Source organism: Salvia splendens, chromosome 18, assembly GCF_004379255.2.
Source record: "Salvia splendens isolate huo1 chromosome 18, SspV2, whole genome shotgun sequence".
Classification (NCBI taxonomy): domain Eukaryota; kingdom Viridiplantae; phylum Streptophyta; class Magnoliopsida; order Lamiales; family Lamiaceae; genus Salvia; species Salvia splendens.
In genome coordinates, this window is record NC_056049.1 from 16468937 (window position 1) to 16541025 (window position 72089).

The 72089-nt window shown below is 40.7% G+C and overlaps 3 protein-coding genes across 4 annotated transcripts; 1 reads left to right on the forward strand and 2 right to left on the reverse strand.

Annotated features, from left to right (window-relative positions):
• Positions 1-46700: 46700 nt before the first annotated feature.
• LOC121776435 lies at positions 46701-47793 on the reverse strand. The gene is made up of 3 exons (XM_042173610.1): positions 47653-47793; positions 47438-47556; positions 46701-47335 (listed from the first exon to the last, which is right to left on the reverse strand). Exons 1-3 carry the CDS (start codon positions 47771-47773, stop codon positions 46814-46816), a joined length of 762 nt encoding a protein of 253 aa, XP_042029544.1. The 5' UTR covers positions 47774-47793; the 3' UTR covers positions 46701-46813.
• A 561-nt stretch (positions 47794-48354) lies between these two features.
• LOC121776813 lies at positions 48355-50043 on the reverse strand. The gene is made up of 2 exons (XM_042173976.1): positions 49780-50043; positions 48355-49577 (listed from the first exon to the last, which is right to left on the reverse strand). The coding sequence occupies exons 1-2, from the start codon at positions 49793-49795 to the stop codon at positions 48355-48357; spliced, it is 1239 nt and encodes a 412-aa protein (XP_042029910.1). The 5' UTR covers positions 49796-50043.
• An 18312-nt stretch (positions 50044-68355) lies between these two features.
• On the forward strand, positions 68356-71689 carry LOC121776132 (sugar transporter ERD6-like 6). Of its 2 annotated transcripts, XM_042173274.1 has the most exons (18): positions 68356-68617; positions 68687-68749; positions 68827-68916; positions 68986-69045; positions 69112-69177; positions 69244-69309; positions 69393-69468; positions 69793-69857; positions 69939-70031; positions 70104-70184; positions 70280-70364; positions 70454-70500; positions 70582-70644; positions 70735-70794; positions 70870-70929; positions 71021-71080; positions 71267-71381; positions 71454-71689. In XM_042173274.1, the coding sequence occupies exons 1-18, from the start codon at positions 68420-68422 to the stop codon at positions 71564-71566; spliced, it is 1461 nt and encodes a 486-aa protein (XP_042029208.1). In that variant the 5' UTR covers positions 68356-68419; the 3' UTR covers positions 71567-71689. The 2 variants fall into 2 exon arrangements, with proteins under 2 accessions (XP_042029208.1, XP_042029207.1); XM_042173273.1 differs by having other exon boundaries at positions 68827-69045.
• The last annotated feature ends 400 nt before the right edge of the window (positions 71690-72089 follow it).

Sequence of the window (72089 nt, forward strand, 5' to 3'; positions counted from 1 at the left end):
GGGCGTGGCACTGAGCGCAACGGACTGTACTATGTGGATGAGATAGCCCAACAGAGTGCCGCATTGCTGACTCACGGATCGACGGACATGCGGGCTTGGCTTTGGCATCGTCGGTTAGGACACCCATCCATAGGATATTATCGTATGCTTTTTCCTAAGTTGGTTACTTCCATGAATTCCTTTCATTGTGAAACTTGTCTGTTAGCCAAAAGCCACAGACACACTTTTAAGTTGAACAATACGAGAATGAACCACCCTTTTGCTTTGATACATTATGATGTCTGGGGTCCTGCTCCTATTATTGGGGGACAAGGCTTTAAGTATTTTGTGCTATTTATTGATGATTATTCCCGCATGACTTGGATTTATTTTTTGAAGAATAAGTCTGTCGTTTTTGAAAAATTCACTGCATTTTATACCCTAATTCAAACCCAATATCACCAAAAGATTAAAATCCTTAGGTCAGATAACGGGGGGAAATTCGTCAACACAAAAATGCAAGATTTTTTCCGGGAAAAGGGATTGGTCCACCAAACATCCTGTGCCTACACCCCTGAACAAAATGGAGCTGCAGAAAGAAAAGACCGATATATCCTTGAAATTACCTGAGCCCTTCTAATCGACTCCAAAATACCTAAATCTTTCTGGCCCGAAGCTGTAGCTACCGCAGTTTATCTTCTGAATCGCCTGCCTACTGGGATCCTAAACTTCAAATCTCCCTTGGACACATTCTCTAAACTTTTTGAGCTCCCATCATCCTTATCTTTGGAACCTAGGGTATTCAGGTGTACTGTTTTCGTCCATATTCCTAAACACGAAAGGACTAAATTTTCCTCATGTGCTATCAAATGCGTCTTTCTGGGTTATGGAAAAAATCAAAAGGGGTATAGGTGTTATGATCCAACCACTCGACACATACACACCACCATGAACTGTGATTTTGTTGAAGGAGAATACTTCTACAGCCAACCTAGTAGTCAGGGAGAGACACAAACTTCAGATGATCATCCGAACAGTGACCTACTAAATTGGCTGCCTACACCCATACCTAATCCAAGGGAAACCAACTTTGGGGGGGAGCCAGAGTCAAGCCCTATCACGGATGTTGGCCCAACAGAGGAGGTTAACGACACCACCGGGCCGTCAAATCCTATAGTACAGGACGGAGAGCAACGTGACATTGACCAAAGATCAACCCCGACTTCGATTCCTGAGGTAAATAGTTCCAATAATGATGAAAGTATATCTTCCGAGAATACTAATGTTGATAGGAACAATGGAGTCGAATGTGAAACCAGTGGGAGTAATGGAGATATGGAACAACAATACGAGCTACCCCGAAGAAGCACAAGAGGAGTTCCACCTCGGAGGTACTCACCAGAATGGAAAGGAAGAAGGGTCAGATATGCGGTAGCCAATACAACACAGGGACAGCTATCAGAGATGGACCGAGCATTCGAAGCCGCCCTGTATGACGAAGAAGAAATTCCTCAATCATTCGAAGAGGCATCAAGACATAGACACTGGCGAGAAGCTATGAAAAAGGAGATAGATGCTCTCATCAAAAATGAAACATGGGAGAAGTGTACATTGCCTAATGGGAAGAAGCTGGTTGGATGCAGGTGGGTCTTCACCATTAAGAGAAGAGCCGATGGTTCAATCGAGAGATATAAGGCGAGACTTGTGGTGAAAGGATACACACAAGTGTATGGAATAGATTATGAAGAAACATTCTCTCCAGTTGCAAAGCTCAACATCGTCCGAACCTTATTGTCTGTAGCAGCATGCAAAGACTCCCCCTACACCAGTTCAACATCACCAATGCCTTCCTTCATGGTGAACTAGAAGAAAATAAGGAAGTCTATATGGAAGTGCCACCAGGTTGCTCCGCAGATTTCGGTAAAGGCCAAGTATGTCACCTAAAGAAAACCTTGTACGGGCTAAAGCAATCTCCAAGAGTCTGGTTTGGGAGGTTTTGCCAGGCAATGGCTAAACAAGGGTTCAAACAAACCCAGTCTGACCACACACTCTTCACGAAGAAAAGAGGAGATAAAATTACTTGTCTGATCATCTACGTGGACGACATGATTATTACCGGAGATGACAATGAAGAAATCCAAAGCCTGCGAGAAAACCTATTCAAGGAATTCGAAATGAAAGACCTAGGAGCATTGAAGTACTTCCTTGGAATAGAAGTGTTGAGATCAAAACACGGTATATTTCTAAGGCAAAAGAAGTATGTACTAGATTTGCTGACAGAAACAGGCTTATTGGAGTGCAAGCCGGCGAAAACTCCCATGATCCCAAACCATGGCTTAAAAATAGAAGAATGAGTTGTACTTGCAGATCGTGAGAGGTATCAGCGACTAGTGGGAAAGCTTATCTACTTAGCCCACACTCGGCTAGACATTACTTATGCAGTTGGTGTAGTAAGTCAGTTCATGCATCGACCACAAGCTGATCACATGGAAGCAGCCTTGAGAATTGTCCGATATCTGAAGGGAACAGTGGGGTATGGAGTATTTCTAGCTAAGAGATGGACTCTGGAAATTGACGGATTCACCGATGCTGATTGGGCAAGCAATCCCGTCGATAGGAAGTCCACAGGAGGCTATTTCACGTTTGTTGGAGGCAATCTTGTTACATGGAGAAGCAAGAAGCAGAAAGTGGTGGCTTTATCTAGTACCGAAGCAGAGTTCAGAGGAATCAAGAGTGGACTCATGGAGATCATGTGGCTAAGGACGTTGTTGACAGAAATTGGATGCCCACCCACACGGAAAAGTCAACTATTCTGCGACAATAAGGCCGCAATCAGTATCTCAGAAAATCCGGTGCAACACGATAGAACTAAACATGTGGAAGTCAACCGACACTTCATCAAAGAAAATCTCGAGGCAGGCACCATTGAGTTCCCATTTGTGCGTTCGGAAGAACAGCTAGCAGACATCTTGACCAAAGCAGTTCATCCAAAAGCCTTCAAAGAGATTTTGGGCAAGTTGAGTATCGGGGATACCGTTTCTCAACTTGAGGGGGAGTGTCAAAACATATCAAGCGGGATATTCCCACCAAGAGAGAAGATTACGGAATAATTGAATTCCATAGATTGATTCAATTGTATATTGCCCTAGAATAGTTTGATTACATTTATGGTATTTCCATAGATAGGGATAAATCTACCCTATATATTGAAGGGGTTGTACAACTCTTAATTAATCAAGAAATAAACGACATCTTCTACTCACAATCTTTCTTTCGCCAATATGAGCATCGCCTCTCTCGATTACCATCGTTAAGACAGATGGTATCCAATTAGAGAACTGAATGTGATGCAATTATATACACAAATCTACACAAGCTTTGAAGCCACCTGCATAGCTTTCCACAAAATCAGCCATCTACAAAAATTTCCACTTATCTAATTTGGAGTTGCTTAACGAGTTTCCCTTTGATGATGTTGTTGAGGATTTGTTGTTCCTAATGATGGCGTTACTTTCTTTGTTCTCTCGGTGCAATATGCAACACAGATCTACTATCATGAAGACGACATATGCTCTTTGTTGCGGAAGAAATCCCGGACCAAAATGTGACAAATTGATGATTGTTTCTTAGTTGTGCTTTTGATCTTTTTTCAGAGACCAAGGAAGTATTAAAAATAAAACCATAATTGACACAGCTTTATGGTATAGCAGGTTGAACCAAAAATTAGAGCATCTCCAATGGCGGCTAGCGGACCGGCTAGCCAATTCCCGGCGCTGGCCGGTCCGCTCGCCGAACCATTGGAGTCGGCTAGCGCCAAATCGGCGAAAAAATCAGTAAGCGGACGCTGATTCTCTGGCGCTGGCCGATCCGCTCGCCGGTCGGCTGGCCGCCATTGCAGGCTCCCGATTGGCAAGCTCGATTTTTTTTTTATTTTTTAAAATTTTTCGAAACACTATATATACGCGATTTGCACGTCATTTTCATTCGCACCACTTGTTTTAACAAGTTTTCTCTCCATCTTAATTTCTGTACGAGAGCAACAACGTGAAATGAGTAATGCGGGTGGTAGTGGTAATGGTGGGGATGCTGAGGATTACGAACGATAAATGAACGAAGAGTTGGAGACCTATACGTCCCGCGAGATAAACCGGTTGATACAAAGGGCCTTGCAGCCGGTGGTACCTCGACCTCCACCCGTTGTCTACCGACGAGCAGTGATTGATCGGGATCACGTAGCTGCACATCAGCGGCTATATGAAGACTACTTTGCGGAGGAGCCGCGGTTTGGGGCGCCTCTTTTCAGGCGGCATTTTAGGATGCGTAGGGCAGTGTTTATGCCTATCGTTGATGCTTTGGAGCGTTGATATTTGTATTTCCGGTTCAGGTATGATGCGGATGGCAGACCCGGCCACACACCTATACAAAAGTGCACTGCGCCAATCAGGAAGTTGGCATACGGAGGCTCGACAGACATGTGGGACGAGTACCTCCACATCGGTGAGACGACTGCCCTGGATTGTCTGAAGTATTTATGTCAGGGCGTCATTGAAATATTCCGTGATCAGTATCTTCGAAGCCCTACCCCTGAAGAGTACCAGGATCTGATGCAGATGCACGGGGAGAAGCATGGGTTCCCCGGGATGTTGGGCAGCATAGATTGTATGCATTGGGAGTGGAAGAACTGCCCCGCTGCCTGGAAAGGGTTCAGGGCGTCGGTCCGGCCATGAGTTTTATCGCCAATGGGAACCAGCATGATATGGGCTACTACTTGGCGAATGGGATATACCCTAAGTGGCCCGTTTTTGTGAAGACGATCAGATGAGAGGAAATCCTACTTTGCGGAACGGAAGGAGTCGGCGCGCAGGGACGTTGAGCGCGCATTTGGTGTTCTTCAGTCTCGATGGGCGGTAATTAGGGGTCCAACGCGTTTGTGGCATGTCGACTGCATTGCTGATATAATGTACACATATATTATCATGCACAACATGATTGTCGAAGATGAAGGTGTACAACTGACTAGTTGGGCCAATGACGATGCTAATGAAGACGGCCCAAGCCACGGCGTGGCCGCCCCCAACGTACGAAGGGGGGTACCTCACGATGAAGTCCGCCGCCTCAAGGCACATGCCGACATGCGCCAAGTGGATGCTCATATTTGACTCCAAAAGGATTAATTGAAGAGTTGTGGGCGCGGAGGACTGCACGTCGTTAGATTTTTTTTAATTAATGTAATTTTTTTAATTAATGTACTTTTTTTTAATTTAAATATTATTATTGAATTTTCTCGTATCTGTGTCGTAATTTAATTCTGTATTTTGTGTGATTGTTAATTATTTGTTTTTTATAATTTTGTTTATTGTGGCTAGCCTATTGCTTGTCCAGTTGCTTGTCCTGATGATGTGGCAGGAGGAGTTTTAGTCCTGATGATGTGGCACGAGGAGTTTGTGGCTAGCCTATGGCTGCACTTTACCATTGGAGATGCTATCACCTACCTAGGTAGTCATCGTCACAACAATCATAATTTTTACATTATTAATCATTTATTTATTATCATTTTCAAACTATAAAGTATAATATTTATTGCATGCATTTTTATGTAATAAATCGACCGACCCCGATATGGATGTGACCAATTGCTAACTAATTAGCAATCCAAAATTAAGACCAATTTTTAACCATTAGACTAGGAGATCTAATGGTTGATATAACACCAAGTGGATTATATTTTAAATTTAAATAATTATTAAATAAAATTAAAGGATATTAATGTCAATTCTCTCTTATTAAAATTATCCTAAAACTTTAAATTTACGTAACTCTCTCGATTTGAATTATTTTTTCGCAAAAAATATATCAATTTAAATGTAATTTTATAAGGATTCTAACAAGAACTCAAATTGCATATGTTCCGACGACGTTCGGATGATGAAATTTGATGATTTTTATTTCAGTTTTCGTATATGTTGATAAGCATATTTTTTTTATCAACAAATATATCAAAATATCTCAATATAATGCATGTAAAATCTCGATAAAACTGTGTTGATATTTCCGTGTACTTGTGTGGAAATACTCATGTCATTGTGCTGATATTTGTAATACACTATGTTGACATAAAAAAACCTGAAAATTATGATATGATTACAGAATGACGATCTTATCCTTTTGTTAATATTTTGTCTACTATTTATTGAAATTCGTAAGATTTAATCTCATCCGCTCATTTTAAAATCTAAGAGTGAAGATTTAGTCTTGATTTTGGATTTTGATGCTATAAGCAATACAAGAAGACAAAATATGACATTTTGTAATTTATTTTCCACACATATCAAATTTATCATATTTTATGAGGTTTTGATATGGGGATATAAAACTTATTCTAAGTGAAGAAAATGAAAGGTTTTAGTAAAGTTTTATAATTTTTTAGATTATAAATATGACATTTTGTAATTTATTTTCCCCACATATCTAGGTTTTTTTTCAGTATAATCTACATTGAAATTTCTCAAGTAATTTGACTCACTTTGATGTAATCTTCGGAACATAATCAATAGTTTCATAATATGAATTCATTTTTTTTCATGTTCGTGTATTTATAATGTTTGTTTTGCTCTTTTTATTTGATCTCTCAATTGTTTTGTGATTGAGGATGTTATTTTATTTCAATATATTGATATATATTTTCCTACCCCAAATTATTTCATCATCTTTATTGCCGATCACTTTATGCACTATTTATTTTTTAATAATTACTTTAACGTATTTATTGTTGTAGATGATTTTGATATTTTTTATATCGACAATTGATGTTTGAACATTATCATTTAAGATCAATTATTTTATGTTAATTATGTTTCAATTTTAAACTGAATATATTTTTAATTTTCATATAACTAATATTTTGTTACTTATTTTGTTCATTGTTATTATATACTCCCTCCGTCCTTAAAGAGTATGAACTATTTCATTATTCCTTCGTCCTTGAAAAGTATGAACTTTCTAATTTTGAAAAATTCTAGCAAACATATTATCTCTACACATCATTTTATTTACAACTTATATTATTACTGCTAACAACTTATATCATTACTATTAACAACTTATACCATTACAATAACGTAGACCTCACCCTCCTTAACATTATTTACACTACTCTTTTTCTCTTTCTCTCTTACTTTTCCTCTTATTTATTAAAACACGTGCCGAACCCATTGTTCACTCTTTAAGGACGGAGTGAATTCATTTTTTTTGCTTACGATTTTTATATAGTGATATTTTTTCTAAATTCTTTTAATTAATTTACAATCTAGAATCAATAAATTGAAAATATCTTATTCCGTACATGGCACAGGTGTTATACTAATGGAAGAAGTGAAAGTAAAAAGGTTTTTGAATATAAATTGAATACCCAATGAAATGTTTTCAAAGTATTATTATTGTAATAATAGAGGAAGGGGAAAATATTTTTGTACATATCATTTGAAAAAATATTTATATATAAGAGGGAGTTGGAGGATTATTTCAGTTTGTAGGACAAATCAAACATGCATACACAATATATTCGAAGAGAAACAAAGAGAAAGATGGGATTTTATTTCATCAAAATATCTGAATGAATTGCACAGCTAAGAGCATCTCCAATGCACGGATGTCCCACTCGGACATCCACTAGGACTTCTGTCACGACCGCCCATACCAGGGGTATCACAAACGCGGCGATCGTAACCGACATGCATGGACAACAGTTTAAAAGAACAACTTAAGACTTAAAGAAAGAAAACAACTTAGTTTAAAGAAGGTTAAGGTCTTTTTTTTTGAGACGTAAAGAAACATACTTTTATAAAGGGCACCGGAAAAATTTGACTTAAGAAATACAACTATATATAAAAAAACTAAGGTAAAACGAACATATAACTTAAATCTCGGAAAACACCATTTTCAGAAAGACAACGTAAACACTCGTTTAAACCTAACACCACCATACATGTTCAAACACAACACGAAAAGATTAGGGTCTTAAGACATAATTTAAAACATAGGAGCGGATAAATAAGGTTCAGGGAGAGTCAAGGATCACGCCTATGTATGTCCTATCGTTTCACGAATACAATCACCCTTGTCAACGACAACACAAGTCAGCCTTCCACAGAATCATATTACCATGCATGTCCTATCGTTTCTCTCTCATCGTTTTTCTCAATTTACCCAACCCAATGTTCGTCACAAAGATGGAAAAACACACCATAATATATTTCAACGTATCTCACGTGATCACATCATTAAACACGTTCCTTGGACATACATGCATCATATAATACTTTTAAACTTGAAAATAAGTGTCATTTTATCAAGGCATAAAACTGGCAGAACTGCGCGATCGTTTTGTAAAAATCACTATAAATTCACCCAACCTCATATGAAGCTAAATTTTGGTCACAATATAGAGAACACATTCAAGTTCATCCATGAAAATTTTCACACTGAAATCACGTCATTTAGTCAGTCATATCACATATTAAACTCTCTGGTCGGAACATACAATTTCTGACAGCACTGCGCAGTTCATTTGAAACATTTACCATAAATTCATCCAATGCCCAAAAAGGCTGAAAATTTAACACGACTCAGAAGACACTTCAAATTTTCATCTAGTTCAAGAATCACATCAATCGGAGGTCATTTGTTCAGTCAAACAGAAAACGAAACATTCTTGGCGAGAACACGAGTTTCTGGCAGATTTGCGCAGTCAATTTCAAAAAATTATTAAAAATTCATTTTTCGATAAAAAGGGCTAAATTTCACACGAGAGACGGAAAGCACCTTAAAGTTTACTCAGTAAAAGTTTCAAATCAAAATTCGTTCGTTTGATGAGTCAATTACAGATCAGAAGCTACTGGTCGTGCACCACCGATTTCAGGTTCATAGTTTCGAAAATAGGGTTTTCATCTTCCATCAAACAAACCCCAACTTTTCATGCTGGAAAACGCGTAATCATGCTTAAAAGGTTCTCATAATCATGTTTTCCCATAAACTCACATCATTCACCAAAGATTCAAATCAAACTTCACATGAACTCATTCAAAATCGCATATTCATCAAAGTTCTCATGCAAACACAAATTCCCACCGATTAATTTTGCGATCTATGATTCCTACACTCACTATATGCATGTAGGATTCAAGAACAAGGATTAAATGGAAAGATTGAGGGAAAGTGAATCAAATATACCTTTCTTGATAAAAACGAATCGGTAGAAACAAGAATTGATGCGATTCGTCGGAAACTCTTGAAAATCAACTCCAACGGATGCAAGAACAAAGATGAATGGAGGATTTTTGGAGAGGATGAAGAGATGGAGGGAGAAAACGTGTGGGAGGGGGAGAGGGAGGAGGAAAAAGGCGTTGAAATAATGGGGCCAGGGTTTGGTTTCTCCCTTTTATATTCTAGGATTAATCTCCCACTTAAATAAACAAATAAAAAGAAATTGTGGAGTGAAATAGGGAAAAAGGGGCGTGTACTAAAGGGAGTATTTAAAAAAATTAATATTTAAATCCTTAATTAAATAGGAATAGGATTTAAATTTGGTAATTTCTTGTAGGAAAAGACTCCTACAAAATAGGTAACAAATAAATTAATCCCACAAGGTAATTGGTAAGGGATGAAAATTTAAGGGTCTTAAAGATGGAAAGAATCAAAGTACCAATTAAGTCTACAAAGTAATTTATTCTCCCAAGTATAAGAGAAATTCGAAAATTCCAAGGAATGGGGCAAGGGTCGAAAATCATGGAGAATAAATTAGGAATATTTTGGTTTTGGATTTAATTTGGATAAATATCCCAAAACAATTAATTAAATCCAAGAAAGAAGATATTATTTCCAATAAATAGAAAGGCCGAAAAGAATTCGAATAAAGTGGCTGGCACAAATATGCATGATCCTATTTAATTAAATCCCCCCATTGGAAAACATATCATATTATTCCACATAACTCTCAACCATTAATTTCACATCGTTAACACAATCACATAGAAATCAATTTCCAAAAATGCATTTCCAAATCAACATTCACATTAATTAAAAAAAAATAAGTCACAAATTTTCAGGGTGTTACATCCTTCCCCCCTTAACAGAAATTTCGTCCCGAAATTTAGTCGTCTCACATAAATAATTCGGGGTACTTTCACACATAACACATACCTAGGACATCATGTCAATCATGCTCATGTTCCATATAATCATACCATCACATTATCATATTCACACATGTATACTTTTGCCAAAACATCCTTTTCAAATCATTATCAATTTCATTTTCTTCCAATAACTTAAAACATACCTCACATTCTTTTGGTTGAGCATGATCCTTTGGATGTTGAGCCTTCGTGACACTTTTAGTCTAGGGGTACTAATCTAGACTTAATTTGAAAGAAGACTCTCGGACCAGAGCGAAAGAACGAAGCTATGATACCACTTTGTCACGACCGCCCATACCAGGGGTATTACAAACGCGGCGATCGTGACCGACATGCATGGACAACAGTTTAAAAGAACAACTTAAGACTTAAAGAAAGAAAACAACTTAGTTTAAAGAAGGTTAAGGTCTTTTTTTTTTAGATGTAAAGAAACATACTTTTATAAAGGGCACCGGAAAAATTTGACTTAAGAAATACAACTATATATAAAAAAACTAAGGTAAAACGAACATTTAACTTAAATCTCGGAAAACACCATTTTCAGAAAGACAACGTAAACACTCGTTTAAACCTAACACCACCATACATGTTCAAACACAACACGAAAAGATTAGGGTCTTAAGACATAATTTAAAACATAGCAGCGGATAAATAAGGTTCAGGGAGAGTCAAGGATCACGCCTATGTATGACGACACAACGTATCCTAGGGTCTTTAGCCAGCTCAACATCCACCGCAACATTCCGCTCAACCTGCACATAAGAAAAATAATATGCAGGGCTGAGTACTTGTTGTACTCAATGGGCTCATGCCGAAAACATTTTATAACAGTTATGTCATCCATACCGGTGAACTCGAGTTTTTACGTTTATTTAAGAAATATCACGAGTATCACAAAAACACTTTTCACAGACCGGCCGATCAAAACAATCTCCCCATTTTCTCATCAATCAATCAATCACATCCTCTTACCATAGTGCGACGAAAGTGTGGCCACACTATTCGCCCACGAGACCGGCCGACTAGCAAGGACGGCTCACGATCCCCTCTGTGTACATAGCCTGATTGGGTTTGCGGCCCTACTCAGACCGAATTCGTTTATCATAGCCCTATAGCCTAATGGAGCGAACTCACGAACTAGGCATCAAGCGCAATCTCAACATAGCCCTATAGCCTAACGGAGCAAGCTCAAACGAACTAGGCATCAGGCAAAAATCTCAACATCAAAACAATCACGGCATGACATAACACTTTAAACCACCCTTATAACACCACATCATATTTTCGAAAAAATAAAAAGGTTTGAAAAGAAAGCCCACCTCGTTCGCTTTAACAATTCATAATCCAACTTATGGCAACTCTCGTTCCTCGAGTTCACGAATACAATCACCCTTGTCAACGACAACACAAGTCAGCCTTCCACAGAATCATATTACCATGCATGTCCTATCGTTTCTCTCTCATCGTTTTTCTCAATTTACCCAACCCAATGTTCGTCACAAAGATGGAAAAACACACCATAATATATTTCAACGTATCTCACGTGATCACATCATTAAACACGCTCCTTGGACATACATGCATCATATAATACTTTTAAACTTGAAAATAAGTGTAATTTTATCTAGGCATAAAACTGGCAAAACTGCGCGATCGTTTTGTAAAAATCACTATAAATTCACCTAACCTCATATGAAGCTATATTTTGGTCACAATATAGAGGACACATTCAAGTTCATCCATGAAAAGTTTCACACCGAAATCACGTCATTTAGTCAGTCATATCACATATTAAACTCTCTGGTCGTAACATACAATTTCTGACAGCACTGCGCAGTTCATTTGAAAAATTTACCATAAATTCATACAATGCCCAAAAAGGCTCAATATTTAACACGACTTAGAAGACACTTCAGATTTTCATCTAGTTCAAGAATCACATCAATCGGAGGTCATTTGGTCAGTCAAACAGAAAACGAAACATTCTTGGCGAGAACACGAGTTCTGGCAGATTTGCGCAGTCAACTTCAAAAAATTATTAAAAAATCATTTTTTGATAAAAAGGGCTAAAATTCACACGAGACACGGAAAACACCTTGAAGTTTACTCAGTAAAAATTTCAAATAACTTAAAACATACCTCACATTCTTTTGGTTGAGCGTGATGCTTTGGATGTTGAGCCTTCGTGACACTTTTAGTCTAGGGGTACTAATCTAGACTTAATCTGAAAGAAGACTCTCGGACCAGAGCGAAAGAACTAAGCTCTGATACCACTTTGTCACGACCGCCCATACCAGGGGTATCACAAACGCGGCGATCGTGACCGACATGCATGGACAACAGTTTAAAAGAACAACTTAAGACTTAAAGAAAGAAAACAACTTAGTTTAAAGAAGGTTAAGGTCTTTTTTTTTGAGACGTAAAGAAACATACTTTTATAAAGGGCACCGGAAAAATTTGACTTAACAAATACAACTATATATAAAAAAACTAAGGTAAAACGAACATATAACTTAAATCTCGGAAAACACCATTTTCAGAAAGACAACGTAAACACTCGTTTAAACCTAACACCACCATACATGTTCAAACACAACACGAAAAGATTAGGGTCTTAAGACATAATTTAAAACATAGCAGCGGATAAATAAGGTTCAGGGAGAGTCAAGGATCACGCCTATGTATGACGACACAACGTATCCTAGGGTCTTTAGCCAGCTCAACATCCACCGCAACATTCCGCTCAACCTGCACATAAGAAAAATAATATGCAGGGCTGAGTACTTGTTGTACTCAATGGGCTCATGCCGAAAACATTTTATAACAGTTATGTCATCCATACCGGTGAACTCGAGTTTTTACGTTTATTTAAGAAATATCACGAGTATCACAAAAACACTTTTCACAGACCGGCCGATCAAAACAATCTCCCCATTTTCTCATCAATCAATCAATCACATCCTCTTACCATAGTGCGACGAAAGTGTGGCCACACTATTCGCCCACGAGACCGGCCGACTAGCAAGGACGGCTCACGATCCCCTCTGTGTACATAGCCTGATTGGGTTTGCGGCCCTACTCAGACCGAATTCGTTTATCATAGCCCTATAGCCTAATGGAGCGAACTCACGAACTAGGCATCAAGCGCAATCTCAACATAGCCCTATAGCCTAACGGAGCAAGCTCAAACGAACTAGGCATCAGGCAAAAATCTCAACATCAAAACAATCACGGCATGACATAACACTTTAAACCACCCTTATAACACCACATCATATTTTCGGAAAAATAAAAAGGTTTGAAAAGAAAGCCCACCTCGTTCGCTTTAACAATTCATAATCCAACTTATGGCAACTCTCGTTCCTCGAGTTTACGAATACAATCACCCTTGTCAACGACAACACAAGTCAGCCTTCCACAGAATCATATTACCATGCATGTCCTATCGTTTCTCTCTCATCGTTTTTCTCAATTTACCCAACCCAATGTTCGTCACAAAGATGGAAAAACACACCATAATATATTTCAACGTATCTCACGTGATCACATCATTAAACACGTTCCTTGGACATACATGCATCATATAATACTTTTAAACTTGAAAATAAGTGTAATTTTATCAAGGCATAAAACTGGCAAAACTGCGCGATCGTTTTGTAAAAATCACTATAAATTCACCCAACCTCATATGAAGCTATATTTTGGTCACAATATAGAGGACACATTCAAGTTCATCCATGAAAATTTTCACACCGAAATCACGTCATTTAGTCAGTCATATCACATATTAAACTCTCTGGTCGTAACATACAATTTCTGACAGCACTGCGCAGTTCATTTGAAAAATTTACCATAAATTCATACAATGCCCAAAAAGGCTCAATATTTAACACGACTCAGAAGACACTTCAGATTTTCATCTAGTTCAAGAATCACATCAATCGGAGGTCATTTGGTCAGTCAAACAGAAAACGAAACATTCTTGGCGAGAACACGAGTTCTGGCAGATTTGCGCAGTCAACTTCAAAAAATTATTAAAAATTCATTTTTCGATAAAAAGGGCTAAAATTCACACGAGACACGGAAAACACCTTGAAGTTTACTCAGTAAAAATTTCAAATAACTTAAAACATACCTCACATTCTTTTGGTTGAGCGTGATGCTTTGGATGTTGAGCCTTCGTGACACTTTTAGTCTAGGGGTACTAATCTAGACTTAATCTGAAAGAAGACTCTCGGACCAGAGCGAAAGAACGAAGCTCTGATACCACTTTGTCACGACCGCCCATACTAGGGGTATCACAAACGCGGCGATCGTGACCGACATGCATGGACAACAGTTTAAAAGAACAACTTAAGACTTAAAGAAAGAAAACAACTTAGTTTAAAGAAGGTTAAGGTCTTTTTTTTTGAGATGTAAAGAAACATACTTTTATAAAGGGCACCGGAAAAATTTGACTTAAGAAATACAACTATATATAAAAAAACTAAGGTAAAACGAACATATAACTTAAATCTCGGAAAACACCATTTTCAGAAAGACAACGTAAACACTAGTTTAAACCTAACACCACCATACATGTTCAAACACAACACGAAAAGATTAGGGTCTTAAGACATAATTTAAAACATAGGAGCGGATAAATAAGGTTCAGGGAGAGTCAAGGATCACGCCTATGTATGACGACACAACGTATCCTAGGGTCTTTAGCCAGCTCAACATCCACCGCAACATCCCGCTCAACCTACACATAAGAAAAATAATATGCAGGGCTGAGTACTTGTTGTACTCAATGGGCTCATGCCGAAAACATTTTATAACAGTTATGTCATCCATACCGGTGAACTCGAGTTTTTACGTTTATTTAAGAAATATCACGAGTATCACAAAAACACTTTTCACAGACCGGCCGATCAAAACAATCTCCCCATTTTCTCATCAATCAATCAATCACATCCTCTTACCATAGTGCGACGAAAGTGTGGCCACACTATTCGCCCACGAGACCGGCCGACTAGCAAGGACGGCTCACGATCCCCTCTGTGTACACAGCCTGATTGGGTTTGCGGCCCTACTCAGACCCGAATTCGTTTATCATAGCCCTATAGCCTAATGGAGCGAACTCACAAACTAGGCATCAAGCACAATCTCAACATAGCCCTATAGCCTAACGGAGCAAGCTCAAACGAACTAGGCATCAGACAAAAATCTCAACATCAAAACAATCACGGCATGACATAACACTTTAAACCACCCTTATAACACCACATCATATTTTCGGAAAAATAAAAAGGTTTGAAAAGAAAGCCCACCTTGTTCGCTTTAACAATTCACAATCCAACTTATGGCAACTCTCGTTCCTCGAGTTCACGAATACAATCACCCTTGTCAACGACAACACAAGTCAGCCTTCCACAGAATCATATTACCATGCATGTCCTATCGTTTCTCTCTCATCGTTTTTCTCAATTTACCCAACCCAATGTTCGTCACAAAGATGGAAAAACACACCATAATATATTTCAACGTATCTCACGTGATCACATCATTAAACACGTTCCTTGGACATACATGCATCATATAATACTTTTAAACTTGAAAATAAGTGTCATTTTATCAAGGCATAAAACTGGCAGAACTGCGCAATCGTTTTGTAAAAATCACTATAAATTCATCCAACCTCATATGAAGCTAAATTTTGGTCACAATACAGAGAACACATTCACGTTCATCCATGAAAATTTTCACACCGAAATCACGTCATTTAGTCAGTCATATCACATATTAAACTCTCTGGTCGGAACATACAATTTCTGACAGCACTGCGCAGTTCATTTTAAAAATTTACCATAAATTCATCCAATGCCCAAAAAGGCTGAAAATTTAACACGACTCAGAAGACACTTCAAATGTTCATATAGTTCAAAAATCACATCAATCGGAGGTCATTTGTTCAGTCAAACAGAAAACAAAACATTCTTGACGAGAACACGAGTTTCTGGCAGATTTGCGCAGTCAATTTCAAAATATTATTAAACATTCATTTTTCGATAAAAAGGGCTAAATTTCACACGAGACACGGAAAACACCTTGAAGTTTACTCAGTGAAAATTTCATATCAAAATTCGTTCGTTTGATGAGTCAATTACAGATCAGAAGCTACTGGTCGTGCACTACAGATTTCAGGTTCATAGTTTCGAAAATAGGGTTTTCATCTTCCATCAAACAAACCCCAACTTTTCATGCTGGAAAACGCATAATCATGCTTAAAAGGTTCTCATAATCATGTTTGCCCATAAACTCACATCATTCACCAAAGATTCAAATCAAACTTCACATGAACTCATTCAAAATCGCATATTCATCAAAGTTCTCATGCAAACACAAATTCCCACCGATTAATTTTACGATCTATGATTCCTACACTCACTATATGCATGTAGGATTCAAGAACAAGGATTAAATGGAAAGATTGAGGGAAAGTGAATCAAATATACCTTTCTTGATAAAAACGAATCGGTAGAAACAAGAATTGATGCGATTCGTCGGAAACTCTTGAAAATCAACTCCAACGGATGCAAGAACAAAGATGAATGGAGGATTTTTGGAGAGGATGAAGAGATGGAGGGAGAAAACGTGTGGGAGGGGGAGAGGGAGGAGGAAAAAGGCGTTGAAATAATGGGGCCAGGGTTTGGTTTCTCCCTTTTATATTCTAGGATTAATCTCCCACTTAAATAAACAAATAAAAAGAAATTGTGGAGTGAAATAGGGAAAAAGGGGCGTGTACTAAAGGGAGTATTTAAAAAAATTAATATTTAAATCCTTAATTAAATAGGAATAGGATTTAAATTTGGTAATTTCTTGTAGGAAAAGACTCCTACAAAATAGGTAACAAATAAATTAATCCCACAAGGTAATTGAAAGGTATTAGGGATGAAAATTTAAGGGTCTTAAAGATGGAAAGAATCAAAGTACCAATTAAGTCTACAAAGTAATTTATTCTCCCAAGTATAAGAGAAATTCGAAAATTCCAAGGAATGGGGCAAGGGTCGAAAATCATGGAGAATAAATTAGGAATATTTTGGTTTTGGATTTAATTTGGATAAATATCCCAAAACAATTAATTAAATCCAAGAAAGAAGATATTACTTCCAATAAATAGAAAGGCCGAAAAGAATTCGAATAAAGTGGCTGGCACAAATATGCATGATCCTATTTAATTAAATCCCCCCATTGGAAAACATATCATATTATTCCACATAACTCTCAACCATTAATTTCACATCGTTAACACAATCACATAGAAATCAATTTCCAAAAATGCATTTCCAAATCAACATTCACATTAATTAAAAAAAAATAAGTCACAAATTTTCAGGGTGTTACAACTTCCCAAAAATACCCCCTGCCACGTCACTAGGACTTCCCATCCCACTGCCACGTCACTAGGACTTCCCCTTCACAATCCGCCCTTTCCATCGCCCTTCCCACTAGGACTTCCCGTAATAAAAAAAATCACAAATTCACAAATAAAGCAATTTACATTTACGGAAATAAATTTCAACACGAATACGAACGGGAAAAATTATCAACTTCATTAAAAAAAACATACATGATTTGAAAAAAAAATTACATAGTAATAAAACATAAAAAAGTAATAACATCAACGTCAACCCCTCCGCGTCCAAACCTCTTCGATAATATCGTGCTGAAGTCGAACATGGGCATCTGTTTGCCGCATGTCGGCAAATGCACGCATCCGCTCGACCTCTCCATGAGGTACCCCCATATTCACATTCGCGGTGGCCACGCCGTGACTTGGACCTGCACCCGTATCATCTTCATTGGTCCACTGAGTCAGTTCCGCAACTTTATTTTCGACAATCATGTTGTGCATTATGATACATGCGTACATGACATCGCCGATGTTGGGAATATACCACTGCCGTGCAGGACCCTTTACTACCGCCCATTGACTCTGGAGCACACCAAATGTCCGCTCCACTTCCTTGCGCCCTGCTTCCTGACGGCTCGCAAAGTATGACTTCTTTTGTCCGAGCGGATGCTTGATTGTCTTCACAAAGACGGGCCAGTTTGGGTATATCCCATCCGCCAAATAGTATCCCATATTGTGCTGGTTGCCGTTGGCGACGAAACTGATAGCGGGACCAACGCCATTGCACTGTGCGTTGAACAGGGGCGACAACTGGAGAACGTTGATGTCGTTGTTCGACCCGGTGACTCCAAAATAAGCATGCCATATCCACAGCCGGTAGTCAGCTACAGCTTCAAGGATCATCGTGGGATGCTTGGGTTTGAAGCCGGTAGTGTACATCCCCTTCCAGGCGGCGGGGCAGTTCTTCCACTCCCAATGCATAAAATCTATGCTGCCCAACATCCCAGGGAACCCGTGCACCGACCCATGCATATCTATCAGCCTCTGGCAGTCTTCGGGGCTCAGACTCCGAAGATACCGCTCCCCGAATATCGCTCTCACGCCCGCGCAAATATTCTGCAGACACTCGACGGCTGTCGACTCGCCAATGTGGAGGTACTCGTCGAACATGTCAGCCGCGCCTCCGTAAGCCAGTTTTCTGATTGCGACAGTGCACTTCTGTAAGGACGTGAGTCCGGGTTTTCCAACTGCGTCCTCCCTGATCCTAAAATACAGATATCTTCTCTCTAAAGCACCCACAATATGCATAAACAGCGGACGATGCATCCTAAAACGTCGCCGGAATAAGGCATCCCCAAAACGCGGCTGCAGAGCGAAGTAGTCCTGATACAACCGAATATGTGCAGCAATGTGGTCACGGGGTATTGTAGTTCGACGACGGATCGGCCGATGTACCGCCGCCTGCTGCCGCCGCTGCTCCCTCTGGTGTAGCAGCCTATCTATCGCACCTTCCACAGCGACCTCCAATTCATCCTCGCTATCACTGTCACTAGCCATTGTAGATATACTTGAAAATAGAGATGTAGAGAGAGAAACTTGTTAACACAAGTGGTGCGAATGAAATGAAGTTCAACGAGCCGTATATATAAAGTTTTAAAAAAAAATTAAATAACGGACGTCCGACCCACGCCACAATGGCGGACGTCCGCCCGCCCATCGCCCTCACATCCGAGGACATCCGACGTCCTTACGGGACGTCTGTATCCGAGTTGAAACGCCACAATGGCGTACGTCCCGGTCGCCCGTCGCGGATGTCCGACCGGACGTCCGCCATTGGAGATGCTCTAAGAGCTCATCCCTTATATACATTGAGATGACGTGTCTAGATCTAAAACTACCAATCCAAAGCTAGCTAAGAATATGAAGTGACTCAGCAAGAAGTAGCTGATTATTTCCCACTTAATCAACAAATTAACTAATTACAGCCAGGTCAGCTCCAACGGTCATTTTGCTCCAAAACTCAACAACTCAATTCTTCATCGCATTTCTTCATTTTCTACACAGTTTAAGAATTCTGAGTAGCGGCTTCTTTCTTTATTATTAATTTATAATCACCGTCAAATTAAAAAGTTGCCACATAGCTTTAGCATGTAACCCAAATCCTAAGAGGAATACAGAGTTTGAAGAATTTTCCCCTGCATAGATTGGAAGCTTATCAATACTGGTGAATGAAAACCATTTTAGAATTGCACAGTGCATGCATATGAGATTAACTGGCCACGAGGGACACTTAGACCTAAATGTGTCGTTGAGCACTGGATTCGATTCTGGCCTTTCAAAATTTTAACAACTAACTATTAATTAGCATAGGAAAGTAAGGATCGATCTCACGAAGATAAGTGTTTGGAATAGGGAAGCTAATTGTAGTGTAAACTAAGCTCTTCTAACTCGCCAACCTCCTCTCACGATTATGTAGCAAGTCAATAGATCATCACAGAATGTGTCACTCAAACGTGAAGCAATTATCCAACACTTAGAATAGAAGCAAAGTAATGAACAAAACGGATATTAAATAAATAGGAACTGTATAAAACTAATTGTAGTGTAAACTAAGCTCTTCTAACTCGCCAACCTCCTCTCACGATTATGTAGCAAGTCAATAGATCATCACAGAATGTGTCACTTAAACGTGAAGCAATTATCCAACACTTAGAATAGAAGAAAAGTAATGAACAAAACGGATATTAAATAAATAGGAATTGTATAACCAAAGTCGTTATTAACACATCCCTAGAATTCTATGAATTTATTTACATATGATTGAATAATCTGAACACTTAGTTTTTAGGGAAAACGAAGAAAACATAAGAACTAAAGTAATAAAATCCAAAGGTTGAATCCTTATAGCTTTGATCTTCTCTTGAATCCTTCTTCAAAACCCTTCAACTTGATAAACATTGTAAAACTCTCAAATATTATTCTCAGGAATTATGGAGTAAAAAGAAGATCTCTTTGATGAAGCTTGAGGAGGTATTTATAGCCATATTTTCGTACCAGTCGTAGTGTTATGTTTTCCATTTTGTTATGCGTATCTACTTTTCATGTTACCCTCGGCAAACTAGTTAATGTGTCATGTTTTTAGTCCAGTTTGCCGTGGGTAAAAACTTAACACACTTACTTGAATGCATGACATCAGCCAAAAACACTTCCAAAATATTATTGCGCGCAAACACTTATCTTCGTGAGATCGATCCTTACTTTCCTATGCTAATTAATAGTTAGTGGTTAAAATTTTGAAAGGCCAGAATCGAATCCAGTGCTCAACTGGATTAATATTTTGGAAGTGTTTTTGGCTGATGTCATGCATTCAAGTAAGTGTGTTAAGTTTTTACCCACGGCAAACTGGACTAAAAACATGACACATTAACTAGTTTGCCGAGGGTAACATGAAAAGTAGATACGCATAACAAAATGGAAAATACATTGTTAATTAGCTTAGTTTACACTACAATTAGCTTCCCTTAAAACGACATTGTTAATTAAGAGCGAATACATCTTGAGGCTCTTATGAGCTTTTATGAGTTACAAATCTAGGATTGACGCCCCTAGTGTATGTAATCCACGTTTGTGCTGCATGGACAATATTTATGTGACTCATTCTAGTGAAGTACAAACTGTGCTAGGATGTTGTAGTTGGAATTTGTATAACCATAATTGTGAAAGCACATCCCTGGAATTCTCTTATCTCATCTGTTTTTACCTCTGTGATTTCTCTGCAAAAGTTGTTTACTTTAGCTTTTGTAAGTTTTTATTTTCAAAAATCCAAAATCTTTTGTTCCTCCAAATAGTAGAAGAAGCTTGGTAGAAGGTATACAATTTGTGTATGTTTTTCTTGTGTTCGATATCCAGTACTGGCCTTTATTTAGTGCTAATAAAAAGTGCATCAAATTTTTACCAAACTCAAACTCATTTTTGGTGTTTTCTATGGAATTACACCAAATATGGTGTACAACACCAAATATGGAGTTACTACAAAAGTTTATGAGATTACAAATCGGTCCATTATTACTTAATTATGTAAAATAAAACTCAAAAATAAATTACAATAACAAATGAAGATGCTCGATTTCAAAAAAGTACTTGACTTTATATGATGCCAAAAGAAATATAAAATGCTCCACTGGACTTGCACTAGTTGATCAATTATGGGAACAAACACTAATTTCGAGTCTTGAATTATTTTAATTTTATATCCATATTGTGGTATTTTTTTGTAATTGTGATATTTTGAAATATGTTTTGATTTATGCTTTAATTTTATCTTAGGACGTGAAATATATATTAATTTTAATGTTAGTGTATTTTTTTAACATAAAATATATTTAATATATAATAAGAAAACTTAATTTATTATTTACATTAATTTAAATTTTTTATAATGTCGTTGGATTAATGTGTAATTTAAATAAGTATGCCGGTATAATTAAAAAGGTATAAAAAGTGGGTGAACATGGAATATTCTTTTGTGTTTGAGCTTAGTTTAAATGATTGAAATAAAATTAAATGGTTGGAGATGAGTTTAGAGGACTGTATTTTTGTCAAGCGTGGACGTTTAAAATATAAAACCAGCTGTCTAAATTGTAAGAGAAGAAGACTGGCGACATTAGGTGTCGGCGTTCCACAAATCTGTTGGAATCGAGCTTGGTCAAATAACTTTGACTAATAATAAATGTTACAAGACATTTAACTTTGTGAAATTAAATGTAATAGCGTCGATCTACGTTCCGAGTAGATGACCGTAGTATATTTATTTTCTCAAATCCGATTCCCGGTGAGTGAGAAATAATATATTAAAGTTGGTCACAATAAATCTAGAAATGAGCTATGGAAAAAACTAAGGGATTAGTTAACTACGTATTAATTATCCCACATCGGGGATGATAAACTTCTTTGATGAAGTATTTAATAAGATGAATTATTATGTGTAATAATTATCGTGGAATAAGACGGGTGACAGAGCCCGCACGCGCGCATCCGCCGCCTACCCGCGAGCCGCGAGCCGCTTACCGTGACCTGTGCCCGGGCGCCGTGTGCCGTGTGCCTTGGATCTTGGCAATTGGTGTTTGGACTGTTCTTTGGAGCTGGTTCAAGCCCCGCTTGTTTTTTTAGACCACCCCGAACTCTACGCTATCCCCGACGGGTCCTGGTCCAAGTCATGTTCCCGCTGGACCCCGACGCATAACGGGAGACAATAGGTCCCGCTGGACCCGACGCATAAAGGGACACAAAAGGTCCCGCTGGACCCCGACGCATAACGGGAGACAAAAGGTCCCCGATGGACCCCGACGGTCCATGGTGTATCCCGTCGTGTAGCATGTCCAGGTGCGTCGTGTCTCTTCAGCTCCCAATGGCTAGTGAACCAGTCAATAACCCCCAGCGGTTACAGTCAAGCCATCATGACACACATAATGGTCGTTGACTCCATCAATGCCTCTGCGGGTGGACTTGGCCTATAAATAGGCATGCATCCATTGCATTCTACACAGAACATACACAAGCATTCTTGCATACACGCTCTCTCCCTCTCTGCATAATCTTCCCGTCGAAGCTCTGCCCCCGCCTTACTTCCGTTCGCCGGAGCTCTGCTGCTAGCGGTGCTGCTACTTCAGAGACGAAGCCGTTTTATCTTTGGGGATGACACGCCAAACCGAGAGCACTACCGGGGCGTATCTCGTCTTGCGGAAAGAGGACTCCTCAACTCAGCTTACCGCTTTCCACAGATTTTTTTGTGTAATTCTCAGTTGTTTCCGTGTAATCTTCATTGTTTTATTTTCCATATAATTTTCGTCCGGCAAGTTTGTATCTCAATTTCCAACAGTCGCAAGCGCCTGAGGCATTTCATAATAATAAATGTTCTTTGGTTGGAGATGTCGACTGACCCGTCTACCGCCGCTGCCACCGTTCCATCCACTGTGTCCCCCGTTGCACCCGTCAACACATCGTCGGACATAACGATGATTTCGACAACCCCCTTGGGTGTTTGACAACCTCTTTGGGACGGTTTCTGGATTCACCTCGAGTGGATCGGTCGGTTCCACTTTCAGTGGTTCCATTGGATCCTTCATTGGATCGAGTGCCGGGGCCTTCGGGCACGACACGGGTGTTGGATCCTTCAGGGTCAACATGAGTGATAGCTCCTTCGGGGGCAGCACGGGTGCTGGACCCTTCGGGGTCGGCACGGGTGTTGGATCCATCGGGGTCGGCACGGGTGCTGGATCTTTCGGGGTCGGCACGGGTGCGGGGGCCTCCATGCTCCACGCAACTATGGGGGATACGGTGCCCCAACCAATTGATAGCTCCTACGGGGGCAACGGACTTGGTCTCTTTCATGGGACAAACTCGGCACCAATGGCACCAAGGATGATGCCACCCGCCGAGAAGCCATCAAAGTTCATGGGAACGGATTTCAAGAGATGGCAATAGAAAATGTTGTTCTACCTAACAACGTTGGGCATCGTGAACTTCCTCAAGGAGAACAAGCCAACCATGCCAAGTGAGGACGAGGCACGTGTCGAGATGTACGTCGAGTATGACGCTTGGCGCAAAAGAGACTATCTTTGTAAAAACTTTATTTTAAGCTCTTTAGATGATAGTCTCTACAACGTATATTGTACTATTCCCACATCAAAACAAGTGTGCGAAATGATAGTTAAGAAGTATCGTAGTGATGATGCGGGCACTAAAAAATTTGTAATGGCCAAGTACTTGGACTACAAAATGGTCGATTCCCGACCAATCATGGACCAAGTGCAAGAGTTCCAGCTGATCATCCACGACCTCGCCGCCGAGGGAATGGCATTGCCTGAAGCTTTCACGACGGGCACGGTCATTGAAAAACTTCCGCCCAGCTGGAAGGACTTCAAGAGCTACCTTAAGCACAAGCGAAAGGAGATGAATCTTGAAGACTTAATCGTGAAGCTGCGCATCGAGTCAGATGTGCGCAAACGCGATGATTTAGCTAAGGGTCATGGCCCACCTGTTGCAAAGGCCAATCTGTTGGAGCGGGGCGGTCCCTCCAACAAACGCTCCCATCCAACTGCAAAGGACAAGGGCAAAAGGAAGCAGCCTGCGAGGAAGGTTGAAGGCAACTGCTACAACTGTGGCAAACCTGACCACTTTTCTAAAGACTGCCGCAAGCCGAAGAAGAACCGCTGCCCACGTTGTTGAAAAAGAGTTCAAGGACTGGGATGAAAGTGACCTTGTTGCTGTGGTCACGGAAGAAGTCAACCTTGTTGATAACAAAGGTGGCTAGTACATCGACACTGGAGCTACTGCCCACGTCTGTGGCGATAAGGGCAAGTTCGCCTCCTATACCGCTATTGAAGGGAGGAAAATCAATATGGGGAATCAAGCCTCGTCTCAAGTCCTCGGCATTGGGGACGTGATTCTCATGATGACGTCTGGCGTCACCATCACTTTGAAGGATGTGCTACACGTCCCGGACATCCGCAAGAACATAGTGTCAGGATCAATACTAGTGAATAAGGGGTTTAAACTTGTATTCGAATCTGATAGGTTTTCTTTGTACAAGTTTGGAAAGTCACTCTGAAAAGGTTTTGTAACCGACAGACTTTTCAAACTTAGTGTAGCTACACGTCATGTCCCTAAGCCGTTGGCTAATAATAAGAATGTATCTACTTCTTCTTACTTGACTGAGTGTTCTAACTTGTGGCACAATAGATTGAGACATGTATATCCAAATGCCATTAAAAGACTAGTAAGTTTAGATTTACTAAAGGCAAATAAAGTAAAAACTCAAAACAAATGTAAAACTTGTCTTGAGGCGAAAATGACTAAGTCACCATTTCATTCGATTGAACGGAACACAAAACCCATTGAATTAATTCACACGGACGTATGTGACTTAAAATTGGTGCAAATGAGAGGTGGTAAAAAATACTTTATCGCATTCATAAATGATTTGCACAAGATATTGTTATGTCTATCTTTTAAGAAGTAAAGACGAAGCAATAGAAGCATTCAAAAATTATAAGAACAAAGTCGAGAATCAACTTAGATGTAAAATCAAAATGATTCGAAGTGATAGAGGAGGTGAATACGTAGCCACGTTTGAGGACTTATGCAACACAAGTGGTATAATTCATCAAACGACTACTCCATACTCACCACAACCTAATGGTGTTGCAGAACGCAAGAATCAAACTCTCAAAGAGATGATGAATGCGTTACTGATCAGTTCGGGGATGCCCCAGAACATGTGAGGGGGAAGCTGTTTTGACAGCCAACTACATCCTAAACAAAATCCCACGCAAAGGTAAGGACGTTACTCCTTATGAGTTGTGGAAGGGAAGGAAGCTATCCTTTAAATACCTCAAAGTGTGGGGTGTTTGGCAAAGGTGATGGTTCCTCCGCCCAAAGAAGTTACAATCGGTCCTAAAACGGTTGACTGCATCTTTATTGGGTATGCACTTAATAGTAGTGCATATCGATTTGTTGTCCACAAGTCTGAAATACCGACTGTGACCGTGTGAACAAAAAAGAGTCAAGAAATTTTGTATTTCTTGAAAATATATTTCCTCGCAAAGACAAGGAATATATTATACCCAATTCTGAGACGAGAATTGATGATGAAACCACTAGTTCTAAATCAGTGGATGAAGAGCTAGAATCGCGCAAGCGAACCTGGCCTGATCCAAATGATGTTGGTAGCAGGGTCAGAACACCAAAGACATTTGGTCCTGACTATATTGGATGTATGTTGGATGAAGAACCAACATCGATACAAGTAGCCTTTGCTGGCCCAGACGAGTTGCATTGGAGAGAAGCTGTTCAAAGCGAAATTGATTCAATTTTGCTAAACTACACGTAGGTGTTGGTTGATCTACATGAAGGGGCTAAACCTTTAGGATGCAAATGGGTCCTTAAAAGAAAGTTTAAGGCCGATGGAACAGTGGACAACTATAAAGCTCGACTGGTAGTCAAAGGCTTTAAACAAAAGGAAGGGTACGATTTCATCGATACCTACTCACCTGTAACGAGGATTACATCAATTTGAGTGCTTATCGCAATTGCTGCTGTACACAATCTTGAGATTCATCAAATGGAAGTTAAGACTGCGTTTCTAAATGGTGACCTTGAAGATGAAATCTATATGGAACAACCTGAAGGTTTTGTAGTACTTGGACAAGAGAAAAAGGTATGCAAACTGGTTAAATCCCTCTATGGATTGAAACAAGCGCTGTTGCAGTGGCACTTGAAATTTGATAACGTGATGTTATCAAATGGATTTAAAATCAACGAATGTGACAAATGTGTCTACATTAAGAACACTGATAATTGATACGTTATAGTGTGTCTCTATGTTGATGATATGTTAATCATGGGTAGTAACACCCAAGTGATTAACGACACGAAAGCCATGTCAAAGAGAAACTTCGACATGAAGGATATGGGTCTAGCCGATGTAATTCTTGGAATGAAAATTCTAAAAACATCCGAAGGAATCACCTTAACACAATCTCATTATGTTGAGAAAGTATTAAAGAGATTCAACGCCTATGATGGCTGAAAGAGCAGGTTTGTGCAGGTGTCGTTTCAAGCAAAGGGTGTATCCTACTGATCAGTATAGAAGTCCCTGCTAAACCTGAACCTGGTATCAATAATTCTTCAACCCTCTTCTACTGGGTAGTATAGTGAAGGTAGGGGTCGAATCCCACAGAGATGAATGCGTTTTGGGAATTGTGGTGATATTCTGTAAAGGTTTGATTAGCTACCACGCTTTGGGTTGAGACTTATCTAGACTGGAATTTAAGGTGGTACTCTACTGACTAGGAGGTGGGAAAGGTGTTGGACAGGCGGCTGTGTACGTGGAAAGTGGGGAACATGGTTTTCAGGAAGTATATGGAAAGTACTAGTTTACTATAAAAGGTTAAACATAATATCAGAGGAAAAGAGGTAGTTAGGTGACTAGACTGACAGATCTGTAGGGTACCAGCTAAAAAGGTAGAAAAAGTAAAGGACAAAAGCAAAAGTAACTAAAAAAGTAAAAGTGGTCTCAAACTTGGATGTGGATGTTATCTTCTTCAACATGAATAAACTCAGATCAACAATCTCAGATTTCATGAACGAGAAACACAGATTAACAAACTTCACAGCTCAGATCTACAATTAAAACTTCGAATCAAAAGATCGAACACTGAAACTGTAATTATGCTTACTGGTCAACATGCAGGGTGGCAGAAATCACGTAAACTGGGTTTTCACACTTAACTAATTCAGATCTAAAATCTAACAGCTATCTAGACTTGCAAACTCAGAGAGATTAACTACAGAAGTTAAAACATGCGATTCCACACTGGAAATTACCGTAACAGCTAGATCTAAGCTATCTAGGCAGAAAGAAGCGAAAACAAACATGAACTGATGCTGGAAAACAACTTCATAGCATTTAGAAAACGTTTGGATCACAACCAAGACTTCAAAATAGCAAAATACTGGAAATGCGAAAGATCCAACGTAGAGAAAACAAACAAGATTAACTAGAAAGCAAATAAAGATTATTTTTGCCACTCCGGGTGATGGAACTGCTAACTACGATCGTGCTGACTGGAACGAGAGAATGGAACTCCGGCGAACTGATGATCTTCAAGTGACCATGGCTGTGGCGAGGAACGAGAATTACGAAGGATAATGCTGAAGGAGGGATCTACCGAAGAGAAATTGCTAACTATGCGTAGGAGTTAACTAACTAATTGATTTCTCATTTTCTCTCCAAGTGGCTTCCTTTTATAGGGAGGCCTCCCTTGATTTTTAGGGTAGACTTCGAACATGAAATGACTCTTTTGCCCCCTTGCTTGCGGATGATCTTCCCAGCTATCCTTCTTCTCCATCTCGAGCTTTTTTGGCATGCATACTGGTCAGGATAACAACATCCTGACGCCCTTTTCGCCTGAAGTATCCGAAGCTTTGCCTACTGGCTAGAACACTTCCCTGCACACGTTAGCAACTGTTTTGCAGAATATATACCAATTATGCACATTATACTGACCAGTAACCAAGGCATAGAATACGACTTATCAAACTGCTCACACTTACCACATGCTTGTCCTCAAGCGTGAAGAACAAACAAAAAGAAGTAAGTCGAATTCTAGCCTGGTTACTCCCCTGACCGACTCTATCCTACCCTAGACTCTAACTATGACTCAAAGAAAAACACATAACAAAGACAAACAAATAAAAGAAAACTAAAACATTTAGACACATTAACACAGTAATTGGGCTATATTTTCAATCATCCCTCCCCTCAGGATCAGGTGCAATCTGGCCAGACAGCCTTGAACTTCCGCCGCCCCCCTTTTCTCTCCCAGTCAGTATATCCGCTCATCAAGATCGCCCAAACTCTCAGCCAAACACTAGGTTCACTCAGTCACTCATACCTTCACCGGGAATGTTAGGACTGCATTCTCTCATATTGCTCGACCACAATTGCTTCGGATTTAGATTTCAGGTGTAGCTACTGAAGGGCTTAAAGGCTTGAATCGGGGCTATTGGTTTATAGTGTTTTGGGTGGATGTTCCTAAGGCTCTAAGGTTCAAAAACTTCTATTTTATTTGATGTGGGGGAACTGTGTGCATTTGGGCTCTTGGTTGTTGCCTCTCTTGGCTGGCGCTTCTGGCTTTGATCTCCAACTGGTCAGTAGCTTCTTGTGGCTTCGCCACCCTTATTCCTTCTCTTTCTTTTTTGTGGTCAAGTTTTTCTGACTATTTTTCTTCATATTCTTCTCTTTTTTTTTCTCTGTGGCTTCGCCACCCTTATTCCTTCTTTTTTTGGGACCTGGGATGACTCCCTGGTCGATTTTCTTCATTGGGCCTTCAATCACTCTTGCCCAGTTGGATTCTGCTTTCTTGTACACTATCTGGCCAGTTGCCTTCTTGCCTTATGCCTTGCACACACAATTCCAGGGGCTAGGGGTTATATCTGGGTATGTGTATGGCTAGAAAGTGGGTTCTAAGGGTGTTTATTTTGGGGGGGGGGTTTCCTACTGCCTTCAGTGTTGCTACACGCAGTCACTTCACCCTAGGCACCTTGTGGCAGCCACTCTTTTCTTTTCTTTTCTGAATTAGTGGAAAGTGGTTCCACTTTAGGCTTTTAACTCACATTTAAAGAGGGCTTTTGTGTTTTGGCTCTAAGTGTGGGCTTTTCTCTCATACTCGCATCATCCATACTGACTAGGAGATACTAAGGGGGGTGGTTTCCATTTTCCAGCATGTCTTATCTCCCTCAATTCCCCTCACCGTCAGCTCAAGACAGTTGAGTTTTAAGCCCAATCAAATAAAAACTAGACCTAGACACTACGCAAACACTTAAACACATATAACATATATGTACAAATGTCATACTGGCCAGTGCATTCCCCCTTCCACTTCACAATGTCTGTCCTCAGATGGGGCTGTGAAGTGGAAAAAGGTAATGGCCAGTATGGTTGACGCACAGAAACACCAAAACTCAACAAAACATACTTAAACTAAAATCTTCTCACACTTAGACTATATAATAAGCTAAGTGAGAGAGTTTAAAAATCTAAACAGAAACCAACAAAACGAAACATGTATATACAACAAACTCCTCACACTTAGACTATAAATAGGCTAAGTGTGAGTTGACCTGCATACAAGAAAGGAAAACAGAAAAAACACAAACACGTGCGCCAAAAATAGCAAACCCTTTATTTCTCGCACTTAGACTATTGCGTAGGCTAAGTGTTATGAAAGGGGTTTGCGCACGTACTACACAGATTATACTACCTAAAAAAACAAAACATAATTAAAATACGAAAAACTAAAAAACTGAAAATAAAAAGAAAACTAACTGATCAGGTGGGGTGGTGGTCACTTGTTCCTCCTGCTCCTTCGCGGGGCAGGTTGTGGTGCAGGTGGTTCTTCCGGTTGCTCCTCCTCATTCTCAGACTGCTTGTTCCCAGATTCTGCCGACTCTTCGGCGTCTCCTTCCTCTTGTTCCACCTCTTCTTTCTGCTCTGCTTCTTTCGTCTTGGTTAATACCTCCTCTGATACTCGTGGTTCATTAGTTCGGCCATGGCCACTCGGTCCAGATTCACGGACTAACTTCCCGGTTCCCAACTCTTTCAAGATTCCTTCCATCACAGTTGCCAAATGAATTAACTCCGCTCTTGCTCTTCGATTCTCTTCCGCCAACTCTTCCACTGCCTTCTCTAGCCTTTCCTGTCTTTGCTCCTGATCTTGTGTTCCCGGATGTGCTGCAAATCTCCCAGTCGGTATAGCTTCTTCTCCCATTGCGTAGAAACGTGGTACGCCCTGCCTCATGTAAACGGTGTTCGTTTGGACGAACAAAGGTGTATCAAAGAGACCAGGAGGATCCACCATGATCTGGTCGGATAAGTCTTCGGCCTCCGTGATGATGATGTTGTTTCTGACAAACACTACCAAGATATGGCAGAGAGTGAGATTTCTCGCTGGGTGGGTGGAAATTAGATGGCATTGGTAGGCGATCTAAAAACCCAGATGTAACTTCCTTCCGTGCTTGGTGCACCAGAGAAGGTATAACTCCGTCATCGATGTCCTAACAGCGGAGTTCGACTGCCCCAACAAATTGAAGTCCAAGTGAAGCTGGACTAGGCGTAGGATTGGGTTATTGAAATGGATTGAGCGAGAGAGAGTGGATGCAAATTCTCCAGAGGTTGGGTGAGTTAACTCCTCCCATGTCGCCTGGGGCTCAAATTCCACATGTCTGCGGGGAATTCCCCGCTCCCTACTTCTCAACTCAGGCCCTATGGCCTCCTCCAAAATGCACATTCCCAGACGCACGGTCCACTCAATCAGATTCATCCGTATCTCTCCGCCAAACAGCCTAAAACTGATACATTCCTCATCTAGATCAGTGGTGACCTTAAACCTAAAGGTCGTGAAAAACTCCTTTGCTAATCTAACCGGGACACTCGGATCTCCATTCTCCAACAACCATTCGAATCCTAACGCGTGCAAATAAGAGAGAAACTGCTCGCGGGCACCCAACTCATCCAAAGAAGGAATATGAAGTACCTTTCCGCTCTTCACTTGCTTACTCCCTTCATCCCTTCTATCAAAAACTTTTTGTAGCTCCTTCGAGTCGAAAAGCTTCATCTCCTCCACCAGATCATCAGTAAGGTCCACTGTCCAGCGCCGGTACCTCAGTCTCTCTACCGGGGGATGTACTAGCTCCCGATGATCGTGCGGAAGCTGTTGCTCACTGTACTCCTCATTCTCTAAGGAAATATCGCTGTCCGATTCTGACTCTTCACTGACAACGTATTCGCTATCACTCTGTTCCCTCCGGTATTCCTGGGCTCGCTGAACTGACTCAGTAATGACTATGCTAGTGTTCACTGTACGTGGCTTCTTGTTGCTGGGCTTCTTCTTCATATAGGCCTTTCCCTTCCGTTTTCTCTCTTCACGGTATCTAGCTCCTTCTCCATCATCATCTTCTTTCTTTTCTTCAGGTTCCTTCTCAGCTTGTGTTGAAAATTGATCCTGGGTAGTAGGACTGGTCTCCTTGTGGCCTCTGACCTGGATGCGAGGTCCAGACCCTCAGCCATCCCGTCAGCCTCTTCACCTTGGCCACTCAGTGTTGGAGAGACCGCTTCGGTTTTCATTGCAGTATCCTCTAGGTCAGTAACAGGTAAAGACCTCCCCAGGTTTTGTGGGAGTGGTCCTCTCTTCTTCACTCAAGATCTCCACGGGATCTGCCTCTGTGTTCGGCTTCGCCTTACTAGCTGCCCACTTCCCTAAGCATTGTTGAGTTACCCTTTGCGGCTTTGGCTGTCTAGCCTTAGGTTCGCCCTTCAACACCAACTTCCTCTTGACAGCCTTCGGTTTTGTCACCGGATGTGCCACTGGGTTGGGTACTAGAAGGTCTTGCTTCTGTTTCTTTTACTTTCGTTTCCTGTGCTTCAATAGATGTATCACCCCTCTCTGCTTCTGGCTGGGGTGATTCCGGCATAATCTCTTCTTCCCTAGCTTGGCTTTCCGAGCGGTTTCCTTCTTCGGCTTCTTCACTCTCTCCTACTGCTCGTGATACGAGGTCTAGCCCCTCAGCCACCACGACAGTGTCATCTTCCATCCGATTGACATCATCTAAAATAGCCTGAAATTCCTCATCGGTCATTACGCCCTGCTTCTTGGCTGATTCGTTCAGATCTATCTCCTCCCTCGCTACTTTTCGGGGAACGACTCCCGCCGTCAGCGTTTTCTCTGACTCAACTGCTCCCTGTAGGCTCCCTTGTTCCTGACCTTTCCTCGCTTCACGTTCTTTCGAGTCGGAATCGTAATGAGCTGAAATGGGGTCAATTTCCATTGAATCACTGTGTTGTGGAGTTTCTGAGGGTTCCGAGGACTTAGTTGGTGGGGTAGTCGTTGGAGCTTCTCTTTCTGGTGGAATTCCGGAGGATGTCGCAATGGAGGTGGGGAGTGTTGCTGTAGATGGCACAATCGGTTCCGAAGGATTTTCTCCGATTACTCTCTCTTGTCCCCCGGTTTGACCCAAACCGGCCAGCGCCGCCGACCAATCCCTATTGGGGTCCTGCTGTCGAAGAAACGCCGCCATTGCTTCCAATGAGACCATTGTTGGCGCTTGAGGAGCCGGCTCCGATGGTTGCGGTTGCGGTTGTGGGCTCGGCGGCCGTTCTTCCCGCGGTGGTGGTGATTCAGGTTTTTCTTCCCTGCGGGTTGAAGTGGGTTTGATTTTTGTTGCGAATGCCTTCCTTCCCATGGCTTAGATCCGTGAAATTCTGGGTATAAAGTGGGGGTTGGTGTTTGTGGAGTGACGGTGGAAATTTTGCAGAGAGAAAAATTTGCAGAGTGAAATTGTGAAGTGAAAAATTGGGGAGACGGCTGGTTATGGGTTGGAATAGGGCAGTTGTGGGTTTGCAACCGGTTATAGGCGGTTCCAAATCACGTCGTTTCGAGGGAGAGGCGATTGAGAATACCGACTCCTGATTGGTCGGCGTGTCCACTCTCTCTACTCACGCGCCCCTTCCAGCCGCTGCCTACCCTGCAAAAGCTGCAGAAAGTCCACAAATTCAAATTCGTCCCTTAATGATTTCCCCCTATATTTCCCTAGATTAGAAATAAAGTAAAAAGGACACTTAAATAAAATAAGAGTTTCACCAAAATGGTATTCTGATGGTCAGTACGTACTCCCAATTAATATTTGAGGTCCGAAAAATATTTTTGGTTTTTCTTAAAACTAACTAGCATGCAAAGGTTCAAATTAACTACCATATATTCACAATATTTACATCTCCTTAGGAAAATTGGAATTCTACTTAGCCAGCATATGCAAGTTACGCTGAAAAGAGCTAGCCCAGTGGAATTCCAATCCCTATCCTACCGGTCAGTATGAACCTTGAGTCTGTGGTCGCAGTGAAATCTTATCCACCACAGCCACATCACTGTTGTCCCTAAATACTTTTAGCATATGCCCATTCACAATAAAAGGTTCAGAGTTAGGAAGACTCCCTGAAATTTCTACTGCTCCATTGGAACGAAGTGAGGTGATGACATAAGGCCCTGTCTATTTCGATTTGAGTTTCCCAGGCATGAGCTTCATTCTCGACTGGAAGAGTAGTACTTTCTGCCCAACATGGAGATCCTTGGTCCTCAGATTCCTGTCGTGTCATAGTTTGGTTCGCTTCTTGTACCACATGGCTGAGTCAAACGACTCCAATCTAAGTTCCTCAAGCTCCTGCAACTGCAGCTTCCTTTCCTATTCACAGGCTGTAGCATCCATATTCACTTGTTGTACTGCCCAGTATGCCCGGTGTTCAATTCCCACCGGTAAGTGGCACATCTTTCCAAAAACAATCCGGTACGGAGACATCCCTATGGGGGTCTTGTAGGCTGTCCGATATGCCCATAAAGCATCTTCTAACCTTACACTCCAGTCCTTCCTAGAAGGATTGACAGTCTTCTCCAAAATCTTCTTTATCTCGTGGTTAGAAATCTCTGCTTGACCGTTTGCTTGTGGATGGTAGGGGCTTGATAGTCTGTGGTGCATACCGTATTTTTTCATTAAGGCTTCAATTGTGCGATTACAGAAGTGTGTACCTTGATCCGATATGATCGCCCTCGGAACTCTGAATCGACTGAAAATGTTACTTTTGAGGAACTTGGCCACCTCCCTTGCTTCACACGTGCTTGTGGTCTTGGCTTCTACCCACTTGGAGACATAATCCACTGCAACTAGGATATACAAATTGCCATAGGACGAAGGAAAAGGACTCATGAAGTCCATTCCCCATATGTCGAATAACTCACAGACAATTACCGGAACTTGGGGCATCTCATCTTTTGCAGATATCCCACCGGTCAGTTGACAGCGCTCACAACTTTTGCAGAACTCGTACGCATCCTTGTTGAGGGTTGGCCAATAAAAGCCGCTATCAAGAATTTTCCTTGCCGTCTTCTTGGATCCGAAATGTCCTCCACATGCTAACGAGTGGCAATGGATCAGAACGTCCCTTTGCTCCCAGTCAGGAACGCACCTCCTTATCACTTGATCGGATCCCACTCTCCACAGATATGGGTCATCCCAAAAGTAGTATTTTGCTTCACTCTTGATCTTCATTCTTTGGGCCTTGGTAATACTCGGTACTTCTGGAAGCTCTCCAGTCACTAGGTAGTTGGCTAGGTCTGCATACCATGGTTCTTGCCCTACCTTTTCTTTTCCTTTTCATGTATCGTACTGGCCAGTAAGCTTCATCACTTCTTCCCAGTCAATCTTCCTGGCCTCAAAAATTACCTCACATAAATGCTCTTCTGGAAACTTGTCATGGACCTCTTCACTGTTTCCATCTTGCACTACTCTACTTAAATGGTCCGCCACCTTGTTCTCGACTCCTCTTTTATCTTCCACTGCCCAATCAAATTCTTGTAACAAGAGGACCCATCGGATCAAGCGGGGTTTGGATTCCTTCTTGCCAATCAGATACTTAATCGCTGCATGGTCAGTATAAACGATGACCTTGGATCCCAACAAATATGGCCGGAACTTTTTGAAAGAATACACCACTGCCAGCATCTCTTTTTCAGTGGTATCGTAATTCTGCTGGGCTTGATTCAGTGTCTTAGATGCATAAAAAATTACGTACCTCTTCCCATCGATCTTCCGACCCAGTACGGCTCCCACTGCATAGTCGCTGGCGTCGCACATCACTTCGAAAGGGTAGTCCCAGTCAGGAGCCCGTATGATAGGTGCGGATATCAGCTTTTCCTTGAGAAGGTTGAAAGCGGCCTTGCATTGCTCATCAAAGACGAACTCCACTTCATTCTGAAGAAGTCGGGTAAGGGGTTGGGCGATCTTGGAAAAATCCTTGATGAACCTTCGATAAAACCCGGCGTGCCCTAAAAACCCCTTATCCCCTTCTGATCAGTAGGGAACGGTAATTTGGATATAACATCCACCTTGGCTCGATCCACCTGGATTCCTCTCTCTGAAACCACGTGTTCTAGAACAATCCCCTCAGTGACCATAAAATGACACTTCTCAAAATTCAAAACCAGACTTTTTGTTTGACACCTTTCTAGAACTATGTCTAAGTGATGAAGGCATGAGTCGAAAGAATCTCCGTAGACCGTAAAGTCATCCATAAATATCTCTATACAGTCCTCAATTAGATCGGAGAATATGCTCATCATACATCTTTGAAACGTACCTGGAGCGTTACATAGGCCGAAAGGCATGCGCCTGTATGCATAGGTTCCGAATGGGCAAGTGAAAGTGGTCTTATCCTGGTCTTCAGGATCCACGTAAATTTGGATGTATCCGCTGTACCCATCTAGAAAGCTAAAGTACTTCTTCCCAGCCAATCTCTCCAACATTTGGTCGATGAAAGGCAAAGGGAAATAGTCCTTCCTCGTTGCATTGTTCAGCTTTCGGTAATCGATGCACATTCGCCAACCCGTGACTAGCCTCGTTGGGATCAGCTCATTCCTCTCATTTTGAACGACTTGGATTCTCGACTTCTTTGGAACCATGTGGATCGGGCTGACCCACTCATTGTCTGGCACTGAATAGATAATCCCTAGCGACAACAATTTCAAGATTTCCTTCAATATTTCTTCTCGCATGTTAGGGTTTACCTTCCTTTGAGCATCTGGATGTGCCTTTGCTCCTTCCTCCAGCCTAATATGGTGCATGCAGACGTCGGGGCTTATCCCCACCAAATCTGTAAGACTCCATCCAATCGCTTTCTTGTTCTTGCTCAACACAGTCAGTAGCCATGCCTCCTGTTCCTTTGTGAGGCTGTTGCTGATGATCATCGGATATGAGTTCTCATCTCCGAGGAAGGCATACTTCAAATTCGATGACAATTTATTCAGCTCAACTTGGGGTGGAAGTGTGTCTTCGGGTAGAGGGTTTTTCTCAGCCTCTCCTTCTGAAGATTCCTCTATACTGACTGGTAGCTTGGCCCCTGCGGTTCCAATAAATTCCGATTTCTGGCAAAAGTCCTTAATTGCTCCCTCTATCTCTTTATCGGTCAACCCTTGGCTACTGATCAGATCACACCATGCAGCGGCTTCTACGTCAGCTTGCTCATACACATCTAAAGCTTGGAGTTTCTCCTGCAATAGTTCGGTCTCAAGAAAATCTTGGACTAAGAGGTCAATCACATCAACATAGCATACATTTTCAGAATCAATAGGCTTTTTCATGGCCTCATTGATATCACAAGTAAACTTCTCCCCATGAAAATCAATGCAAATTGTTCCCTCAGCCATGTGTACTATTATCTTGGCCGTCCTCAAAAATGGCCTTCCTAACAATATGCCACTAGATTCCCTAGCCTCGGACTCACTCATTTTGATCACATAAAAGTCAGCAGGGTAGGTAAAATCATGCACTCTAACCATCACATTCTCTAAAACACCCTCAGGACATATGCATGACCTATCAGCCAGTTGGATCAACACCCTAGTACTCGACAATCTAACTCCCTTCAATCAGTTATAGATTGACAAAGGCATGACATTAATAGAAGCTCCAAGATCACACATTGCATGCTCGACTTTCACATCTCCTATAGTTATAGGCAAAGTGAACATACCTGGATCGGCCCTCTTGGGCGGTAGCTTCTCCTGCACAATTGCAGACGCGATCCTTTCTACCATGATCTTCCCATCCTCCTGGGCTTTCCCGGCTATGAATTCCTTAATGAATTTCCCAAGTGGGGGTAGCTTCACGGCTTGGAGGAATGGTATGGTGACATCCAATTTCCCAAAAATCGACAAGTAGTCCACCGGGTTCTCCTTCTTTCTTTTTGTAACAAAGCGGAAAGGGAATGGTTTCTCTCCCTTTTTCTCCTCTACCGGTCCCTCAGCAACCTTCTTGGAATCTTCCTTGGGCAAATTCTGGGTCTGAGCCTCCGTTCTGGATTCTACCTCTTGATGGGGTTCCTTCCTGACCAATACGTTCTCGGGTTCACCTCCTCCACATGGCGTCTCCCCCAAGAAAAATAGGTCCTGCATCCGAGGCATGGATCTCTTAAGCTCTTCCACTGAGATTGTGTCGCCCCTATCTTCATTCCACTCGGCTCTCCACTTGGTTGTTTCGGTCGAGGTCCATCATAAGTAGTTCCTGACCTCAATGTAACCTTACTCACATTCGCCTTTCGGGTATTTGGACTGTAGACGGGAGTTTCCCTGCATTTCCTCTTATTTCACCCATCGAACTGGCCAGTTAGGTCAACTGCCTATTCATCATATCCATGTTCGCTTTATGTTCCTTCTGGGCATTTTGCATCCCCTGCACTACTTCGTTGTGGGATTGCAACTCGCCCTTGATACCTTGCTGCAATGCGAGCAATTCTCCCATCATGTCCTCCATGGACCTCCTTGACCTGTTAGGGTATTGTGACTGATTTGGGCCTTGGTGCTGGTTATACTGGGAACTTTGGTTGGGCTGGAGGTTTTGGAAGTTTTGTTGGTTCTGGTTAGGTGGGTATTGGTTATACTGGCCAGGAGGGTTGTACTGGTCATGGTGATATTGATTCTGATTTTGGTTTTGGAACTGATTTTGGTTCTGATGGTGTTGGGGTGCTTAATTCGGCTGATTTTGGTAATTTTGGAAGTTTCTCTGGTGGGGTGGTACATAAACAGGGTTTTGGTTCTGGTTTTGTGGGTGTTAGTTTTGGGATTGTTGGTTCCTTCCTGACCAGTTGAACTGGTGGTCCGGGTTTGCTGGTCCACGGTTGGGGTTTTGGTTCGGGTGGGGGTTATATTGGTTCTGACCTTGACCTTGGTTTTGATTTTGGTTCCCATCTCCCCATCGAAAATTTAGGTGATCCCTCCATGGTGCGTCCCGTTGTCTCCCTTGGATCCAGTGCCCACTAGAATTGTAGTACCCGGCAGCATTGACTTGTTCCATATTGACCAAGTCGTTTGGCTGATCATAGCTCGGTCCTTGGTTTCCCTGTTCTGCACCCTTGTAGTTCCCAGCTGGGGAAGTCGGCGGTGTATTCTTCTCGATTGCGCTCAGGAGTGACTTCTTCAGCTCATCCATCTTCAAATCCATCTTCTGTTCAAGCTTCTGCTCATGGTCAGTAGACGAGGCACTTGCAACCCTTTCTCGGTTGTATCCATCCCTTGAATGGTCATACTCATTCTTCACACTCAGTAGCTTCCTTAGGACCCTCTTTGCTTCGCTGACCCGTAGCTGCGTGAAGCTTCCTCCCGACGACGAATTGGCCAGGTCCTTGGTTGTTATGTTCATCCCCTCATAGAAGGTATGATGTATCTCAATGTCCGCCATACGATGATTGGGACATGCATCTAAAAGGCCCATATACCTCGCCCAATAATCGCTCAAGGGTTCATCGTACCCTTGCTTCACACTAGTTATTTTCCTCTTCAGCGCGCTTGTCTTGGATGACGGGAAAAACTTGCCTAGGAATACTGACTTGAAATCGGCCCAACTCTCAATGGAGTCGGGGGGCAGGCGCATGAACCAGGTGTTTGCCTCACCTTTCAAAACGAACGGCAAAGCCTTCAATCTGTAATCATCCTCGGTCGCCCCTGCTGGCCTCCTCTGCGCCCTACAAATCTTACAAAACTCATGAAGGAACTCGTAAGGCCCTTCGTAACTCTTCCCGCAGTATGTAGGCATAATTGCGATCACATGAGGCTTCACATCACAGGCAGTTTGCCCTGGGGTCACAACTATGGCTTGAGGTGGTTCTCCCTCGGTATGTGCGTTCAGCGTCCCGATCTCAGGATCTTCTTCTCCTTGAGCGGCCATCCTTCTCCGGTTTCCCTTAATCCTTGGTATCTCTTCCGGTATTGGTCCTTCTATGGTGTATTGCTCCTCGTCACTACTCAAACCTAAGTCAGACAAAGCCGTCGACAAGCCGGATGGAGTGGTTACGAGTATAGATCCTCGATGAAGTATCTTCGGCCTCCACTGGTCAGGAGTCGAGCTGCTTCTCACAAACTGAAATAAAAAGAAAGAGAAAAAGTTATCCACAATATATACGCCAAAGTATCACGCACAATAGCTACTAAAAACGCCATCCATTCCCGGCAACGGCGCCATTTGAAAGAACAGGTTTGTGCAAGTGTCGTTTCAAGCAAAGGGTGTATCCTACTGATCAGTATGGAAGTCCCTGCTAAACTTGAACCTGGTATCAATAATTCCTCAACCCTCTTCTATTGGGTAGTATAGTGAAGGTAGGGGTCGAATCCCACAGAGATGAATGCGTTTTGGGAATTGTGGTGATATTCTGGAAAGGTTTGGTTAGCTACCACGCTTTGGGTTGAGACTTATCTAGACTGGAATTTAAGGTGGTACTCTACTGACTAGAAGGTGGGAAAGGTATTGGACAGGCGGCTGTGTACGTGGAAAGTGGGGAACATGGTTTTATGGAAGTATATGGAAAGTACTAGTTTACTATAAAAGGTTAAACAGAATATCAGAGCAAAAGAGGTAGTTAGGTGACTAGACTGACAGATCTGTAGGGTACCAGCTGAAAAAGGTAGAAAAAGTAAAGGACAAAAGCAAAAGTAACTAAAAAAGTAAAAGTGGTCCCAAACTTGGATGTAGATGTTATCTTCTTCAACATGAATAAACTCAGATCAACAATCTCAGATTTCATGAATGAGAAACACAGATTAACAAACTTCACAGCTCAGATCTACAATTAAAACTTCGAATCAAAAGATCGAACACTGAAACTGCAATTATGCTTACTGGTCAACATGCAGGGTGGCAGAAATCACGTAAACTGGGTTTTCACACTTAACTAATTCAGATCTAAAATCTAACAGCTATCTTGACTTGCAAACTCAGAGAGATTAACTACAGAAGTTAAAACATGCGATTCCACACTGGAAATTACCGTAACAGCTAGATCTAAGCTATCTAGGCAGAAAGAAGCGAAAACAAACATGAACCGATCCTGGAAAACAACTTCATAGCATTTAGAAAACGTTTGGATCACAACCAAGACTTCAAAATAGCAAAATATTGGAAATGCGAAAGATCCAACGTAGAGAAAACAAACAAGATTAACTAGAAAGCAAATAAAGATTGTTTTTGCCACTCCGGGCGATGGAACTGCTAACTACGATCGTGCTGACTGGAACGAGAGAATGGAACTCCGGCGAACTGATGATCTTCAAGTGACCATGGCTGTGGCGAGGAACGAGAATTACGAAGGATAATGCTGAAGGAGGGATCTACCGAAGAGAAATTGTTGACTAAGCGTAGGAGCTAACTAACTAATTGATTTCTCATTTTCTCTTCAAGTGGCTTCCTTATATAGGGAGGCCTCCCTTGATTTTTAGGGTAGACTTCGAACATGAAATGACTCTTTTGCCCCCTTGCTTGCGGCTGATCTTCCCAGCTATCCTTCTTCTCCATCTCGAGCCTTTTTGGTATGCATACTGGTCAGGATAACAACATCCTGACGCCCTTTTCGCCTGAAGTATCCGAAGCTTTGCCTACTGGCTAGAACACTTCCCTGCACACGTTAGCAACTGTTTTGCATAATATATACCAATTATGCACATTATACTGACCAGTAACCAAGGCCTAGAATACGACTTATCATTGGCATCCCGGCTAAAACGCTTATAGAGCTCAATGTTCACTTGAGCAAGAACAGGGGTGAGCCCATTGCACAATAGGATTATGCACGGGTCATTGGATGCATTATGTATCTTACTAATTGCAATCGACCTGATATTGCTTGCGCCGTGAACAAGTTGAGTCGTTATACGAGCAATTCAAGCAAAGAGCATTGGAAAGCTCTTGTAAGAGTTTTGAGGTATCTCAAGCATACTCAAAATCATGCGCTACACTTTTCGAGATACCCCCCGATACTTGAAGGGTACTGCGATGCAAACTGGATATCTGATAACAAAGACTCACTTTCAACAAGTGGATATGTCTTTACTATTGGGGGTGGTGCTGTCTCGTGGAAATCCATGAAACAGACATGTATAGCCCGATCCACCATGGAATTTGAATTCATAGCTTTAGATAAAACTGCGGAAGAAGTCGAATGGCTTAAAAACTTCCTTGAAGATATTCCATGTTGATCAATGCCCGTGCCTCCAGTATTAATTCACTGTGATAGCCAAGCCGCTATTGGGAGGGAAAACAATGGCTTGAACAATGGTAAGTCTCGACGCATTCATCGACGACATAATACCGTGAGACATTTGATCACAACTGGGGTGATTACAATTGACTACGTGAAGTCATTGGATAATCTAGCGGAACCGCTAACCAAATGGTTAAATCATGATCAAATGAATAAATTGCTAGAGGGAATGGGTTTGAAATCCACAAACTAAAGAATTGTCATAGTGGTAACCCAACTATGATGACTGGAGATCCCAAGAACTTGGTTCAATGGGAAAATTAAGCTATGAGCCTTCGTGTGAACACTCATCTACATCTATTCCCTAGAGAGAAATAGAGTGTTGGAAAAACTTGCCTAGTGGTGAAGTTAAGTCTATGACTTTTAATGATCCCTAAAGGATCTCGTTGAGATGAAGTTCTCAAAGAGACCGAGTATGGAAAGATACTTAACGAGGAATCACCATTGTAAGTGTGAAGTGTGGTTGCTTCAAACAATACACTTATGAATCCAAAGTGGTGTCCAAGGCCAGAAATGGACACAAAACGTGAGAACGGATGAGGTTGAGGTGTTTAAGTGGTAACATCATTGTCTCGGTGCACGTCGTGGAGGAATAGTTCAAAGCATCGCACTACTAGTCCGCCTGTGTATCCGATGGTGTTGACTATGGATGGTTCAAAGCCAAAAACTACTTATCCTTATGCTTACATACCTCTTGAGGGTTGAGCTTGTGTCTGCATACATGTGCATTTGGCAATTTCCACTCATGTGGGGGATTGTTGGAATCGTGCTTGGTCAAATGACTTTGACTAATAATAAATATTACAAGACATTTAATTTTGTGAAATTAAATACAATAGCGTCGATCTACGTTCTGACTAGATGACCGTAGTATATTAATTTTCTCAAATCCGATTCCCGGTGAGTGAGAAATAATATATTAAAGGTGGTCACAATAAAGCTAGAAATGAGCTATGGGAAAAATTAAGGGATTAGTTAACTAAGTGTTAATTATCCCACATCGGGGAAGATAAACTTCTTTGATGAAGTATTTAATAAGATGAATTATTATGTGTAATAATTATCGTGGAATAAGACGGGTGACAGAGCCCACACGTGCGCGCCGCCGCCGCCTGCCAGCCCGCGAGCCGAGCACCGCGCGTCAAGTGTCGGGTGCCGTGTGCCTTGTGCCTTAGAAATTGGTCTTTGGGTGGTCTTTGGACTGTTCTTTGGAGCTGGTCGTTGAGCGTGGTTCAAGCCCCGCTTGTTTTTTTTAGACCACCCCAAACTCCACGCTATCCCCGACGGGTCCTGGTCCAAGTCATGTTCCCGCTAAACCCGACGCATAACGGGAGACAAAAGGTCCCACTAGACCCCGATGCATAACGGGAGACAAAAGGTCCCCGATGGACCCTGACGGTCCATGGTATATCTCATCGTGTAGCATGTCTAGGTGCGTTGAAAGGACTTGGAAAGAGGTCGAAAACACGAATAGAATGCGGATCAAGTTATATGGAATGATAACCGAACCGATTGGATCAGTTAGCAAATATCGTTGCCACTTAATCAATGCAACCTAGCTCTCGCCCTTTCCACCTTGCCAAAGTAATTTATAACTCCCAATTTTGCACAACTTTAACAGTAAAGCGGCAAGTTCGGGGTCGATCCCACAAAGAAGTTGGTGTGTCGAGTGTGTGAGTAGTGAACAGGGGGGTTGGTTGCTGCCACGCTTTAACTTGGGAGTTTTTAACTACTGGTTTTAATCTAGACAGAATTAAACTAGCTAGCTTGATCAATGAAAATTTAACTACTGGATCAAGTGAATGGCAAGTAATAACAGAAAAGTAAATGCGCGGATTAAAAGCAAAAATAACTTTGATTAAACTAAAAGCTGAGTACAACGTGAAATTTAAACTAAGCTAACACTTTGGAATCTAAGAAAGCGGTAAAAACTGAGAAAAATCTCAGCGGGAAACTTAAGATAACGCTAACAGAAATGAGTATTCTGCAGCGCTCCCTTTCGGTCGCCCTTTAAACTAAGCTAGAGAACTGAACTAAACTAAGCTAGAGAGCTGAACTAAACTTAGCTAGAGAGGTGAACTACGCTAAATAACTAAGCTAAGCTAAACTAGACGGAAAGTAAAGTCTTGGATGCCTTATTGTGGTGGCACACCCTCTATTTATAAGCTCGATTCGGCCTCCAGTTGGATAACGATCTTGACAGGGAATATTCGCTCATTCTGAGAGTGAGCGACTCATTGATTACTACGTGTTGTTCGTCTAGAATGATGACGCTTTTTGGTAACAGGTTCGTGACTCAGCTCCGTCCTTGCGTCTCATATTCTAGCACGTGTCTCATTCTAGAACGTCGTCCTTGATAACAGAATGGTGCCCTATATCCAGCTCATTTCCTCACGTGTTCTTCTTCTAGAAACCAGCGGTCCCCACCTAACTGCTAGATCGCTCCCCATTGATCAACTCCCCTGATTCTTGGCCTTTTATCGCCTTTTGTACTTGCTTGATCAGTTCGGCCGTGCTGCCTTGGTTAAGTGGTATTTCTGCACATTTAACACTTGTTGTGCGCGATAAATCGATCAAGTAGCATGTATTTCACCCTTAAACCGATGCATGAAATGAGCCTTATCAAACTGCTCACACTTAAAACATACTTGTCCTCAAATATAAAGAAAAATAAAAGAAAAAGATAAGGCAGATTTCAGGCATGGTTTACTTATTTCACTAGTAAAGGAAAACGAAAAGAGAAACAAAACTTTATGATAAAAACACGTATTCACATGTATGCATTATACCGAATAATTTTCCAACAATCATACCCGAGGTCGAGGTCAATCCATTTGTCAGTAGCTTGTGTTCATTCTCTTTCGCCTTTGCTTGATCAAGGTGTCAGCTTGTCAAGATTGCTCAATTTAAAAACCACTGTTGGATTCACTCAGTCACTCCTTTCTCACCAGAGATGTTAGGATTGTTCACTCGGTGTTGTCACAAATTTAATACTTTGAATCGGACTATACAAGATAGTTCCTTAAGGTCTTTGTTTTGGGTTGTAACATGGCTCAAGGGTAGTAACGTGTTAGGTTAGGGTCCTAGAGGTTCTAAGTTTAAATATAAAATTTTTAAAGAAAAATCACATGAGTCGAAAGGCCAAAGATTTGACTAAACTCGCTAGATTAGAATTGGGATATTTATTTCTTGGTGCTCCCTCTAGGTCAGATTTCGACCTTTAGCCTTATAACCTTCGGCTTATTATTATTTTTCCTTTTGATTTCCTGGGTCACGTTACAACTATTTCCTACCATTTCTCCTTTTTTTTAATTCTTTTCATATGATCAACCTGATTGTCTAACTTGATCAACCCGGCTACCCTTTATTCCGACCATTCTTATTGCTATCCTCCTTTTGTTTCCCTTGACAAACTTCATTTCTTTGACCATCTTTCCTCATGTGATATGAAACTTTGAATTTGGTTTTAAGGCTTCAAAGAAAGGGAAAGAGTGTATGGGCTCGAATTGGCTACTAGGGGGTGCCTTGACTAATGAGGCGGGTTTGTGGAACGAAAAAAGAACACGGCTCAAATGGTTAAGTCCTAATTTCTTTAGTCATTACTACTTGTGCAATTTTCATCTCAATATTAAAAGTCAGCCTCTCGTAATTTTTTTCTTTTGTAAAAATAGTAGAAAGTGTTCTACTTTTGGCTTATAACTCACATATAGAGAGGTTTCACAGTTGGTTTAGAAATTGAGCGTTTCCATCAGACTTGCGTCATTCAAATTGATCAAGTTATTGCAATCAAGTTTTACATGTGAGCATACTGAATCCTTTTTCTAATTCTCCCAAAAAGTAATCAAGTCTTCCATTTATCCAATTTCATGCATATTGCCTATTTATTACTACCTGGAATTTGTTATTTTTAGAAAAAATTTTAGCATGTATGATTTTATTGTAACTAACCTGTCCCCCCTCCCCACTGCATATGAACTCGTCCTCGAGGGACTGGATGCAGTGGAAAGAAGGGTTAGGCACAGGCGATGGCATAACAACAATCAAGGGAACTTCTTACACTTAGACCAGACATTGGCTAAGTGTGAGGCAGTGCCAGCAATCAAACCATGCTAATAACCACACAAAAAATAAAACAGATATAGGCAAAACAGAGAACAACTTCCATAAACTTCTCACACTTAGTCCAGACACGGGACTAAGTGTGAGAGTAGAGTCAAACACACAATTTACATAAAGAAATAGGGTTAAGGGTGCAATGTTTTTAAGTCGGTGAATCGAACTGCGTCGCCATAGGACCGATATATCGACTCAGTCGATATATCGGTCGACTTAGTCGATATATCGATAGTAAGTCGGGCGACTCACCAGACAAGTCGTCCAGGTCCCTCAAGACCGATATATATCGATATATCGGGCGACTTGCCCTTTTTCACATGTAAAATATGCAATATATACTTCAAATTACAACAGGAAAAAACACAGCATCATATTGTTCAATGATTTAGTCATGTTCAACGATTTGCATGATAACAACTAACAAGCAATTAAGCAAACTCAAAGCACAGCATCATCCACTTGGAAAGCCCCTGCAGCTGAACCTCCACCACCCTCTTCATCATCTTCGTAATCAGATCCACTCTCATCTCCCATTTCATCATCCTCTTCACTTGACACTTCATCTTCAACTGGAATTGCAGCTGTCCTAGGTTGCTTAGTCCTTTTACTTGCAGCAGCAGCAGCAGCATGTTTAGATCCACTCTTCCTTTTCATTGCAGCAGCCCTAGGCAGATTACGACCTCCTAGACCTTGAGTTGCACCAGTAGCTTCATCCACGTTTTGCCAAGTTAGATAATTACCAGTATCAGAAGCGGCATCTTGATGAACTGGTTCACAGCCGGCATCAACCCACTCGTTTTCCCACTGAAACTCGTCAAGGTGCAATGGATTGTATTTCTTGCCTTTCGAACCGAGCTCACGCAGCTTAGCAAATCTGTTGGCCATTTTTCTGTTGTAGCTAACAAACACTAAACTGTTGAGCCTCTTGTGCTCCAACCTATTCCTTCTCTTGGTATGTATCTATCATGGTCATGGTCGAAGAAACAGAAACATAAACATGTCAATTTTATATCAGGTTGCTGGCTTGCTGCCAATGTCTATTTTGGATTGGAATGAACTTACTTGAGAGAAGGTGCTCCAATTACGCTCACATCCTGATGCCGAACAGCAAAGGCTAACTATTTTTTTTGCTAAACTCATCAACTCGTATACAAGGCCACCATATGCTCCCCACCAGTTAACTGCAAAACAGAAACAAAACAGCAAAAAAGTTTTACTTCTATATAGCTTGGAGAAGGCATTTAGATGACCAAACAGCAAACAACATAAAAGTTTACCTGGATTTTTTCTAGCTCTATCCTTTATTGCTAATGGCCTCGAGAAGGCTTCACCTTGAGACTTCTCATAGTCATCTGCTTGTTTGCTTATAATGCATTGCTCATCGTCATTAGGCACCATCTTCCACAACACATCATTGAACATCGCCCTTAGTCTTGCAGCATCTCTTACGCTTTTCTCTTTTATTGCAAAAAACTTGGCTGGGTTTAGGAAAAGGGCAGCCCCAATGAATCCCTTATAGTCTGCTTTGCTGTGTCCATTGCTGCCTTGATTTCTGGAGCTGCAGGTGTTTCATCCCCATCAGCAATCCTCAGAGCAATCAGAAGTGGTTGTGAAGCTTTCAAACAAATTTCTAAAGTGTTCCAAAATTGTATGGATAGAATAATTTTCTCCGTGGTTCTCCCCTCCTCTGATGCAGCCAGCTTGTTATCGTGCCATTCTGTACTAACAAATAGACTCCTTAGGTCTGCCTTGTGCTTGTACATACTAGCTAGTGTAAAAAATGAAGTAGCAAAGTGTGTGACAGCCGGCCTCACAAGATCTCCTCCTAGCTTATTTCTCATTTGAGCAAGAAGCCTTCCATGTTTATAGATGAATTTGCACACCTTCTTTGCATTATTAATACATTTGTGAAACTCTTTTATCTTGCCAATGTCCTCCAGCAGTAAATCCAAGCAATGGGCGGCACAAGGGGTCCAAAATTAGGTTGGAATCCTCTCCATTAAAATTCTGCCTGCTGCCTTGAAGTTAGCTCCATTATCCGTGACAACCTGCACCACATATTCCTTCCCAACTTTCTCAATTTGCTTCTCCAACAAATCAGCAAGCATAACGGCATCTGCCACCTCATTTGAAGCATCCACTGAACCAAGAGAGAAGGTTCCTGCTGGACTGTTTGCAAGAAAGTTTATGAGATGGTGATGGCTTGTGTCGGTCCATCCATCTGACATGATACTGCAGCCATACTCCTTCCATGCTTCTTCATGCTTCTTTTTGGTCTCGTTAACTCTCTCTACAGCCCTGTCAACTAATGGGTTCCTTATATCATGATATGAAGGACTCCTATAACCAGGACCATATTGTCCTATGTACTCCAACATAATCTCCCAGCTGCGTGAGTTAATAGCATTCAAAGGAATTCCATTCTCATAAAAGAAATCTGCCACATGATCATCAACTCTTTGTTTAACTTCCTTTGATTTCTTTGTGCAATGCTCCATTGTACTAGGTTGAGAATTCCTTGAACTACGCCTCTCAGAAATCACATCTTCCGGCGACTTTTGTAGCATGGAACTAACACTTTTCATGTACTTTTGTGACCCCTGCTTAGCTGAATCTAGGTAAGAACGAGCAAACATCCTATTACTTTCCTTAATTCTAGTCCCTGAGCTTGGCACCGCACATGTTTCCTGCACTTCACCTTCACTATCTGCTTCACAATCCCATTCCCTTCCCTGCTGCAGGTTCAGTTCTTTCCTTGCATTTTTCTTAAAAAAATCGTACATCTCTTTTCTTACTATTGCAGGTGCAGTTGGACACTTCTCGACGTCTCCATAACCACCTGCAATGTGTTGCTTGAACCTCTTGATTCCTGCAGGAACCACCTTTCTGCAGAAGATGCATTGCACCATATCTCTCTTTCCTTCATATGGCCAGAACCCATACTTCCACCCAGGGTCTTTGGATTTAGCATGCCTCTTTGGATCTTTGGCCATTGCAGCAAGTTCTGGTGGCATCTCTCCTAATGTGCTAGCAACTATGGATTCAAAGTCCTTCTCATTAGGAGTGACATTACCAAACCCAGATGATGGAACAGCAGCAGAATTTGGCTCATCGGACGCAGCATACCCTCCAGTCAGCTCTGCATCGGCTTCAGCAGCAGCTGCTGCATTTGGGAACACCACTTCGACTGTAGCATTTTCATCTACAATACATCAAATGCAGCGAAAATGAAGAGTCAAAAGAACAGATGCAACACTGCTAACAAATCATAATAGAACACAGAACAGTCAAGATTTGAAGTTGCTCTAAAAAATAACAATAGAGAACAGATGCAGCGCTTGAGGAACTCAAATAATAGACGAGAGAGGAGAGACATAAGAGAGGAAGAGGAACTGGAGCATTACCGGAACTAGAGTTCATCCTGAATGAGGAGAGGCGGCGGATGAGGCAGGCCGGAGGCGTGTCCAGGAGAGGCGGCGGCGTTCTTCAGTTTCTGGAGGTGGAGGGAGCGTCGGCGGCGGCTGCAGTTCTGGAGGAGGAGGACGTGGGGAGGGGGTGTGGGGGATGTATAAAGAAACCCTAATGGGCTGAATAGACACCTACCTGTCCGCCTGGCCCAATCTGGAGTGAAGCCCATTAAGTCGTCCTCGACTCGATCAGGCGACTAATCGGTCAAGTCGCGCGATATATCGGACGACTCGAATGTTAGTCGCCTAAGTCACATCTGGGTATGTATCGACCCTTGGCCTACCGATACAGGCGATATATCGCGATATATCGGACGACTTACAAACATTGTAAGGGTGATACTACTGTCTTCTAGATTGTTGAATCAGGGGAATGTTGCGCGCCTTCCTTATCGCCTCCATTACATAGGCCTTCCTTATTGCTTCTAAGGCTTCTTGTTTATCGGAGCTCCTCCTCCTTGGTATATTTTTTATTCTTTTTTTCCTTCGGGGGGGGAAGCATGCTGGCAGCGTTAGCAAGCCTCATACCTTGGTTGGTATGGTGGCCCGTACTAGGGGAATGAAGGATATTTTCTTCCCCCTTCCTCTGCTCTCTTCCTCTGCTCTCACCTGGTTGCTCTCCACAGTCTTGCTTGCTGCCTTGATCCCTCAGCTTCAAGAAGTAGCCGGTTCATTGTCTGGTGGCGCGTCCTTCTCGGGATGGAGTCTTCCTCTATAGTCGATGAGAGGTTAAATTCTGCCTCCTTTCGTCGTAGAAGGAGGTCACTGGGATGAGGCAGCCCTTCTGTTGGTGGTGGCGGAGCAGGGTCTTTAGACCGAGAAATTCTTAGGCGAGCTTTTAGTGCGGTGTAAATCTCCACGGGGTCAGTGTCGACGGGAAAACTTCTGAGCACAGAGTCCACACGCCCTATGTCAGCCGGGTCTATATATTGGAGTGGGCCGATGAATCTAGGGGGCGATAATGGTGTTTTGGTAATTGGTGGACTCGGTGGTGAAAAGGATCTCTGATTATTACTGTTGAGACCGGCTCCTGGAGAAAACGAGGAGGTATTGGAGGTCTCGAGTTGATTGCCCTGCATTTCTTTCTGATTATGTTTGCTGGTGACTTGAATTTGGAGAGAATTAGATGAGGATAGCACAAGGGTTCTGAAGGCAGTTGATAGAAAGTGAGATTCGGAAAACACCCTTTTATACTCAAACTCCGACTGTTGAGATCCCTGCCTATTGAGATCTCTGCGACTTTTCGCGTATTGGTGCGCCTTTTCAGAATGCCAGATCACAAAGCTTCTCCGATAAGCTTTCTTCCAGGTCGTCCTTTCATTTCAACATTCGGCGCCGCCTGACACCTCTCTAATTACTGCGCACGTCTTATCATCACCTGCTCTTATCAACTCAATCACTGCACCACCAATTAAATTCAATTTGCACTGATCACGTGGAACATTAAATCCCGATGGCAGCTCACATAATTCCACTTGATCAGTTCCTTTTCTCCACTTTCGATTTTTTTTATTAACTAAGAAAAACTTGACACACTTAAAAAAACTATTTACACTAACAAGGATTTGACCGGGTCTCCTTGGAATGTCACTTGATCAGATTAAGAGATTTAGAATTTGTCGCTTGATCAAGCAGACTATCCATGAATACGCGATCACTCCTTCTACCTGTTTACTGGCGTGAGCTAGGCATTGGTAGTGAAATGTTGTCCACTACAAATGCATCCATTCCTTTCCTTCCGGGTAACTTGCTTTCCTCCAGACTGTTGGTCCTTCCTGCGAACTTTTCCCTTTTAGGCGCAAGTTGCTCCCAGCTTCTCTGTTTGCTTTGATCAATCCTCCTTTCCTGGCAGATCCGCTGTCCTTCAGACCTCGACTTGATCAGATGCATGTGCCTTTCAGGGAACTTGTCTGGAGTGGCTTCCGTATTTTCTTTTTGCAGAATTTGGCGTAGGTGACTCGCCTCTATGTTTTCACATCTTCTCCTATCAACTGCTTCCCACTCAAACTCCTGTAGAAGAAGTAACCATTTGATCAAATGCGGGTTTGATCTCCTCTTCGACGATAGGTATTTGATGGCCGCATGGTTTGTACACACCATCACTTTGGAACCTCGTAGATGCTGTCTGAACTTTTCAAATGCAAAGACTACTGATAGCATCTCTTTTTCGGTCACATCATAGTTCCTTTGCGCCTGACCCAAGGTTTTTGATGCATAGAAGACAACATAACTTTTCGCCTGGATTTTCTGACTTAATATTGCTCCCAAAGCACAGTTACTAGTCTCACATATCACCTCAAAGGAGTGATTCCAGTCAGGGCCGCGTATTATAGAATAACTCATCAATCGATCTTTCAGAAATGGGAACGCGGCCTTGCAGACATCATAAAATTTAAACTTTGCGTCATACTGGGGAAACTTCGTTAGGATCTGGGCTCTTCCGGAGAAATCCTTGATGAGTCCTCCACGGGCCCCAGCGTACTTTAACAAGGCTCTGATCTCCTCCTGGTTAATAGGGTACGGAAGTTTTGCCACATGAGTGTGCCTTGCCATGACTGTTCGAGGTTCCGACCAGTTTGAACTTCATTTCTTGGGCATCAGCTGGGGTTAGTGTTGGAAGAGTAGTTCTTCCTATTTCTGCAATCGTGGTTTGACTGTTTTGTGATCTGTCAGGCTGTACAAGTCCTTGAAAGCCATCGGTGATACTGATACGGAAAGTAGTTACCTTGTAAACGAGGATTCCTTCTTCAGCATTCCTTTTAATGGAGCGGCTTGGTCAGGTGGTCTCTCGACCCTTCTTGGTTGAGTAATCTCTCTTGCCTCGGCTGGTTGTGACGGCTGGCAAAATTCCATAATTGCCCTTCTAATGGCTTGATCATCCATTGCTCCAGTCACTGTCGTATCAAACCATTCTGATGCCTCTCTCTTCAGTTGTTCATCTTCAGTGTAACCAGAGGATGGCTCTTCAAATGATTCCTTTTTCGAATACTCCTGTTTCCGAGGGCTGATAGCGTTTACTGTTTGTATGCTCTCTCTGCCCTATGGCTTTTTTACCGCTTCATTAATGCCGATCGTAAGTTGCTCTCCTTTAAACTCAAGATTAATTGTCCCATGGCGGACGTCAATGACTGTGTTGGCGGTGGATAGGAAAGGTCTCCCCAAAAGGATCCCAATAGATTCATCTGCTCCTGGTTCCGTCATTTTTATAACAAAGAAGTCGGCGGGATACATGAATCTGTTCACCTTGACGATTTCATCTTCCAGAACTCCCTCGGGGTAAATGCAAGACCCGTCTGCTAGCTGTATTTCCATATTGGTTTTGACGAGCTTAGCATTCTCCAGCCTCTTGTATATAGAATATGGCATAATATTGATGGAAGCCCCTAGGTCGCACATTTCATGCTCCATTTGAACGTTTCTGATGGAAATTGGGAGCGTAAATACCCCTGTGTCAGTTCTCTTGGAGGGAAGATCACTAGGTTGGCTCATACTGGTCACTTCCTCTGCTTCGACCTTCCTTCTCTTTTCAGCACCCTGTTCACAGATGTTTGACTCTTCTTTCGCTATGGCTTGATCAAGGGCTCTGGATTCAATGCTTTTATTAAGACTTGTCTTGGATGCCGGAAAACTTGCAGTTGAGCTCTAATAAACTCCTTCTGATTTCAGAGAGACTGTGTTGACATTCTCTCGCCCTGCTGGAGGTTGCACTGTAGCCGGAATCTTTCCTTCATTACCTCTTAGCTCGTCCAGTGACATGGCGACCTGAGATAACTGCTTCGTAAGCATTTCTAATGCAGCTCTCTGTTCTCTCTGGGCTTCCTACATTTCTCGCACAGCATCATGGGACTGGTGTGGAATCATATCCCCTGGACCTTCATTTTGCTGTCTGTTATTTCTCTGATTAAATCGGCCTCCTCCATGGCCTTGCTGGTAAAAACCGGAAGACCCATATTGCTCTGGTTGGTTCTGGGACAGATGATTTTGTTGGTTTCCTTGAAAGTACTGTTGGTTCCCTTGGGATTGCTGGTTTCCCCTGTGGTACTGCGGGACATAACTCACCATTTGATTACTTGGTTGCCTACCCTGGTTGCTATACTGAGGGGCTTGGTGTTGGTACCCCCATTCTCATTCCTGTTGTCGGCTTGACCAGTTAGGCTGTCCTCCACTTGACCAGTTAGGCTATCATCCACTTGACCAGTTCCCTTTAGGTCCACTTGACCAACCCGCCTGACCTCCTTGCATTCTATTCGCTCCAGTGTTTGGTCTCTCCAAGATTCGAGCTGGCCAGTTGGACTGCCCGTCAGAGGGCAGTACCTATTGTGGTTGGCTTTGATTCTGATCAGTCCATCTGAAGTTGGGGTGGTCCCTCCACGGAGCATCTCTCTGCTTCCCCTAGATCCAGTTGCCATTTGTGTTCCAGTGGCCTACGGAGTTTACTTGCTCTACCTCAGGGGAAACTCGCAGTAATAGTAATGATGCTCTTCTGGCGGTGGCGGTGGCGGCTGCGGCACATACTGTGTCTCCTTCGGTGCAGGCGGTGGCGGCGGTCTCGTTTTTTCTACTGCTTCCAGCAGTTTCTTTTCCATTTGCTCAAATCGAGCCTCCAGCTTTTCATCGTTGCGCGCCTCAGCTGCGTGCACTGTTCCTCTTCTGTACTGCCCTCGAGATGTTTCGTACGACAACTTAGCCTCAATCAGCCTCTCCAAAATATTCTTAGCTTGGCTAAAAAGGTTTTTTGAGAAATCCCCTTGTGCTGCGAGGTTGAGGTCGTTCTTGCTGTCCACCGTGAGTCCGCAATAGAAGATCGAGTAGATCTCCTTCTCTCCCAGCTTGTGGTTAGGGCATGATTGAAGCAGCCCTTGGAACCTATCCCAGTACTGGCCGAGGGGCTCGTCATACTCCTGTCTGGCTTCTGTAATTTCCCTTTTTAGGGCACTTGTTTTTTATGTTGGAAAGAAACAATCGAGGAATATCATACGGAACTCAGCCCACGTCCTGATGGATCCTTCCAACAGCCTTGACAGCCAGACACCCGCATCGCCCTTCAAAACGAAGGGAATAGCCTTAAGCCTGTAATCTTCGGACGTGGATCCAGCTGGCACGGGCTGAATATCACAGTATCTGCAGAATTCTTCCAGGAAAGCATACGGACATTCCTTCGAAAGGCCATAGAAATGGGACAAAACGTCCAGTACTCCTGATTTGATTGCGATGGTCCGCATTCCAGGAGTAGCGGCGATAGCATGTGTGGGCTCTCTCTCATCATGAGCGTGTAGAGAGCCGATTCCCGAGTCGTCGGCGACAACGGCCATCTCTACTTCTGTTCGTTCTGGTGGTGGTGGTTGTGTTTTTTGCTCGGTGGCTGCTGCTACTTCTAATGCGGCTCTGCGACGAGTGATGACAACGCCGACTTCCTGGACTCTCCACTGAGTGTTAGTTTTTCCATATATCAAGGGATGATTCCAGTAATCACTTTGGTGGTACCTTCTCATCAACAGCAGGAAAAACAAAAAAAATAAGAAACAAAATTATATACACCTACGCACTACGCACAAACATAAAGTAACACCATGCTTCCCCGGCAACGGCGCCATTTTGAAAGGACTTGGAAAGAGGTCGAAAACACGAATAGAATGCAGATCAAGTTATATGGAATGATAACCGAACCGATTGGATCAGTTAGCAAATGTCGTTGCCACTTAATCAATGCAATCTAGCTCTCGCCCTTTCCGCCTTGCCAAAGTAATTTATAACTCCCAATTTTGCACAACTTTAACAGTAAAGCGGCAAGTTCGGGGTCGATCCCACAGAGAAGTTGGTGTGTCAAGTGTTTGAGTAGTGAACAGGGGGGTTGGCTGCTGCCACGCTTTAACTTAAGTGTTTTTAACTACTGGTTTTAATCTAGACAGAATTAAACTAGCTAGCTTGATCAATGGAAATTTAACTACTGGATCAAGTGAATTGCAGGTAATAACAGAAAAGTAAATGTGTGGATTAAAAGCGAAAATAACTTTGATTAAACTAAAAGCTGAGTACAACGTGAAATTTAAACTAAGCTAACACTTTGGAATCTAAGAAAGCGGTAAAAACTGGGAAAAATCTCTGCGGGAAACTTAAGATAACGCTAACAGAAATTAGTATTCTACAGCGCTCCCTTTCGGTCGCCCTTTAAACTAAGCTATCTAACTAAGCTAGAGAACTGAACTAAACTAAGCTAGAGAGCTGAACTAAACTAAGCTAGAGAGGTGAACTACGCTAAATAACTAAGCTAAGCTAAGCTAAACTAGACGGAAAGTAAAGTCTTGGATGCCTTCTTGTGGTGGCACACCCTCTATTTATAAGCTCGATTCGGCCGCCAGTTGGATAAAGATCTTGACAGGGAATATTCGCTCATTCTGAGAGTGAGCGACTCATTGATTGCTACGTGCTGTTCTTCTAGAATGACGACGCTTTTTGGTAACAAATTCGTGACTCAGCTTCGTCCTTGCGTCTCATATTCTAGCACGTGTCCCATTCTAGAACGTCGTCCTTGATAACAAAATGGTGCGCTATATCCAGCTCATTTCCTCACGTGTTCTTCTTCTAGAAGCCAGCGGTCCCCACCTAACTGCTTGATCGCTCCCCCTTGATCAACTCCCCCGATTCTTGGCCTTTTATCGTCTTTTTTACTTGCTTGATCAGTTCGGCCTTGCTGCCTTGGTTAAGTGGTATTTCTGCACATTTAACACTTGTTTTGCGCGATAAACCGATCAAGTAGCATGTATTTCACCCTTAAACCGATGCATGAAATGAGCCTTATCATGCGTCGTGTCTCTTCAGCTCCTAATGGCTAGTGCACCAGTCAATAACCTTCGACGGTTACAGTCAAGCCATCATGGCACACATAATGGCTGTTGACTCCATCAATGTCCCTGCGGGTGGACTTAGCCTACAAATAGGCATGCATCCCTTGCATTCTACACATAACATACACAAGCATTCTTGCATACACGCTCTCTCCCTCTCTGCATAATCTTCCCGTCGAAGCTCTGCCCCCGCCTTACTCCCGTTCACCGGAGCTGTGCTGCTAGCGGGGCGGCTACTTCAGAGATGAAGTCGTTTTATCTTTGGGGACGACACGCCAAACCGAAAGCACTACCGGGGCGTATCCCGTCTTGCGGAAAGAGGACTCCTCGACTCGGCTTACCGCTTTCCACAAATTTTTCCTTGTAATTCTCAATTGTTTCCGTGTAATCTTCATTGTTTTATTTTCCGTGTAATTTTTGCCCGACAAGTTTGTATTTCAATTTCCAACAAAATCTTGATCATCATGCAACCTGCTACGTTTCAGCCTAATCGCCTTCCTATTTATCCATCAGTTTTTGGATATTGAATACCTGCATCATCTGTATTTTGGATGAAAGATTCGATGACGTGTAGGAGGCTATTTTTGTTGTTGGTGGTTTGTATGGCAAGTGTGGAGCGATTGAAGGCTTCTAATAATGCCAACGATCAGGATTGCTCTTGGACTGCTTGGGCTCTCAACAAATTCTCCGAGTAAACAAGCCCCCTATCTTTTTTCTCTATATTCCCTCATTTTCTTAATTAAAAAACAATACTAGTAGTATTAAGTTTTGCGCTTCACTCCCTTTTTCCTTTGTTGGACCATCTCTAATAGATTCAAAACCAATCTCATTTTTAGTTTTTGAGTAAATCTCCCTCCGTCCCATAGTAGATGGTATACTTGGGGAATTGGATGGAATTTTATAGAAAAAATTGTTTTGTGTGTTAGGTGGAGAGAGAAAACAGTATATTTATATTAATGTGCAGGAGAGTTTTTTCTAAAAATGACGTGTGACATCTTTTGTGAAACAAACTAAAAGGGAAAGTGTGACATTTGTTATAAGATATAGATGGATTGAGTACTTTTTTTCAGGTTTACACTAAACGAAAATAAATTTTTTTATCAAATGTTAGTAAAAAATGTATAATATAGAGAATATTCTCTTAAGTTTGAATATAGTTTAAATGGTTGGAGTAAAATCATACTAATTGATATGACATTGATAGGCTAGTTTTCGTCACTCGGATTTGATCACTTTTCGCACTTATTAGTTGAATATTTGCATGAGAAGATGCTATTTTGGCAGGGAATGGATCATTAAGTTCGGAAGCTACTTAATGAAGGCATGAAAAGGAAAACATGCAAGAAAGAGGGCAAAATGAGAAGAAATGGAAGAAAGTGAAGGAAGAAGGAAAAGAAGACTCAAACTGCCCAAGCTGTTGGACTGGCCAGTTTGAACCTGACGGGAAAATGATTAAAGCCACTTCCACACACTTATCAAAGACAAATCCCACTTGCTACACACGCCCATATATGCTCTTGGGGAGTAAAAAAGAAGGGGAAATATTTTTTATTGGATATATGTATTAAAAGTACTTAACTTTCCAAGAACCACTTATCACAAAACACTTTATCACTTAGCTTTTGTTTGAATTTCGGTTTTAGCTTGTTGTTTAGTTCTAGTGTTGGTTATGTTCTTGTTTAGTTAAAACTTCTTTCAAGCTTTGAAAATCAGTTTCTCAAGCATTTTCTTTTCACCATGTTTAAGTGTTCTTGAAGCTTCTTTCATCATGTTTAAGTGCTTTAATTTTCAGCTTTTCATTTGGTGTTTTCAATGCATGTTTAGGTAGTTTAATTGATGATTTGTTGTTTCTCTTGCTTGGTAGTTGTGTAGCAGCCAATTAGTCATTCCTCTCACTTAATTTTCGTGCCTTTAGTGTAGGATTAGTGGTTAAAATCAGCTTTTAGAAGTCAAGTGAAAGAACCATTAGTTGTAGGCTTTTATCCAATGGTTTTACACTTTTGGGTAATAGGAGTTAGGAGACAAGATGTACACCTTTTCCATCACTTAGCTTTTCACTTTAGAAAGCCTTTTAGCTTAGTTTATGTTGCTCCTTTTACTTAATAAATTTCGTGACAAAAGCTGGTTTCTTTCCTCTTGTTCCTTTTATTTTCGAAAATGTTATTTTACAAAGTTCTCGCCACTGTTCTGATCTTGCTGCTAAACTGTCCAGTTTATCAACTTGCCCAGTCTGCGTTCCAGTTTAAATGCTTTCTTTTACTTGCATGTTATTTTCACTTTTAGTTCTCAATCTTAGCTTAGGTTTTATTTGCATTTCGTAGTTTAGTTCCCACCCCCAATTTAGAGCGTGGCGGCATCGCCAAAACCTTTCTAAGTGTGGAAATACATAACGGATGCTACCGTTCCTCGTGGGTTCGACACCCTAACTTACCATATGCTAATTAATAGTATTTTGGAAAGTGGGAACTTATAAATATTGTTGAATAGGAAGGGACACGCGCCTACGACACGCGTGCAAAATCTCGTCCTCTCAATTGGCGCTGTTGTCGGGGAACGGTGTTGTTGTCTTGTTATGTTTTTCTACACTTATTGTATATAGTTTTTTACTTGTTTTTTCTCTTATTTTATTTTAGTTTTAGTTTATGAGCAGGTCCTCTTCTCCAAGGCTGCTGATCGATATTGAAATCGAGAAAACGGTGAAGAGGTTGCACAAGGATGTACGTTTGACAAAACAAGCTGAAGCTAGACTTTCTGGCCTGGGCAGTCCATCGACTTGCCCAGTTCACCAGACTATCCAGTTTGAAGAGTCAGAAGGTTCGGAGTTAACCGACGAGGAAACCAATTCAAGAGGCAATGATGAGAGTGGTGTGCCATTAAAGGGAATCATGGATCATTTCACAAATCCTTACGATCATGGATGGGGTGATTACTCCTATTTTGAATGGATCAATCCGAACCAACAATATCAAGGTCCACCACCACAAGTACATCACCAAGCTTTCCAAGTGTCAGACGAAAATCATGTTTATTAGCCTCCTGATCAAGAGAAATACCCTCAGTGTTTCCAGCCACAAGAATTCGGCCAATATCAATCAAATCATCCGCCAATGCCGCCCATGTGCTTAGAAGATATGATGGAGGATCTAATCACATCCCAACAACTCATGCAAAATAATTTACAAGTCAACTACAATGTGGTGCATGAGATGCAAGAGGAACAATATGCGCAAATGATTAGTCTTGATCATCTTGCACGCCAAATGACACAATTGGCGACTTGCATGAATGATATGCGTGGGAATGGTGGAGGAATTCTGGCTCAAGTGCAACCACCAAGAGAGGAGAATATTGATCACATTACCCTTAGGTCCGGGAAAGAGTTGAAAGCTTCATTCAACAATAACTCAAATAGCGGACCGGGTGAAACATTGGAACATGGGCCCAGATTGCCCAGTGCAGCACACTGCCCAAGTCAGGAGACTGCTTGGTTTGAAGATGAAGAGGATAGCGATGAGGAGATTGAAGAGAATGTCATCATTCAACCCAATGGTCCTACACCCATACCTTTGAGACCAGAAGAGGCGGCCATCATGAAGTGGTGCAACAAATTGGAGAGTGCAAAATCTGCCAGTAACCTGCCCAATCCAGACGAACTGCCCAGTCAGTACAACCTGCCCAGTCTGAGGGAAGAAGATGAATTGGTGCCGTCGGAAGTTCGGCCTCCAAAATTGGAATTGAAGCCGCTGCCTACTAACCTCAAGTATGTCTACTTAGGAGGAAATGACACTCTCCCCGTTATCATCAATAGTAAGTTGGAAAATGGCCAAGGTGAGAAGTTGATCAAAGAGCTGAAAGGTCTCGACTTTCTTGAAACCGAGTTTTTGCAAGATGCGTATTTGATGCCCTTCATTGAAGAACAAGTTGAGCTCAAAGGACTTAGTGAATGCAAGTTGTTCAAAACTCAAGGGCTTGGTGATGAGAAGATAGAGGCTGAAATAATGACTTGGTGCAAAAAGAGGGATCACACAAACCCACCTGAGAGATGTAAACTCTCTGATCCTAAGGAACTGCCCAGTCAGAATGAACTGCCCAGTCAAAGAGTAGAGAAAAAGTTGCTATCATTGGAGATTCATCTTCCTAAATTGGAGCCGAATGCATCTCCTTCCAACCTCAAATATTTGGAAGAAAATGAGACTATTACCAAGATCAGTGGCCTATTTGAAAGTCAAGAAGATGAGCTAATCAAAGTTTTGAAGAGGCGTAAGGAGGTGACCGGTTGGACTTCGGCCGACGACATGTTGTGTATAAGCCCCAATGTTTGTGTGTTTTACATGAGTTCAGAGAAGGGTTCCAAACTCTACAGGGATCCTAAAAGGAAGTTGAGTGCATCTACTTGGAAGGATTGGAAAGTAAGATTTGACGATGCTTGTTCGGAAAAACACATGTATCTTGCCCAGTTTGTTGAGCTGGGCAGTCTGAATGCCCTAGTGGATAAAGTGGCCAAAATAGGAGGAGCCGTGAAGCCGACACATGAGCTTGGAATCGAAATCCAAGGAGACAGTTGCACCACCTCCACCACCACCTACCACATCAGCCCGTACCCCCCGCTTTGTGCGGGGGAGGTGATTTCTATCCAACCCTCTCTTTTAGTTGTTGTATATATGTGTGATGTATGTGTTTGCTTTGCAATTTTTGTAATTGTGGCCTTGTCGGCCTTGCATGCTTCGTGTTGTGGCCTTGTCGGCCTTGATGCATGCTTTGTGGCCTTACCGGCCTTTGTGAATGTTTCGTGTTGTTAGTAATCTCTCTCTAAACACTTGGTCTACTTGCTCTCGAGCAAGCAATGCCCAAGTGTGAGGAGGTGGGATTCTTGTGTGTTGTTCTTGGTTTTCTAAGTTTTATGTGATGTGTTTCCTTTTCCAACATTTTAACCAAACTTGCTTGAGGGCAAGCAAGGTCTAAGTGTGAGGAGGGGGTTAGTTTTGTTGTTCGTTCATGTTGGTGTTGTGTCGTTTTTGTAAAGAGTTGTGTTTTATCTTTTTTCCAAGCCTTGATGCATGATTTGGTAATGATCCCCCTATTGAATGGTAGCAAAAAAAAACATGACTTGCTTTGTTTTGAAAAATCTATTCAAGAACTTGTGGTTTTGATTGAATGAAGTTGAGTGTGATGGAAATGTGAAGCACTACCACTTGCATAAAAGCCCATAAATGGTAAGGTTCAAAGCCTCAAAGTAGAACACTTTCTACATGTTTTCGAGCATGGAATGACATTGCATTGCATGATAGTTGATATCGCTTGGTCACTATGGTATAGATAGAGGGCACTAGGAAAAGCCAAATTGAGCCTTATTCTTTGTGATTACATCAACCAAAAAGAACTACCCCTAGTTGCCACTTTGAAACCTTGAGCCTAAATTTTTTTCCAAGTTAGAAAATGGTTTCCCTCTTGTGCAAAATAAATGTGCTTAGTTGGCTCCTACATAATCACTACCTTTTGGGAAAGAGAAAGCAATTGTGAATATAAAAAAAAACAAATCTACCTTCCCCACCCAAAAAAGAAGAAAACAGTGGCTACCATGAAAAAAAAGAAAAAAGAAAACAAGAAGAAGAAAAAAAAAACAGAAAAAGAAAAAGAAGAAAAAAGGGGAAAGGAAGAAAAACAAAGAGAAAATGGCAAGGAAAGAGTGGGAAGGTAGATCGAAGAAGAAAAGAAAAAAAAAGAAGAAGAAGAAGAAAGTGAAGTGCATCTCTAGTTTTGGTTTGATTGTAGGTGATTGTGTTTTGGAGTTTCTAAGTATCCCTTTGGAGAATAAGCACAAGTTTTTTGTTGTACTACACTCACTAGCTTAAGACCCCTAGGATCTAACCGACAATATTTAAATGGTCCCAAGCCCCATTGCATCCCGTAAAAGACCCTCTTCAGCTACATGTGATAAAGTGATATCTCCTTGATTGCATTTTCATCATTATTCTTGAGAGAATTGTCCTTACAATTAGAGAGGGTCAGGGAGTGAATCTTTTGCTTGTGATATGTGCTTAACTATCTTGATGAGACCGACGGTTGGAACCACATTGTTCGATGAAGAAAATTATGTTTTAAAAATCTGTTTTGAGCTTGGTTCTTGGGGGTATCATTACGTTTTTCATACAACTTGCTTGGTATGTCTTTCGTGTGTTTGTTGAGTCGTGTGTGTTTTTGTCTTGTAAATGTGTTTGTGTCTTGTGTTTGTTTAGTTTAGTGTGTGTGTAGAAAATAGAGGGGAGTGACTTAAACTAGCAATTGAGTGAAAAGTCCAACCACATACTTGGGACAAGTATGATCCAAGTGTGAGGAGGTTTGATAGGCTAGTTTTCGTCACTCGGATTTGATCACTTTTCGCACTTATTAGTTGAATATTTGCATGAGAAGATGCTATTTTGGCAGGGAATGGATCATTAAGTTCGGAAGCTACTTAATGAAGGCATGAAAAGGAAAACATGCAAGAAAGAGGGCAAAATGAGAAGAAATGGAAGAAAGTGAAGGAAGAAGGAAAAGAAGACTCAAACTGCCCAAGCTGTTGGACTGGCCAATTTGAACCTGACGGGAAAATGATTAAAGCCACTTCCACACACTTATCAAAGACAAATCCCACTTGCTACACACGCCCATATATGCTCTTGGGGAGTAAAAAAGAAGGGGAAATATCTTTTATTGGATATATGTATTAAAAGTACTTAACTTTCCAAGAACCACTTATCACAAAACACTTTATCACTTAGCTTTAGTTTAGTTTTAGTTTATTATCTCTCTAGAAAACTTTCCTCTCTTCCTTAAGAAGAGAGATTTCAACTTCAAGGCTGCCAAGATCTTTATTCATCATGGGTTGAAGTAGTAGTAATTTAGTTGTTGTGTTTATTTTTCTCTAGTTGCTTGTTCTTAACTTTGTAGTTCTTTTGCATCAATCTCACTCTTAGTTATTGTTGTTGTTCTTATTTTAAAAGCTCATTTCAAGTAGTAATTTCTCTAAGTGTTTGTGTTTAATGTGCTTTAAGTTTAGCTTTTGTTTGAATTTCGGTTTTAGCTTGTTGTTTAGTTCTAGTGTTGGTTATGTTCTTGTTTAGTTAAAACTTCTTTCAAGCTTTGAAAATCAGTTTCTCAAGCATTTTCTTTTCACCATGTTTAAGTGTTCTTGAAGCTTCTTTCATCATGTTTAAGTGCTTTAATTTTCAGCTTTTCATTTGGTGTTTTCAATGCATGTTTAGGTAGTTTAATTGATGATTTGTTGTTTCTCTTGCTTGGTAGTTGTGTAGCAGCCAATTAGTCATTCCTCTCACTTAATTTTCGTGCCTTTAGTGTAGGATTAGTGGTTAAAATCAGCTTTTAGAAGTCAAGTGAAAGAACCATTAGTTGTAGGCTTTTATCCAATGGTTTTACACTTTTGGGTAATAGGAGTTAGGAGACAAGATGTACACCTTTTCCATCACTTAGCTTTTCACTTTAGAAAGCCTTTTAGCTTAGTTTATGTTGCTCCTTTTACTTAATAAATTTCGTGACAAAAGCTGGTTTCTTTCCTCTTGTTCCTTTTATTTTCGAAAATGTTATTTTACAAAGTTCTCGCCACTGTTCTGATCTTGCTGCTAAACTGTCCAGTTTATCAACTTGCCCAGTCTGCGTTCCAGTTTAAATGCTTTCTTTTACTTGCATGTTATTTTCACTTTTAGTTCTCAATCTTAGCTTAGGTTTTATTTGCATTTCGTAGTTTAGTTCCCACCCCCAATTTAGAGCGTGGCGGCATCGCCAAAACCTTTCTAAGTGTGGAAATACATAACGAATGCTACCGTTCCTCGTGGGTTCGACACCCTAACTTACCATATGCTAATTAATAGTATTTTGGAAAGTGGGAACTTATAAATATTATTGAATAGGAAGGGACACGCGCCTACGACACGCGTGCAAAATCTCGTCCTCTCAGACATTTACACTAAAATGGGTTTGGGTTTGAGTTTAGTGTAAATGATCGGAGATGATCTTACTTTTCATAATCATTAAAGATTTATTCTCCATAATATTGATATATGTAATTTTTATAATCATTAAAGATTTATTCTCCATAAAAATTGATATGTGTAAGAATGGTACATGTTTTAGAACATAATAGGGGAAGTAGCAGAAATATAGAAATAATTAAAAAAAGTTTAATATTTTTATATAATATGACGATGATAAAACTAGTCTATTTTTTTGGTGGGCAGAGACGTCCAAGTATGCTTCCGACATAGCGGGCAGTACATCAGATAGAGTCGGCAATGCCGAGGAATGGGCTTCGCCTTCTGGTGCGAATGAGGAGCAGAACAACAATGCCTATGAATCTGCTTCAGAGCAAGCACACAGATTAATGAAAACAGCAAGTGATAAAGCTTGGAGCATGGCTGAAGATGCATGTAACAAAGTTGCCTGCGATTCAGCTTTGGATTCGGCCGGGGATGCAAAACATAAGACGTACAAAGCCTCGCATCAGGCTTAGATAAGGCCAGAGATAGAGCTTCTGATGCGTATAACAAAAGCTTCCCGGAGTTATGGAAATGCCAAGTCAAAGCTCGAAGACGCATACACATCGGCTAAGGGTTCGATGTCCGAGCAGGATAAGAAGAGGTACGAGGAAGCTAAAGAGAAGGATTCGCAAGCTGCCGGCGATTTCGGAGATAAGATGAGAGTAGTAAGCACCGCAGACATGTGAACTTATTTGATTTAGGTAGCTACGCATTACGCATATACTCCTAATTCTACGGCTTTATTAGTAGTACTAACAAAGGGTTATAGTTCAATTTTGTCTACTTTGATACTATAACTAGTAGTATCAGTTTTACATCTCTATATACCACGTTACTCATATTTTTTAAGTTAATTATAAATTTGGGATTGAATTTTTAATATAATTAAATTAAATTTTAAATTTAATGAGAAATTATTTAATAAAAAATATTTAATTGATTATAATATTCTCTGTCTCATTAAAAATAAATTCTTTTCTAAAATAAAAATAATATAATTTCTATTTTTCTTCTCTTTTACTTTATTCTTTTCTTATTAACTTATAAAACAACCCTACATAAAATTTCATATTGAAAAGCAATTGTTTCATTTCTAATGAAACGAAGAGAGTATTAATTAAATATTCTATTTTTTATTTAAAATATAAATAGTTAAATAGTTTGAGATGAACTCTTACTTTATTCTTTTCTTATTAACTTATAAAACAACACTATATAAAATTTCATATTGAAAAGCAAATGTTTCATTTCTAAAAATTTCATATTGAAAAGCAGATGTTTCATTTCTAATGGAACGAAGAGAGTATTAATTAAATATTCTAATTTTTATTTAAAATAAAAATAGTTAAATAGTTTGAGATGAATTGAAACTATAACAAAAAAAGTACAAGTAACATGACGGAGTATCAGACCCTTGCAATGCACGGCTCAAAACAAATACACTTATATATTTGAGGTTTTTATCAAATAAAATTACTCTTTTTAAGATTTAATTGTATATAAATAATATATATACATTATCTAATCAGGGTTAGAAATTATAAATACAAAATATTAATATCAACAATCCCAAAAATAAAATTAAACAACATTATAAATCAACCACGTCGCATACACATATTTAAGATAATTTTTCAAGGATTGGAAATTACAATACAGAACATTTAGATCAACAATCCCCAAAAATAAAATTAAACAACAATAAAAATCAACCAAGCGTGGACACATATTTAAGTTAATTTTTTGTTGCATTATTTATAAAATTGATCATAGCTTTCAATAACCATAGTCTTATATAGATGGACAACAATCATATATGGTCTTATTTGTCAATAGTTAACAAAATTCAAGGTCAAACATTTGTTCATGTTGAATTAGTTATAATAAGTAAGACTGCTTATAAAGTGAGGCCAATGAAATCTATTTTGATGAATTAATTATAATAATTAGCCCTTCTTTCGTTCATTCAAGATGTTCACATTTCCTTTTTTTGTTTGTGCCACTAATGATGTCCACTTTCTATATTTGAAAATAAATCTCTCTGACCTCTTTTCTCATTAAATTATTCAACTACCTTTTTTTCTTTCTATTTATTCTACCTAATAACTCCTCCTAAATTTTCGTGTCACTTAAGAGTGTGGACATTTTGAATGGTACGCAAGGAGTACTGTTTTTTAAGTGAGGCCAATTGAATCTGTTAGTTCATAACGAAAATGTAGTAATTTAATACAATACAAGTTAGATAAGAATCGAGACGAAACGATCAAATAAGAAATCGAGACGAGACATACAATACAAGTTGTTTGTTTTACCACGATTAGGTTAAAGTGCAACCAAATAAGAAATTCAAATAAAAGTTTGTAATGTTCGGTACACGCGCATGAAGTTCGATAAAGTCTAACACAACAAATTTATCAAAATCTAATTTATTACAATAACGGAGAGGGCCTCAGGCAACCGATCCAACGGTTGTGCTCGTCCTACAAGGAAATCCAATACGTCAACGAGAATCGCCCATGCTCCTTAAATGGATGTTATTCCCTACAAAAGAGGAGAATTGGATAAAGTAGGAGAATCCATTGTTAAGTAAAGCTTTGAATAGATTTGAGAATATCAAAGAAGCACTTTTGGTTGGAAAAATGAGTGATAAGAGGAAGATTGTTGAAGTAATCATATTGTATGCATTTTGAATAAATATATTCAACTAAAAAAACTGGAGAAAAGGGGAGCATGTAGATTGCTCGATTTTCAAGACTAGTCTGAAACATGTTTATATTAAAATAATATTCTATCAGTCAAATAAAAAAAACTCTTTGTTATGATGCAGATTTTAATATAAAATTGATAAAGTAAGAGATGTATAAAGAAAAAGTAATTGAATTATTATTAATGCAGAATGAAACACATCATATAAAAATTTACTAAAAATAGAAGAATGGGATGACCCAAAATTAAAAAAGAAGATTATTTTATGCACATAGAGTAGTAGTTTATTGCTTACTTTTTAGTTTAATTGGTTTAATATTAGGATTGAATGACTATATTAAAATATCTAAACTGTGTTTATTGTTTTATGGAATGAAAAACAGAAATACATTGTAGTTTTTAATTAATAAAAAAATTAAAATGTTTATTGATCTTAATTATCAACCAAATACCAATATAATTCTGAAAAAAATGACCAAGACGATAGTTTGATTGAAACTGAAATTTTGAATAAATTTATATAAATAAACTGATTTTTGGATATGCTAAATCTGAAATGATAAATATTTTAAATGTAGGACTAAAATGAAAAACTGAGATACATGATGGAGGATAAAGGGAGTATTAGTATTTTTTTTGTTTAATCTTATTTTATTTTCTTTTTTGCTTTATTATTTAGATATACACCACTACCTAAATTGATATGCTAAAATAAAAACAAGTCAATTGAGTTGGATTACAATGGTATTTTCAAATTATGTTGGTTATTGATTTAATTGTGTATGATACTGTATGAATATTATTTTGAGTAATGCGATATAAGAAATGGTAGAAGTTGAGGTGTTTACGTGTATGGCGGAAAAAAGAAATCGATGAGAAGTAGCAGCAGCATTGGCGGTGGATCTAGCATTGCATGAAAAAGAGTAGCAGTTGGCAATCTGGTGTCCATACCATACCACCAAAATTGAAGAGAGAAAAAAAAAGTAAAAAATAATGGAAAAAATGAGCAACGAGGTGGGCGAGGATGGGCTGCGGAAGCCCCTATTGCACACTGGCAGCTGGTACCGGATGGCCGGTCTCCGCTCATCATCCAGCATGATGAGCTCCTCCACCCAGATCCTCCGTGAATCCATCTCTGTCTATCTCTGCGTTCTTATCGTCGCCCTCGGCCCCATCCAATTTGGTTTCACCGTTAGTCACTCTTTTTTCTTTCTCTTTTTCTTCCCATTCTCACCTTCTTCTTTTGTTTTCTCTTTCTAGTGCGGATTTTCCAATCCTACGCAATCCGATATCATTTCTGATCTTCGCCTCACTATTCCTGAGGTATTATACTATTGTTTCCATTCCAAACATCATTTTTAAAAATATGAGTATATATTAACCTTTTTCATGTTTCAAAGTTTTCCGCATTTGGTTCTTTAGCAAATGTTGGGGCAATGGTTGGTGCAATAGCAAGTGGCCAAATCGCTGAATATATCGGAAGAAAAGGGGTATGTATGTATGTATGTATGTATTTGATTCTCTATTGTTATTCTTACCCTTTAATTGTTTTGTGGCAGTCACTGATGATTGCTTCCATTCCAAACATCCTTGGTTGGCTTGCTATTTCCTTCGCAAAAGTGAGTTTCAGTTTTTGATTTTGGCATTTTGTGATGGAGCTTGCAATTGAATGTTTTCTGATACAGGACTCATCATTCTTGTTTATGGGAAGACTGCTGGCAGGGTTTGGAGTGGGCATAATCTCCTACACGGTAATTTATGATCACTCATATAGTTAAGATACAAGTCGATGACAGTCTCCTGTTTGAATGTGCAAGGTGCCAGTATATATAGCCGAGATATCACCCCAAAACCTGAGAGGAAGGCTCGGATGTGTAAACCAGGTTTCTCTTACTCCTGCTTTGCTTTTACCTTTTGCATTTCATTTGGAATGGATACTTTAATCGAATTTCCTACTCTCATTTAGCTTTCAGTAACAATCGGAATAATGCTGGTGTATGTTTTGGGCCTTTTTGTACCTTGGAGAGTTCTCGCAGTTTTAGGTGAGTATTATGTGTAAATTGTTTTAGTATCCAACTTCAGTTGTATCTTAAAACTAAATAAAATCAATCTGTTTTGCACATCTAGTCCGTATCAAAATTAGCACAGTATATTATTGGAAATCATCTCCTATAGTCTACCTTGTTCTCATTCCTTAATGACTCTATTGAATGGATCCTGTGAGAATGATAGTACCACATTTACTGAGGAGAGCTGGAGTATGTGCTATGCTTTATGTAAATAGCTCATTTACGGCCCCAATCTGCTCGAGCCTTGGAAATGATATCACTTCTAGATATGTATTAATTTGATGATTTCATGTCCAGGAATTTTGCCTTGCACAATCTTGATACCTGGTCTGTTTTTCATTCCCGAGTCACCTCGTTGGTTGGTATGAGATATACAAGCTTCAAACAGACCTTTGTCATGCTTCAGATTCATGTCAACTCATTCAACTGTGTTTAAAATCTAGGCCAAAATGGGCCTACACGAAGATGCTGAAACTTCTCTACAAGTTTTACGAGGATTTGAAACAGATATCACAACTGAGTTAAACGAAATTAAGGTATGCTACTCTTTTTTCATAAGAAAGTACTCCATTTCATGTGATTCTGTTAACTCACTTTGGTTTGTCAAGAAATCTGTGGCTTCGTCAACCAAGAGAACTGCCATTCGGTTTTCAGAGCTCAAGAGAAGACGCTATTGGTATCCCTTGATGGTACTCTGCATTATCTTTAAAGATTTCTCTCTATACACACAAAGATATTTGTTTCTACTTGCTCATGCCGTGTCAATTCATTGGCTTTCCTGTAGGTGGGAATTGGACTTCTTGTACTCCAGCAATTAAGTGGTATTAATGGCGTTCTTTTCTATTCGAGTAGCATATTTAAATCTGCAGGTAAATCCATTCAATCCTGAGTTAGGAGGCACAAAAAGTATTTGTTTGTAAATCACCAAAGCTGAAATCTTCTTATGATAATTAAACAGGGATTTCATCAGGTAAAGTAGCAACATGTGGGATTGGGGCAATTCAGGTAAATGGAATAATAAGATAGTCATCATAATATATAAGTAAGCAAGCAAGCTGAGTTTAGATCCTACTATAATTTTTGAAGGTCATTGTTACTGGGATATCCACAGCTTTGGTAGATAAAGCGGGTCGCAGGATTCTTCTTATAGTATGCTTACTACTATTACGTTGTTTTGGTTTCTGCGATATGGTACGACGCTAATTACAAATATTTAAATGGCTCTACTCTTCTGTGCAGGTGTCCTCATCATTAATGACTGCCAGCAGCCTCCTTGTTGCAACTATGTTCTATTTACATGTCTCTACTAATTCTTTATTTTCTATCCAATTCTTAGTATCCTCTCCTTTTGATAGAATATTTTTTTGTAAACAGGATATTTTACCTGAAAAGTCTCATTCTATCTTGCAAGTATTGGCATTGGTTGGACTTGTGGTATGCTGTACTACTGATATCAGACAGACATTCTTATCTTATACCATTTGCCCATTTCCACTTCATTAGCCATTTTGTTTCCATATTTCAGATTATGGTGATTGGTTTTTCTGTAGGACTTGGAGCTGTGCCATGGGTTATAATGTCTGAGGTATGAAAATGGAAAATTTGCACCACGTTTCATCATCAATTAGATGAGTGGATGTGTTTGTTGTAATTCTTATAAAGTTGTTAGTGCCTTATTCTACTGGACATTCAATCTCCCTAACCTTGAATAGAATAAAAAAAATAAAAAAGCAACCATTTTAAATTCTTATTAACAAGTAGTATTTCACAGATTCTTCCAGTAAGCATTAAAAGCCTTGCTGGCAGTGTAGCAACATTAGCAAATTGGTTCTCAGCATCAGTGGTTACAATGACAGCTAACTTGCTGTTAACCTGGAGTAGTGGAGGTGAGCCTCTCTCTCTCTCTCTCTACTTATATATCTATACGCTAAGCATCGAGTTTTGGTACAATTTGACAGGGACGTTCGTCATTTATGCCTCGGTATCAGCCTTTACTGTAGCATTTGTGGCGTTGTGGGTTCCTGAAACCAAAGGAAAAACACTAGAAGAAATTCAAGGATTCTTTAGGTGATATAGTATATAGTGTTACCAATTACTATTGCTCTCCAAATTGTTTTGTTTGTTGGAAGTTCAATTATGACAAGATACTTCTTATTTACTTTGTTAATCTCAAACGTGGTAATGATTTTTTAAATATGTTCATCTTATTGCTCATTACTAGTCTACGTCCGTCCCAAATCCCAAATTAGCTGACAAAATTTTCTAGCATGAAATTTAAAAAATTTATATGTTAAATATTAAAATAGAGAGAACAAATTGTGAGAGAGTAAAGTATAAATAAGAATTAATTAAGTATTGGCCAGCTATTTTTGGACAATCTAAAAAAAATGACTCAATTATATTATGACGGCGGAGGCAGTGTCTAACTCAAAGGGACCACATGCCCATAAAGTTAGTAAACACAATGAAAGGAAATATTATATTACCAGAACAATAGTGAGATGTGATGACATTGAGTTTAAAAAGATTGCATTATACGATAAACTGTTATATATACTTTCACAAAGAGCCTTCCTAATGCAACGTTTATAGGG

Coding starts and splice junctions, on each gene's coding strand:
- LOC121776435 (XM_042173610.1), bottom strand. CDS start 47,773: ATGGTGCCTAATGACGATGAGCAATGCATTATAAGCAAACAAGCAGAT. Junction 47,557..47,652: donor TAGAGCTAGAAAAAATCCAG/GTAAACTTTTAT, acceptor TCTGTTTTGCAG/TTAACTGGTGGGGAGCATAT. Junction 47,336..47,437: donor ATTGGAGCACCTTCTCTCAA/GTAAGTTCATTC, acceptor TGACCATGATAG/ATACATACCAAGAGAAGGAA.
- LOC121776132 (XM_042173273.1), top strand. CDS start 68,420: ATGGAAAAAATGAGCAACGAGGTGGGCGAGGATGGGCTGCGGAAGCCC. Junction 69,858..69,938: donor CCGAGTCACCTCGTTGGTTG/GTATGAGATATA, acceptor TTTAAAATCTAG/GCCAAAATGGGCCTACACGA. Junction 71,382..71,453: donor GTTAACCTGGAGTAGTGGAG/GTGAGCCTCTCT, acceptor ACAATTTGACAG/GGACGTTCGTCATTTATGCC.